This window comes from Argentina anserina, chromosome 3 (assembly GCF_933775445.1).
Source record: "Argentina anserina chromosome 3, drPotAnse1.1, whole genome shotgun sequence".
Taxonomy (NCBI): Eukaryota; Viridiplantae; Streptophyta; class Magnoliopsida; order Rosales; family Rosaceae; genus Argentina; species Argentina anserina.
The window spans coordinates 22,496,629-22,565,206 of record NC_065874.1 but is presented as its reverse complement, the minus strand read 5'-3'; the positions used below and the strand labels follow the sequence as shown (position 1 = coordinate 22,565,206).

At 40.5% G+C, this 68,578-nt stretch overlaps 5 protein-coding genes, 1 non-coding gene and 1 pseudogene across 8 annotated transcripts in view; 4 read left to right on the top strand and 3 right to left on the bottom strand.

Annotated features, from left to right (window-relative positions):
• LOC126788521 (nuclear transcription factor Y subunit A-1) overlaps nucleotides 1-1,850 on the top strand; it is a 5,459-nt gene extending 3,609 nt beyond the window's left edge. For both annotated transcript variants that reach the window (XM_050514520.1, XM_050514519.1), the window contains exons 5-6: nucleotides 81-245; nucleotides 1,090-1,850. In XM_050514520.1, coding sequence (XP_050370477.1) covers nucleotides 81-245; nucleotides 1,090-1,503 — 579 coding nt within the window. In that variant the 3' untranslated portion in view covers nucleotides 1,504-1,850. The remainder of the gene's footprint in view (nucleotides 1-80; nucleotides 246-1,089) is intronic.
• A 9,877-nt stretch (nucleotides 1,851-11,727) lies between these two features.
• Nucleotides 11,728-13,811, top strand: LOC126788518 (polyubiquitin-like; annotated as a pseudogene).
• Nucleotides 13,812-13,923: 112 nt separating this feature from the next.
• Nucleotides 13,924-15,801, top strand: LOC126788523 (uncharacterized). The gene is made up of 5 exons (XM_050514524.1): nucleotides 13,924-14,318; nucleotides 14,416-14,537; nucleotides 14,725-14,862; nucleotides 14,961-15,044; nucleotides 15,605-15,801. The coding sequence occupies exons 1-5, from the start codon at nucleotides 14,192-14,194 to the stop codon at nucleotides 15,737-15,739; spliced, it is 606 nt and encodes a 201-aa protein (XP_050370481.1). The 5' UTR covers nucleotides 13,924-14,191; the 3' UTR covers nucleotides 15,740-15,801.
• Nucleotides 15,802-16,402: 601 nt separating this feature from the next.
• Nucleotides 16,403-22,283, bottom strand: LOC126788520 (uncharacterized). 2 transcript variants are annotated; one of them, XM_050514517.1, is made up of 5 exons: nucleotides 22,154-22,283; nucleotides 20,665-20,979; nucleotides 18,507-18,711; nucleotides 17,064-17,292; nucleotides 16,403-16,778 (listed from the first exon to the last, which is right to left on the bottom strand). In XM_050514517.1, exons 1-5 carry the CDS (start codon nucleotides 22,250-22,252, stop codon nucleotides 16,532-16,534), a joined length of 1,095 nt encoding a protein of 364 aa, XP_050370474.1. In that variant the 5' UTR covers nucleotides 22,253-22,283; the 3' UTR covers nucleotides 16,403-16,531. The 2 variants fall into 2 exon arrangements, with proteins under 2 accessions (XP_050370474.1, XP_050370475.1); XM_050514518.1 differs by having other exon boundaries at nucleotides 18,507-18,708.
• A 6,406-nt stretch (nucleotides 22,284-28,689) lies between these two features.
• On the bottom strand, nucleotides 28,690-28,796 carry LOC126789686 (small nucleolar RNA R71). Its single transcript, XR_007671600.1, has one exon. It is a non-coding gene; the product is annotated as a small nucleolar RNA R71 (small nucleolar RNA).
• A 15,388-nt stretch (nucleotides 28,797-44,184) lies between these two features.
• On the top strand, nucleotides 44,185-50,233 carry LOC126788515 (transcriptional repressor ILP1). The gene is made up of 6 exons (XM_050514513.1): nucleotides 44,185-45,442; nucleotides 46,178-46,345; nucleotides 47,210-47,889; nucleotides 48,093-48,372; nucleotides 48,599-48,888; nucleotides 49,738-50,233. The coding sequence occupies exons 1-6, from the start codon at nucleotides 44,282-44,284 to the stop codon at nucleotides 49,928-49,930; spliced, it is 2,772 nt and encodes a 923-aa protein (XP_050370470.1). The 5' UTR covers nucleotides 44,185-44,281; the 3' UTR covers nucleotides 49,931-50,233.
• Nucleotides 50,234-50,485: 252 nt separating this feature from the next.
• LOC126787260 (protein TOC75-3, chloroplastic-like) lies at nucleotides 50,486-54,295 on the bottom strand. The gene is made up of 7 exons (XM_050513173.1): nucleotides 53,129-54,295; nucleotides 52,785-53,006; nucleotides 52,556-52,669; nucleotides 52,248-52,439; nucleotides 51,867-52,115; nucleotides 51,209-51,463; nucleotides 50,486-50,725 (listed from the first exon to the last, which is right to left on the bottom strand). The coding sequence occupies exons 1-7, from the start codon at nucleotides 54,293-54,295 to the stop codon at nucleotides 50,486-50,488; spliced, it is 2,439 nt and encodes an 812-aa protein (XP_050369130.1).
• Between the last annotated feature and the right edge of the window lie 14,283 nt (nucleotides 54,296-68,578).

Sequence of the window (68,578 nt, the reverse complement as noted above, 5' to 3'; positions counted from 1 at the left end):
TCGTGCTATGTGTAACAAGGTCGATGTGAAATCTGCACTTTTTAAATCTCTTAATATCTAATGTTATCTCAATTGCTCAGGGTTATCCTCCTTTTGTTGGAATGCCACATGCTAGAATGCCATTACCTCTTGAGATGGCACAGGAGCCTGTATATGTCAATGCTAAACAATACCAAGGGATTCTACGGCGAAGACAGGCACGTGCAAAAGCAGAACTTGAAAAGAAGCTAATCAAAGTCAGAAAGGTAACATTTTGATTGCACTAATTGATGTTGACCGTCCCAAGTTGTATGGCCTCTTCATAAGTACTGATGAAAGTCATGAAATGTGTCATCAGGCCTTTAAATAATCTGCTACATGTCTATTTTAATTAAGCAAAGAAATTTTTTGTAGTTTCTTCTCAGTGAGTTAACTTAACATTAGGTTTAGGAGAGATGAGACCCGTTGGTACTGGAACCCTGTGTCTCAGCAGTCTATTTTTTTGCATTTCCAATCATTTTCCAAATTGAAGCAAACAAAACTAAATCTAAAGCTTATAAAACCCTCAATTTTCTAATTTTACTGACGCGGTGTCTTATCTCCAATTCTCTATTCATCATGAGCTCAAGACCAGCAGAGCATGAAGAGAAATGTGAAGTACAAACTAGACCAGTAATCTGCCAAGCTTGGATTTAGAATAAGGGGCATGAAGTTGCACTGATAAGAGCATATTTAGATGCTTTAAAATGTCGGTCAAATCTATAAAAAAAGTACTCCTAAATTGAGAGAGAGTAGGCTCTGGTGAAACGCTAGTTGCCTGAATATTTCTTTTTTGGGTAGGGGAATAATATTTGACAGAACTCCTAACCGCTGCAAGTGGTCCTGCTTGTGTGGTAACTGTCAGGTCATAATTCATTCAGTGATATGGACTTGTTGGTTCTGTTTATATGTAAATCATTGTATTGGGTGATTTATTTATTTTTTGGCATTAGTCAGGATACAAAACATCAAGCTTACTGTATATCTATGGCAAAAATTTTATAATTGGGCAATTTTTTGGTGTTAATATGGGTATGAAATTTGAGCGAGTATTTGCCTATGTTGGTACAGCCATATCTGCATGAATCACGACATCAACATGCTATGAGAAGGGTAAGAGGTACTGGAGGACGTTTTGCAAAGAAGACAACTGGTGATACATCAAAGACGACTGGCCAAGAAAAGGCATCACATTCATCACAGTCTACCAGTTCATCGGGCTCGGAACCCTTACCCTCAGATTCTGCAGAAACATGGAACTCTTCCTCTAGTCAACAGGAAGCTGGTCGACCTAAAGGCCATGATGCATATGCCACTAACAATTTAGTAAATGGTAGTGTATGCTATCAGACTCATGGTGGCTTGCAGGCATCATTGTATCGTTCGTATTCAGGGAAAAGATCCGATGAAGGAGACTGCACAGGCCAGCAAAGGGGAAGTATATCTTCAAATCAGGGTTCACAGAGGCGTCTTGCCATCCAGTGAAACCATGGGAGGTGGATGCCGGGTTGAGACTCCGACTCCTTTGAGATTAGGCGTGATGCCCCCCACCCCAATCTGTTGACGAGGCAATTCATTCTTGGCTTCTTTTTTTTCTTGTGACGTGGATAAAAATGGAAGTCTGTGAAGTGGTTTGTTGCTTCACTATATTCCCATTTTTACCGAGTGTACAGATCAGTTTTCAGTATATTTAAGTACATATCAGAGACGAGAAGTCTATAGTAATAGTGTCCCAGGCTAATGGTTCATCTTGTGTAATATGTTTGCCGCACTTGTTTTCTGACAGGAGAAGGTCTGAATTTGAACTCTCAAGTCTCAATGTTCCTTGTTCATTTTTGGTTTACCATGACTTTATGTTTGAACTTTCAATGTTTTCCGTTATTTCTACAAATCATTGCGATCCGTTTCATTGATGATGTAGCAATGTGCAGAACATACTACAGCATATAGTCATATATTTTTCTGTTGGTTGATAATTCATGTCCATTTCAGATTCTTTTGTCAACCTTATATCACTAGGTGACTCTTCTTTCTTTCTTTCTTTCTTTTTGTCCTCCTTTCCTAGCCATAACCAATTTCATCTGAGATTCTTCTTTTTTCTAATAGCAATTGATGTTGTCGTGATCAATAGCTGATCATAGCCGAAAACCGACCTTAGTGGAATTCTACTCGTTAATGTTTATAGGAAACTTGTATGATGCAAGCATAATCTTGCATTCTAAATTTAAATTTACTGTAACATTTTAAAAGCTTTCAGAAGACGCTGTTCCTTGGTAACTCAAAAAGAAACACAAGTTGTCTCTCCAATCTAGACACTTTCTTCCTTCAGTGTAATTTATCATCGACATGCTTAAACAGACTTGGTGATGTTTGAACATTTGGACAACCTTCAGCAGAATATAAAAAGTAAAAACCTAAAATGATACCCAGACTGTTGAAGTTATGCAGTCTGATATGCAGTGTGTTGGGCAGTGCAGAGGTGATGCAGGGCTAGCAGGCGGGCTGCCTGCAGTGTGTTGTCGTTTCTTCCTGTTAGTCTCGTTTTCAGTTTTGAAGGTTGTGGTCGTTTGCTCCCTTTGGTGTCGTGTTGTGTTCAAGCTGCTGCATTAAATGCAGTCATGGCTATGCAGTTTTTCTCTTTATTATCCCTTATTTTCCGGATGTACAAAGTAGTTTTAGATCTAGTAATAGTTCTTAGTCAAAACTCAAAAGTCTGTTCTCACTAGGTAGAACAATGGTTAGCTTTGTCGTTCTTTTTGCTATTTAGTCTTATCATCCGTTTATATTCTCAACTGAAATACACTGGACTGACTGGAGAATTATCCATCTTCATCTTTCTCATTCTCTCAGTTTCTTTTTAGTTCATATTTCTTCATGGTATCAGAGCAATGATATCCTTATAGGACATGCCTCTACTTTCATTCCATAATTTCATTGTTCTACTGCTCTCATTATGACTAGAGGAAACAATACCCCTTTATCATCTTCATCTTCTGGGTCTGAATCAAATTTTAGTTCCCAATTTGAGGTTGTTGACACCAAACTCTCTCAAAATCTCACTTCCTCACTTCTTTATGAGTGTGCTTCCTTTCTTCAACAGAAGCAAGGCAAGACTCAAGATGGTGATTCTATTGCTATGATTGGCAAATTTGTTGGGTTCCTCACAAAGTCAAAACTAGCTGAGCCTACAGACATTCCATGTATCATATGTGCTATTTCAACAACATTAAATCTTAGTCAAATGCATGATTAGTGGATTGTAGATTTAGGAGCCTCTAATCATATGTCTAATGATATCTTTACAAGATTTTCATTCTTTTGGAAAACCCTCTCATGTTTCAGTTGCTAATGGTCACAAAGTGCCTATTTTTGGAAAAGGAAATTTAAAACTCTTTTCTAATCCTACAAACTCAAGTATCATGTTTGTTCTTTCTTTTCCCTTCAAGTTTTTTTTCAGTTGGTAAATTGACTTACCAATTAGATTGTTTGGTCACTTTTTCAACTTGTAATGTTGTATTATAAGATCGAGTCACAAAGAGCACGATTGGTGAATGGTTCTGATAGGAGCACTTTGTGCGACATTCTTAACATATTTTTACCTCCATTTGTACTTTGTTTAGCCCTTATTGTTGTACTATTAAGTCATCGAGTCGTCAGTAAGAGTCTTGGACGGTATTGTATGCATTTTTTGTGCTTACATGAGTTAAAAACGCAGAATTGGTCTAGAGTCCTAGTTTGAGTAGGAATCAATGTAGGACTAGGAAACCTGTTGGATTATGAGTCTTCATCTTTCTATGTTTTGGTCGCATTGGCGATATTTTGAGAGTCCTTCTTGCACTAGAAATCCTTGTTAGACTAGGAAACGTATCATTTTGGAGAGCCTACTTGATCTGAAACTCTTTTTGCGAAACTTTCTTAAATGAACTTTCATGTTCTAGTAACTTTCATGTTCTAGTAAGTTTCCTTTTTGCAAATTAGAAACTTTCCTAATCTAGCTGAGCTCGTATGTTACATGTGTCTTTTTAAGATAACAATTGTTTAGATTAGGACATAACTATTTAAACTAATTATCTCTTACTTATGATTTTATTTTCTTATTTTTAGATTGGATTTAAGAGATAATACTAGAGAAAATAAGGGAGAGTCTTGCCTACATGGAGAATTACTCACGAGTTGGGAAATAGAGTGTAACAAGGAGAAGCCATGCACAAGGAGTCCTATCATCAACAAGTCATGCAACAATTAATTAGAAGAGATAATTAAAGAAAAAGAGATGGAGCCAAGTCATGCAATAATTAAATAGAAGATGATCATTAAGGGAATAAAACATGACATGATTTAAGGGATTAAAACATGACATGATTTAAGGGATTAAAACATGAGTCCTTGCCGTGGGAAGAATAAAAGAAGAAAGAAGAAATAAATGTGAAGATTAATTAAGTGAAAAGAAGAGAGATGGAGCCAAGTCACGCAACAATTAAATAGAAGATGATCATTAAGGGAATAAAACATGGCATTATAATAGGAAGGAAGAGGCAACATCAAAGAGAGAAACCAAACTGTGCATCCTATATATACACGGCTTCAACTCATCTCCATATCACTTCTCCTTTGCATTCAAGAGTCAAAACTCTACCAAAATACTACCTCAAACATCCTTAACCAAAACAGCAAGCCGTTCTCCCCCATATACTAATTCCATCTCCACCGAAATCACCATTGAAGACACACATCCAAGGTTCCTACAACGTGTGATTCTCGCAACTCATCTCCATGGGTTTGTTCGTTTTTGATTGTTTACAATACTTTATCTATGAAGATTGTAGTATGATGTTTGTGTGTGATTATTGTTTTGTATTAAGAATTGAAATTTTCAGATTGTTTTATTGGATTTTTGGATTTTTGCCGAATTGATGATTTCATATAATTAATGATTTTGTATTTCTATTGTTGTGTTCTAATCATCTTTCTCATACTTTTAAATAATTTTCAGATATGTGCATATGAATTTAGTGCTTGGATGCAGTCCCTAAGATTGTGTTTGAGTGCTAGATTCATCAACTATATTGTCACAAATCGAATCATGCCCTAAGTAGGTTCGATTTGTGTTGATTAAAAATGGTAAAAATTCTGGAAATTTGCATGTGAACCCATGGTGGGTGACGCCATACATGAAATATGTCTCCAACAAAGATTTGGTGCTTAAATGTAATCTTATTTGATTTCTACTCTAAGTGTATTGAATTCGATTGCATTAAAATTTAGATTAGGCCTTGAGTCAATCTAAATGTTAATTGAAATCTTGCATGATTAGATGATCTCCTAAGGCTCTAATTGTATTGGTGTCTAAAAAGTATGTAATTGGTCGAATTACAATGCATGATAGGTTCGAACTTGTAATTATGTGGTGTAATGGTAAATTTGGTTTAAGTTTGTTAAAGAGAAATCGACCATGTAAATAGTCATTTATGTTTTATTTTAGTAGTTAATAATCAATCTCAAACTGTAATAACCCTAAAATTTCAAACAATATTAGTTTGATTCGAATTCTATAAAATTTCGAATTTTAATTAGAATGAATGTGATTGGTTGCGACGTTATGAAACGAGAAACGGAAACGTTCTCGGAACGTTTAATTAGAAAAACGTTACGTTTCCGCAACGTATATATCAACTTTTATTCCGTCGCTCGATTTTGAAAACTTTCTTCACAAAAGTTGTAGAGCTCGTCGATACGAGTTCCTGAGTATGTGACGCGTTCTAATCGGACGTTGGACGTGGAAGTTATTAACGTCGGAAGTTCGTTTCCGATTTTGGAAACTAGTATAAATAGGAAAATTTAGGGATTAGGGTTTCCATTTCTGGAAAACCCTTCACCTGCCCCCATTTTCTCTCTCTCTCCTCTCACGACTCTCTCTCCCTGATCGCTCTCCCTCCCTCCATCGAGCTTCGCTTGCAACCTCAGCGACCGGCCGCCGTGGTGCACACCGCCTAGCCCAGAGGCATCACCCACTCCTCCGCAGTCGACCCCGAGCTTGCGGCGCTCCGTCTCACCGCGGAGAGCTCTCTCTCACCCCGAGCCTCCCTCTGCCTCGCACCCCGATCGTCGCCTCCAAGCTGCTGTGTCCCTCACCACCGTTCCCTAGGGCATCGCGAGACCCTCCACCACCCCTCCCTAGCACGCCGTGCCTCGTCTCGCCGCCAAAGAGCCGCATCGACGAGGGAAGTTCCTGCGTGAAGCTTGTTGACGATTCAATCGTTTCCGACACAATTTGAACTCCGATCTAGGTAAGGATGCATTTAATTCATGTTGAGATGATTGTGTGACAATTGTGTGATGTTTTTGGATGAATTGGGAGGTTTTTGGAGCAGGATCGGAGGTGTAGGTGAGGGTTGAGCACCGCTGCCTTAGGCGGCGCGTGTGAGTGCGTGAGGTGGCCAAGAGGTGGCCTTGGGCCGTGCAGGGGTGGAGAAGAAGGAGAGGGGAAGAAATGGAGCGGCGGTGGAGTGATACGCGCCGTGTTTGGTGTCGGCGCGTGTGCCCCACGCGCTGCCACAGTGAGTGGCGCGTGCACCCCACGCGCCGCCACGTGCGGCGGCGTGAACAGTGTTTCCGAAAAGGGTAATTCTGTAATTTATTTTTACGTACGGTAAATGTAAAAAGGTGATTTACGTACGGTAAATGTAAATTTTAATTACGTACGGTAAATGTAAATATAAATTTTATTTACGTACGGTAAATGTAAATGTAAATTATTTTTAGTAAAGGTAAACAGTAATTTTGGAAGGGTAATTCGGTAATTATTATTTACTGAAACAGTGCATACATTTGAATAGTATTTATACGTACAAAAATACGTAAACAGTATGTACTCGTACAAAGATACGTATTAGATGTGTATTTGTACAGTAATACACAAATATTAAATACGTGAATAGTAAACAGAGAGCAGTGAATAGTAACCGTGAACAGTAAATTCGTAAAAACCGAAAATTGCTGAACAGTAACCGATTATTACTGTTTCGGCATTTAAAGGTTTACGAAACGTTTCTAAATTCTTTTCTTATCTTTTCAAGGTGATCGATAAATCAAGAAAAGGAATAATCTTAGGAAATTGTGGAATTACGCTCGAGTCGATAAGGTGAGTAAAATCTCACTTATTTATGAATCTACCCTTGCGGTGATTCAAGATTTTGCAAGAGTTTTTAATATTGAATTACGACATGTATACAATATAGTGGATTACATATATATTGTATAAATGGTAATAAGTACATATATATATAGTTTGCTATATTATATACTGTTATGAATTCATTGGAATTGGTCATTTCGAATGACGAAAATTGAATATTGAGCATGTGATTTAACTTGTACAAAAATCAGTAGATTATTGTACGTGATTTTAACGTTGTGATTTGTTAAATCGTTTTGTCTTCGGGCGTGTTAAAGAAATATGACATGTATATAATAAAGTGGATTGTATATATATGGTATAAATGGTAAATAGGTACATATATATATAGTTTGTTATATTATATACTGTTAGGATTTCGTTTGTGAATTATGATCACAGTGGTGATGAGAATTATATATTGAGTACGTGATGAAATTTGTACAATAATAAGTAGATTATTGTACGTGTTTATGTCTTCGGACGTGTGTGGCATGTCGGAACCTAGCCTTTGGCCGGGCGAAAGTTACGATACAGTTAGAGCTCTAGTCTGTCTGCCGGACATCGGGTAGCGAGGAGGTTGCCCGATGTTGGACATAAGGTAGCGAGGAGGTTGCCCTATGTTGGGCGTAGGGTAGCGAGGAGGTTGCCCTATGCCGGGCGTTGGGTAGCGAGGAGGTTACCCAACGTCGATGGTGTACTATATGAAGGGTAACAGAGGCGTACCAACGCTCATTAGTACTCGTATTATAAATGCATTTGGGCAAACAGAGGGGTTGCCCAATTTCTCATGAGTATTTTCATTTTCATATTTTCGGGACAACCAGATGGGCCGTCCATTGACTCATGAGTGCATTTATATTTGTTAATTGTGGATTGACATATATATTGTTATGCGAGTTATATTTGTTTTATTTTACTCATACGAGCTGTAAAGCTTACCGGGTTTGTGCTGACAATCCCGGTGCACCAATTCGATGGTGTAGGGGATACTACTGCAGGTGTCGATTAGTGGGAATCGAAGGACATCTCTGGTGACTTGAAGTAGTTCATTATCCTGCTTGTGGTGAGGTTCTATTGTGGATTTGTGTGAGAACTTGTGAGGATTTATTTATGGTTTTGTGAGAAATTGTGAGGATTATTACATTTCCATTTTTATGTAATATGGATTATAAATTTGGGTTGTAATAATTGGTTTGTCTGAGTTGTATCATGAACTCAGTAATGATCCGCTGTGACAGTTTATATGATTTCGATTTTTATTGAGATCGTTTGGTGTATAACAACTTTGAAATTTGAGTTTTTATGCTCGAAATTTTGGGGTCGTTACACAAACCCCCCATTATTTGTTAAAACTAAAAGTTTAGAGTTCCTTTCAATTCCCCGGATTGAACGATCCTTACTTATTTTATACTAACGATGACATTTTACAGGGTTTATTATAGACGTTTTAATTAACGCTCTATCAGGTTCTTCCTCAACAATCTCTATTATATTTCTACTTCTCCATGCTCCACAAATAGCCTTCTTGCTGAAGCCAAATCTCTTGGTTTTCAATATCAATTGTGGCATATGCGCCTTGCTCATCCATCCACACATGTTGTCTTTTTTGTTTCCCTCTCAATGTAAAAGTTCCCTAGAATGTGAAACTTGTCACAAGGCCAAATCTACTAGACTAGCTTTTCCCAATTCTTAGTCAAGAGCTTCTAGGGTTTTTGAGTTGATCCATTCAGATGTTTGGGGTCCAGCAAGAACTGTTTCTATTGATGGTTACAAATATTATGTAACATTTATCGATGGATTTTTCTAGAACAACATTGGTCTATCTCTTGAAATCTAAGTGTGAAGTTTTAAAATGCTTCAAAGACTTTCATAATCTTGTGAGAAATCATTTCTCATCTAGCATTTGCTCATTGCAATCTGATAATGGTACTGAATATACCTCAAAAGCCATGACCAGCTATGTTAGTGATCATGGTATCTTCCATCAAACTAGTTGTGTGGGAACTCCACAACATAATGGAATCTCTGAGCGGAAGAATCGTGATCTACTTGAGAAGACTATAGCATTATTACTTCAAGCAAACGTTCCAAAGAAATTTTGGTCCTATGCTATTTAGTGTGCAGCTTATTTGATTAATTGTTTTCCTAGTAGAGTGTTGAATTTTGAATCTCCTTTTCAAGTTCTAAAAGGGAGGATGATTAACATTGATCATTTACGAGTGTTTGGTTGTGTGTGCTTTGTCCATATCTAAGCAAATCATAGAGATAAATTTGAGCCTAGAGCAGTCAAGTGTGTTTTCTTGGGATATTCATCTTTCTCAAAAGGGCTACAAGTGTTATGATCCATTGAGTAAGAAGTTATTTGTTACAAGAGATGTGCATTTTGATGAGGCAAATTCTTTTTATCAAGTGCAAGATAATGATTTGATTCAGAGGGAGTTATTTGAGAATGTTTCTACTCCAATTGTTAATTGTGATAGTGGTTCTTCTTCTCATGTTACTAATGTTCAGGAGAATGATGTTATTGTTCAAAAGGAGGTTGAAAATGAAAATGCTGAAGAAGAGCAAAATGTTCAGGAGAATGATGTTGTTATTCAAAGGGAGGTTGAAAATGAAAATGCTGAAGAAGAGCAAGATGTTAATGACAATGCTCTAGTTCATGTACCGTATTTGATAATAGTGCAATATTTCATGTACCATATTGAGTAACAAAATTTATTAGGTACCAAAAAATACATTTCATAAAAGTTCAGGTACCATTTTGGGTTTTTACCCAAATGTGCATCTTATATCTAGATAAGGGCCTCTGTAACTATATACTACATAAGGGATTACAAAAGTGTAATCATGGTATTGATTCTTACTCAATTTGATATGTATATGGAGAACATACTCAACTTGTCCTCTAAGATAAATATATTTAATTTCTACGAACACTAAACATGTTAAAGCACGACATGTTTCAGAGCCTGTCAATTAGAATTGTCATGCCTTAGGTGGCTAATAAGCCATTATGTTGCAAAGCCAGCTAGGTTGTATGCTTGTGGATGTACTCTTTTGTGCCTTGTTTGCTCTAGGTAGGTGGTGAATTGATTGAAGCCGCCTTTAGGTGGGGTGAAACTGAATGTCATCGGATCTATTTTCTAGCGGCAAAACATATTTAGTCTTTACGCTTCAACATTTTCAACAAATTTATTATTATTTTATTTCCAATTAAAGTTTATCGGTGATAATTCTGATATTCGTATTAAAGGGGTGTATTGTGTATAGAATTAGTGGAAATTTTAAAGAAATCCATGGAATTCAGAAATCTAGATGCATTCAATACAAACTTTTAATTATCCATACAAGTCTACATGTATTCAATTAGGATTTTAAAAAGTCATTATGAAATCTATGAGAGTCTGGGGGTATTTAATCAGGCTTTTTAAAATAAATAGAAGTTTGTGGATATTCAAAATATCATTCATACTTATGAAATTATAACCTCATGGAATCTCATGGATTTTCCAGTGTTAATTATACATTCCACAATCAAGAAATTGTCTAGCCTCTAGTTCAAAGATTTTCATAGACTTTTCTCATTGTATTTAAAGATTTCAATTTCCATAATTTTTCTTTATTTTCTTTTCTTTACCAATTTTTTTTACTACAACCCAACATGGTTGTTCAACATTTGATTGTTATCTTCTTCTTTATGTTATGTTATTATCTTGTATCTTTGTATTTACTAAAACCTCATTCTCATGTGTGGACACATGTCCAATGCTAATAATAAAAACAATGACGACGAAAGAAGTATGTAAGAAAAAAAAGATTAAATTTGAAGGGTTTCTCTAAATTAAATTTAGGAAGGTGTAATGTATTTGGATTTGTGTGGACTTATTTTAATTGATATACTTTTTAGAAAGTCCAGTACTCTTTAAAAATTTCACAAACTTTCATAAAATTGTTAAAATCACTGATTTCAATCACAGACTTTTGGCTGATTTTTACAGATTTCTATTGATTCATTAAATCCACATAATTCATATTGATTCATCAAATTCACATAATTCATAAGTACCACAGACTTTGTAGTACTTATATTTTAGTTAGAAAAGAAAATAAGATATGATAACTAATTACTGTGCATGAAAAATGATTGTTGGTCTCAATATTTTAGGCCTCAAAGGCCTTAATCTTATGTGACAAGTCTAGTCACGTTGACCATGTTTGTCAATTACAAGCATATGGTTCCATTTGCTTTATTGCCCATGGTTATATGATAATTTGTTTCACTCCCGAGTGAATTCTAAGTAACTAAGTTGGTCTGGATTCTATAACGCTTTGTGGGTGCTATTTAAGTTCCCGTCTATGCATGCTAATAAAATGTTTTACTGAATTTTTTTTGTTCAAAGTGAGTTTAGTGGTTGTGTCTGTTACTCTCAAGGAAGGTTAAGCCAATGTGTTGTACACTTGGCGGATGCCCATTGGTTCTGTATCGGACAGTACAGGCCTCTCCAATACGACCCCTTAACCGTTCACAATTCATTGAAACCTGATCACACCTCTCTGCGATAGTCAAGGTTTGCTTTTGCTTCTTTGATTTTTTTCTTTTCGATCGATTAAATACTTAAGTTACCTTAATTTATAGTTGCAATCTATATATGAACTTGTTTCTGGATCGTACTGAAATCTTTAAAGTTTCTGATTTAATCGGTAAACCGTATGATCAGAACGGCTGATCCGATTTCGATCTATGTTTGGTCACCGGACCTTGTATATTAGATCGTAAATGTTGAACTGAAATCATATGGATTTGATGGATTATTAATCGATGAATGATTTTTTAGGGTTCATACTCAATTTTTAAAACAAAATTACTTTTTTCGATTTAAGGGCGGTTTTGATTTCTGTTTATAACGCATTATCGCTTAGATGAATTTTACGGCGTCTAATGTGATTAGGGTTTGATGTTTGTATTTTGCAAATTTGTGGTGCATGTTAGGGTAGTAAATGTATTGAATGGTTAGGGCGGCACATAATACTTGAATATAAGCTTGATTTGATTTCTTTTGAGCTCCGGTCTGGTTTGTGGGTTGTCATTTGATTTTAGTTTTTGTTGTATCTGAGAACAGATGCAGATATTCGTCAAGACTCTCACTGGAAAGACCATAACCCTTGAAGTTGAAAGCCTCTGACACCATGGACAATGTCAAGGCTAAAATCCAAGATAAGGAAGGCATTCCGCCCGACCAGCAGAGGCTGATTTTTGCCGGCAAGCAGCTCGAGGATGGACGTACCCTCGCTGACTACAATATCCAGAAGGAGTCGACCCTTCACTTGGTGCTCAGGCTTCGTGGTGGCATGCAAATCTTTGTTAAGACTCTCACTGGGAAAACTACAACCTTGGTGGTTGAGAGTTCTGACACCATTGACAATGTGAAGGCGAAGATCCAAGACAAAAGAAGGTATCCCACCAGACCAGCAGAGGCTGATTTTTGCTGGCAAGCAGCTTGAGGATGGCCGCACCCTGGCTGATTACAATATTCAAAAGGAGTCCACTCTTCATTTAGTGCTTCGTCTCCGTGGTGGTATGCAAATCTTTGTTAAGACCCTTACTGGTAAGACAATTACCTTGGAGGTTGAAAGTTCAGATACAATTGATAATGTCAAGGCAAAGATCCAGGACAAGGAGGGGATTCCTCCTGACCAGCAGAGGCTTATCTTTGCAGGGAAACCGCTAGAGGATGGTCGCACACTTGCGGATTATATCATCCAGAAGGAATCAACTCTCCACTTGGTGTTGCGTCTCCGTGGTGGAATGCAAATCTTTGTCAAGACCCTGACTGGGAAAACCATCACTTTGGAAGTGGAAAGCTATGACGCCATTGATAATGTCAAAGCTAAAATTCAGGACAAGGAAGGCATTCCTCCAGATCAGCAGCGGCTCATTTTTGCTGGGAAGCAGCTAGAGGATGGTCGCACTCTTGCGGATTATAACATTCAGAAGGAATCAACTCTCCACTTGGTGCTGCGTCTCCGGGGTGGAATGCAAATTTTGGTCAAGACCCTGACTGGGAAAACCATTACGTTGGAAGTGGAAAGCTCTGACACCATTGATAATGTGAAGGACAAAGAGGGTATTCCCCCAGACCAGCAGCGATTGATATTTGCAGGTAAGCAACTTGAGGATGGAAGGACACTTGCTGACTACAATATTCAAAAGGAGTCCACTCTCCATTTGGTGCTTCGTCTTCGTGGTGGCATGCAGATCTTTGTCAAGACCATAACATTGGAGGTAGAGAGTTCATATACGATTGATAATGTAAAAGCCAAGATACAGGACAAGGAGGGCATTCCTCCGGACCAGCAGAGGCTCATATTTGCTGGAAAACAGCTCGAGGATGGTAGGAGTCTTGCAGATTACAACATCCAAAAGGAGTCGACCCTTCACCTTGTCCTTCGCCTCCGTGGTGGTTTTTGAATCCTGAAAGATGCCTGATGTTTGTTATCTTCTCAAACTAAATTTGGCTCTGTTCATTTCTGATTTCGTACTCTCTAAATGTTTGGCCGATCAAACTTATCTCATTTTCGCTTGTTAATAAGGAAAGTGGGCTGTGATTCTATGTCTGATCTACTTCTATGGTTTCAATCAATTGAGGTGCTGTGCGCGTAGATATGTTCTGTTCATGGATTATCTGTCGATTCTATGTTTGCTGAATTGAAATGAATACAATGCAGGTTCCATCTTGTTCAAGCTCAAGAAACACACTATACTTCTCCCCAAGAGTAGTGAACATGTATTTGAGAAAAATGAAGTAGACAAAATCTTAAACCAAGAAGTTAACAATGCTTAGGTCCCATTACATCAACAATGAGTGTTCTCAGTTCTCACAGGCGTTTTGTATCGTAGTTCCAAGCTTTTACCCTGTCGGGTAAAAAAATAAAAATAAAAACATTTGTTATCTCAATGGCAGAATCGCAATTTGTAGTTTGTGGTATACAGCCTAGATGGAGAGCGGGACAGAGATTACAAGGGAGGCAATGGCAGAAGCCGGAACCAGCAGCTCCTCCTCGTCTTCCGCCGTCAACAACGGCCGCGGCTCGACCGTTGAGCAATGCCAAGACATGATCCGAAGTACGTGTACTCCTTTGTCTTAAATCCCATCATCTGGGGTCTGTTTGATTTCATTTCCAGGGGTTTAGGGTTTTAGATTGATTGATTATTTTCACAGCTCCGATGGTAAAGTTTCTGCTGCAGCATATGGAGGAATCTGGGTGTGCGGTTGAAGACGGGTTCATCAAGGCCGTTCACTGTGAAAAGAAGATTGGCGGAGGCTATTCCTCCGGTGAAGGGGTACGATCTCCCTTTATTCCCCACTGCTTTATATTTACAATTGAAACTGAAAATATATTTCATGCGCTCTACAAAAGTTGCCAGGTTGAGTTATATTGGTCATTTTATGGGGAGCTCTTAGCTGTTTTAACACTGTTGTTGTGTCTGTAAGACTTCTTGCTGCGCTTTGTCACTGGTTGTCTTGCAGGTAATCGTGTGTAGTAATCACATGAACTTGCAAGATGATGTCAACCAAGTAGTGATACATGAGCTAATTCATGCTTATGATGATTGCCGGTCTGCAAACATGAACTGGGCTAATTGTGCTCATCATGCTTGTAGTGAGGTGCGAATCAAATATAAATTGTATCGTTTTCTTGTACTTGGTGTGGTGTATTTATTTGAACCTCCAGTTTACTTATTTTTACTAAATTTCTGCAACAGATTCGTGCCGCCCATCTTAGTGGTGATTGCCACTATAAGCGGGAACTTTTGCGGGGTTACCTGAAGATCCGAGGCCATGAACAAGTGAGTTTCTCAGCTTTGGTTTTAAGAAAAAGTTGAGATACCATCTTTTTCTTGCTTTCTTTGCACACATAGTGAAATACTCTATTACCTTAATTTCAGTTGGAAACTTTGATAAACCAAAAAATCCGTTAGTTTAAACTCTGGGCAAAGGTCCTTTTCATATATGGAAAGGCAAAATTTGTTATAGAGCAGATATAAAGTAGGTAAATTTCTTAATCTAACATTGAGAATTTGGTTCGGGTATATGGGATTATGGTCTTTCTCTCTCTTTCTCTGTTAAAGTGTTGTAATGGTATAAAACGGTAGACTCTATTGTATAATAAACATTATGCTATTCAAGATTCCTAGTTAACTCTGCATATGATTAATTGATTATTAGTAAATTTTCCAGAGTAGATGTGTGTGATGTTCCTAACCCGAACCCCAGTTGCATTTTGTTGACACAAAGGAGTCTTCAAATGCTCTGGTAATGTAGACAATTATTACTTAGAAAAGAAATTCACTTCAGACTTCTATATTGGAAGAAACAATTAATAAGAATTCAATTTTGACATTTGAAGGATTGCGTGAGACGGAGGGTTTTGAGATCGGTCACTGCTAATCCCTACTGCTCAGAAGCAGCTGCAAAGGATGCCATGGAAGCTGTATGGGATGTTTGTTACAATGATACACAACCATTTGATAGAGCTCCTTGAAATACAGTGGCAAGTATCTGTATTGGAGAGACTGCCCATGTACCTCTGGGTGCCCCTCAAAAAAAAAAAGACTGCCCATTTACGATAAACATTGTTACCCTCCAATTCTTACTGGCAAACGATATGGTATAGTAACGAGATCCTTATTTTTTCAAGAAATTTCCTTGTTGTATTCTTTTAGTTGCAGTAGGAAATCTTACTGTTAGAGATTGTTTGTTTTACAATCTAAAAGAATAAGAACTCCCTTAACTAAGAATTTACTTTTGGGATACAACTAACATGAGTCCTCGGTTGTTGTGAGGATGAGTGCAGAGCGAAAAAAACAGAAAGATTGAAATACTTTCTAACATCTCATCCATAAGATTGCGGCATAATCTATCTAGGCTGTGCGTTCTGTTACATTACAAGAGTTTCTATCAGATGTCGAAACTGGTAATGAAGCAGTCTGCATTCAAATTAGATAGCACAAGTCACCGTGATATTCTTTTGCAGGGGATTACTACATACAACTCTCCAGGTTACGAAGATCAAAACGTTATACTCCCTTGATCTCTCAAACCTCCGGTAATGTTGCCGCAATTTCCTCTTACTAATAAAAATATGTTGATTACCTCTAGTAAAAGAGTCCACTAACAAAAAATATGTTTGTAAGGGACATTAATGTATCCAATAAAAAGACCACACTTTATAACTAACTGCTTTATTGTCTGTTACATATTGTTTTACACTCCAATTTAAAGGAAAAAGGGTAAAGAAGTGCAACGTCTTTTTTAGGTATTGCATACTTTATAATCATATATGATCATGTGTTTGTTCATCACTGTTGTCTAGGTTTTCATCACTAACATCTAGGATTTCCTCATCCTGCTCTATGATAGTTTTTGCACCCACCCCATCCGGTGGTGTCACCTCTTCGTCAGTAGCATTGCTTGCCTCTGTCTCATTAAACAAAGGCTGCTTCTCCATCATTCCAGAAAGCGCCAATCTAGGATCCCACTCAAGAACATCATCGATTATATTAGATACACGTTTCTGATACCTGCAAAGAACAATACACTCACGAAATTAGTATGTTGGCAATACCAAAAGGCGAGTCATCCAGCACCAAAAGCAAAGGGCAATTTCCAATAACTCAAGAGAAAGACTGATAATTCTATTCCAAATCTGCCACCTCTTTCACATTAGTAGCCATTTTCTAAATCTCGACTTGTTTTTGCCACTATCTCGCTTGAAGCATAATATTTGACTAAAACATGATTAACAGCAAAGAAACAAGAACGGGCTGAGTTTACCACCAGAGTAAAAAATTAGGTGTACAACTGACCTGGCTCTGGCAGCTTCATCAGGGGCATGGTGCCTCATCAGCAATATGACCAGCACCGCAAGTACCGCATAGAAGATCCTCGTTGTCCACTTTGGTTGCTCCTCCTCATCTTTCTGGGGGCAGAAACGGAACAATTCCCTCAAAGTGGCTTCCTCGGCAAGAATGTTTGGGAAAAACCAAACTCGCTTCCCCAAAATAATGTATAGAGCACCAAATATTGCACCCCTCACTGCAAATTCAGAGAAGATTTTGATATTACCCTTACAAGTGAAACATAGCTCAACTAGAAATAAGATGTTTCTTTAATATTGAATATTGAATATGACAGAGAAAATGTCACTCATAGAACGATATCATTTATATTAGTGAATCTGGACTCTTGACAAAATAAAATAAATAAAATAAAAAACAAGATTTAAGATCAGAGAAACAGCCAGGTATGATAACTAGTACAGAACATCTATGTAGTACGATGCATATTCTTGGCATTGGAGCAATGATGTCACAGGCAAACTGCTAAGTGTGCTTGTTGTAGATTAAACAACCACACTAGTTACAATCCCATCATCCAAAAAGAGTCATTGACCAGTCTTGTATACAATAACTTCATCCTAATCAGTATGTAAGACTAGTGAAAAAGGCAACAAGATTTGAAAGCAGAGGTGGCCTGTCTAATTAGCAACAACCGTGATCTTAACGTATTCTGACAAACTCGGGATTATTAGTGGGCCCTAAATTACCTAACATCCCAACAAGTGGCCTTATAAAGGACAAAGCTAAATTGCTAAAAATGTTATTAGAATTACAATGCCTTCAAACGTAGACTTGGACCAGTAGAGGCAGCTAAGACCATTTACTTATCCTGCTTTTCCAATCTCCCTCCCACATTATAGCTAATAAACAAAAAAGTGACTATACCTTCTATATCCTTGGTTAGATAGAACACATTTCACCACGAAATAGAAAAACCAGATACCCAAGAAAGATACAGAAAGTTATGTCTGGTTCAGACTGAACCCCTTGAAGGCAACAGCAATTTTAAGGCAACAACAAACTAATAGCATAGTTGTTACTTTTCATAATGAGAAACCAAATACATAGGTTAACCCAGACAGGGTTAAACCTACTGACACCTAACTTTTCATTGAATGCAAAGAGATTTTACATACAAGCCACCAACTCCAGTAAAATCGGCTTTCACAGACAAATAAAGCAACCTCATACAATAATCGAATGCAGTCAATGTTTCAAGTCATGAAGTACAGTATAGTTGCTAAACACAATAGTGCACCAAGCATAATTGACAACTACCAACTTTTTGAATGGGATGAAAAGGTAGGAACGTAATTTTTAAACTAACCACCAGATGACTATAAATCAACAAAATGTCGCAGAAATTTAAGATCATGAAGATGCTGGGCAAATAAGAGTATTGGCACTTACAAAGAAGTAGAGAAAGGAAAAGCAGCAGGACCCCGAGACACGAGTAGAGTATTAGTAGCTTGCACCGATGGGGATAAACAGGAAACAAGCAAATTGCCAATGTCACAACAGGCCAGAAAAATGAGAGAAGTGTCTGCCAAAGAGGCCGTCGTTTAACAAAAGTCCATGCAAAGAAGGCATCATTCTCAGAAAATCCTTGCTCCTGCTAAAGCAGTCAAAGAATTAATAAGCATGGTACATACATGAAGGAGAGCTACTAGCCACAAAAATGCAAGATTTCTATAGTACAGTATTAAACTTTAAATGGTACACCAAATTATTCCATCTGTTCACAATAGCAAAGTATTAGAACAGCATGAAATGTGCTTAAAAGTACACACATAACCCAAAAAAAAACATTCAAAAAAAAATAAAAGATATAGCATAAGAACACATTAATCATATGTATATTGATCCAACAACAAAGTAGAAACCACACCCACATTCTTTCTTCTCTGAGGAACATCACTTTCCTTGAATAGGAAAGATTACAAAAACAGGGAGAAGGGATAAAAGGAAAGTGACAAACAAACAGATAACTAAACAAAACCAGATAAAACCAACTCACAATGTTAAAAAAAAAAACCAACAACAACAAAACTCTAGACCACAGCAGCACCAATACAGAAAAACAATGATGAATGGAGAAATTCAGGAAAGAGTTCTATCCTAAATGTGATACATCCCCTTTCATTCACAGTATTATTATTATTATACATTTAAAAAAACAGCTTTTTATTAGAAAGAAAAGCAAAATAGAAAATTGCAGACAAGGAGCCTGCTTTAAAAGCTAATGACGGCAGCTAAGACTAGAGTCTAAGCAGCTCAACTATTCATAGTTAGGGGCTTATTACACCTGCTTGCCAGTTAAGAATAACAGAAGAAAGATGTTAATCCCTAAATTCCTCAGAAGTATAAGCTCATAATGATGCCCTCTCTTTCACATTATGAGGCCCACTGTTCTCTCTAGGCCCCCAAGAAGCCATACCCGTTTTCTTACTCCAACTCAGTGTGGCAGGGATCACAGAATTTCCTCTCAGAACCACAACCACAGAAATAAAATATGGGCAGTGAAGCAGCTAAAGGTCCATTCTCTAAGCATTATTCCTACATGTCATTCACCAGTGTGAGGGTTGGAAGTTGCTTCTCTAAACCATGAGACAGTGTTGACCCTGCCATTCACCCTCCCATCAGCAACGTCCAACCATGCACCCATGCATCTGAAGGTATTTGGCTTTCAAAAGTTACAGGTGTTTCAGAAAGAAAGAAATCTGCTGTCCTAAATGCCTATAAAAGATTTAGAAGATTACCACCACATCCACCTGCTGTCATACAGTCTCCCTGTATGAACTGGATATAACAAAATATAAGGCTCATAGCATTAATCTTATAAACTCCTCCACCTCCAGGTCACAAATTTCTTGGAAACCCAAAATTCCAACTCAAAAAATAAGAGTGGTCGAGAATGTTGCAATAGAAGTTACCGGGATGATTGATAACAGCTAGGACAAAACATTGGCTCTCAAAATGACTCTCGCCCACCCCACTTCTGAATACCTAAAGCAGGATATATGTTGCCATAGACAGCAGCTACTCTAACAGCACTTCTGAAGTCACCATTCTCTTCCATCCCCTATTTATTTTGCGGCGCAGAAAAAAGAAAAGAAAAAAAGAGGTAACTGGATATCATAGCATGAACACAAGTACAAAGTTAATGTGCACTTTTTTAAACATGACCCTCAAAAGTATCGCAGCAAACAAGTGCTAAGAATATCACAGCATGACCAGGGAGGTAGTTGAATATCACAGAATGAGCACAATTACAAAGTGAATGTGCAAGTTCGAAACATGAAGTTTATGAGATGAGGCAGACATGTAGATACTGGAACGGAAAAGGCCCAACCGGTCACTTTAACTGGTAGCAAAACAAAGCTTTGTCTAATCTAGTGGTGTATCATACATGGGTCCACAATTACCAGTGTCATGATGACTGCAGAATTTCAAAATGATAAATATAGTAGTAGAAATCTATAACACACATGAAAAGAGAAACGAGAAGTTCAAGCTCTAAGTCCAAAGCCAAAAAATTTTGGTGCTATAAAATAAAAGGTTGACTTACTGAAAAAATCTCCAAATGTGCAGGCCATGTAGACAACTTTTTCTTCCCAGGACGTACAGTTTTTACAACACGATCACACCGCACTAAAAGATTCTTTCTCAGTAACATATTGGCAATATCTTCAGCTTCTAAACTCCTATCGGAATCTAAAACGTCTTTGAGCTCCGGATGATTTCTCAAAAAGCTTACAAAATCTTTCCCTCTGAAATATTCTACCCGTGTCTCCTGTAGAACAGCCCACCTAGACTCCAAATCCTTATGGTCTCTCACCTTCTCTGCAAACAACTGGAATTCATCCTGCTTGGCTGCTTGTTTCTGAAAGAGAAACATGTGGCAATCAGAAAACAAAGACAATATAAGCGGGCTCTGAACCAGTTTGCAGAACACAGAATATCTACTCAAAATATTGCAAACAGAAATTTCATCAAACCTGAAAAAAAATATACTTCAAAAAAAAAATAGGAGCATTGGCACCACCAATTACCCAAACTTGGGATAAATAAAGGACAGAGAGAAAGGTATCAAGATGCATAGACACCCATCCAGACTAGGAAAACTAAATTGCAACTGAAGCCTGACTATGTAGGTCCAAGTCTGCAATGCAAAATACCTAGAGATCTGATCACCTAGAAGCTCATGTTTGCATTTTTATCCAGATTCATACTAGAATATAAAATTAAAATAAAAATATAATAATGAAGACCACAACAACATCCCTTAGAAATATAATCACGTACTATCCAACATTTATAATCTACAGATTTTCCACTCAAATTACAATGACACGTTAAACTAGTTCACATGGTTGGCCAAAGAAATATAAAAACATACAGTTCATAGTATTTTACAGTTTAAGGACTCATATTGTTACAAGACCGAATCGATCTTCTAATTGCTATCCTCTCTAACAATAAGTCTTCATAACCTACTGGATGGAAAAAAATCAGATACCAAATATATACAGTCCTCTAAAATTTGCTAAAAAATTTATAGAACAGATAGGGGACTGATCAACTAAAAACACCCCTTTTAGGAGTTTCTCTTCCTAAAACTTGGGAGCAGTGCACTCCCATCTATCTTTGTTTAACTGCTAACATAGCACTAGGTATTATCATTTATAAAAGTCGGGAATTGCTTCAATGTTTGGTCTATAATGATGTCCTCCTCTGCTGGGTACCCAAGTTTTTTTGCTACAATAGGTGAAACAAAAATTGGGGATCGCAGTCCAGCTTTCACAGACAAGAAAAAAAGTGAGAAACTTTACAGGCAAAAACTCACAACCTGCAGTAAATTGAAGAACCCAACAGTAAAAACGGTGGATTTCGTCGAATGTAGCACAGCAAAGTAGTTCAAATTTACCCAAAATAAAATTAAAAATTAAAACTTTGCACAGCACAAGATTCAGAAATAGCGAGAAACTAAAGATTGCAGAGATAGAAATTGGAAGTGGGGAGGGATTAGATCAGGGATAAGGGAAAGAGAGACGAACCCTGGGAGGGGTATCGGAGGCGGAATCACGGCCGCCGTTTTGAACAGAAGCGGAGGACCTTCGGACCCTTTTCTTTTCGGCCCCTCCTGTTTTCTTCATTTCGTTCCTCTCTATTTCTCTTTCTTTGATTTTTGCTTCGAGATCTTTGAATACGCAACCAGTTTTTACTTTTACATTTACATGACTGTAATATTTATTACTTTACCTTAAATATTGTTTACAATTGTTTAACCTCCCTCTCGTAAAATAAAAAATCAGAAAAACAAAAAAGGAGGACCAAACCAAAGCCCCTAAGAAGAACAAATGAATAATACACTGACAAAAAAAAAACCAAAAACAAACTTCATTTTTCAATTTTTTTTGTTTCTTTTTTCGGATTTCGGAAATTCCTTATACTGGTCGTGATGTGTATATTGTGAAGAAGACTATTTGATTTTTCTTACCTTTTATTTGTTTTTTCAATTCAAATCGAAGTGATATAGGATGAATCCTTAGTTTTATATTTGAATAACATCAAAACAAAAGATAAATAAGCAGAGAATATAAACTAAAGCATAAATGAAAGGAACAAAGGGTTTAGGGGGGGTTCTGCGTCTCCTAGTCTTGGACACAAGAAAAGGGCTTTTACACAACCCCTTCTTGTGTCAAACTAAATAGGAAACATGAACTTGAGACCCAATGGGTCACGTGCCCAACTTAGGTTTATGGTTGAGTAAAAACACAAAATGATACATGAAGTATCGTGAAATGTATTTTTTTGGTACTTACGAATTTTTGTTACCTGAAATGGTACCTGAACTATTGCACTGTTACCCAATATGATACCTCCATTAGTTTCTCCATTAAATTGATGACGTGTCATGTATTTAGAAGGACAAAATGATCTATACACAATGTTTTTTCCTATCTCTTTTCCTCCAAAATTCTCACAAATTCACTAAATTGATTGAAAAATTGTTGGACTTGATAAATCATACCTATATTATTTGTAAATTTCTTTACAATATTTTTTATGAAATTTGTAATTTAAAGAGCAAAATCAACTCTTGTATCACAAAACATAACACAAGTTTTAGTATATATATTTGTTTAGCAATAATAAAAAATTAATTTTACAATAATTGTTTTTCTTATTACTTACAGTAAAACCTCTATAAATTAGACTGATTAAATTTATTAATTTAGCGATATATTAATATATTAATAAATTAATAATCTATTAATTTATAACTTATTAATTTATCAAGGTATAATAAATATTTTGTTTCATTTTGTCAAAGAAAAATTTTTTTTACTTACATTGTTTAATTTATTATGTATACCTTATTAGATATACTATTTTTGTATGTATTACATTGTTCAAAATATTATATTGTTTGATGATGATTATATTAATTATTTTTTAATAAAATCCTCATAAATTTAAAATTTATTATATAAATTATGACACTAATAATTTATATATTTGATGGGGTCTAGCTAAATAAATTTTCAAATTTCTATTATCTTATAAATTTAGTGAATTATTAATTTAGCACGCTGACTCCGAGTTGTGACCGAAAAAAGTTTTATTTTAGCGAGGTTAATCGGATATTATTTAACGAGGTTTTACTATATTTGGTAAATAAAAACTATAAATACATGTCATATCATCAATTTAACGGAGAAACTGACGGATGTACCATATTGGGTAATGGTGCAATAATTCAAGTAGCATTTCCGGTAACAAAAATTCGTAGGTACCAAAAAATACCTTTCACGATACTTCATGTATCATTTTGAATTTTTACTCTTTATGGTTATATAACTCCAGTTGTGTATTGTTTCCATTATGCCCATGTGGCTTAGGCATTCCTTATCCTTTGGTTGGTCTAAGTTTGATTGATTTTGATGGCAAAGTTATAATATTACAGTATTTATATCTTTTTATTTTCTGGGTTCTTTTTTTTGTTTTTCAATAGAAATTACTTCTAGGAATCCTTAATTCATTCTTTTCTCAACAAATAAACACAATTTTTTTTCACATAGCAATATGGTGATGAAATGTTTGATTATCATCATATATGTTATTTGAATTTTTTTCCTAATTAATCTTATTAGATATTAATATTGAATTGTTATTAAAACAATTAAGTGTTCCACTAAAACTCAATTTTTGGCTCCGCCACTGAAGCCTTGCATCACGTAGTAAACAGATACCCTGTAGCTTTATCCTTGATAACCTTCATTGCCTTTTAGCTCAGGAGAGTAGGAGGTACAAAGTATACACAATAATATATATGTCGTCTTTCGCCTTATTCATATATATCCTGCTTGATATAGGGTTTACCAACCGTGGCGGCGAACGCGATGCGGCTTCACCCATATGGACTGGCTGTGATGATGAAGTCGAAACCTCTTGTAGGAGCCTTGTACCCAAGAATGCGGTTGACGTGTCGTGGCCTAATCATGAAGAGGAACCCATGATACTCTCCGAGCTTCATTTTGACATGATCGATGATTTTAGGTCCAAACATCCTGTAAATATAGGTAACAAAATATATAGCTAGGGACAAAAGACAAACGTAATCAAAGGCTGGGTTAGGATATATACTTACATTCTGAAGAAGTCTTCCACCATTTCCACCAAGGGTGGAGGCACATTGAGACCCAATGGGTCACATGCCCCACTCAGGTTTATGGTTATAAAACTACGATTGTGTGTCGTACATATTGTTTCATAACTAGTTGAATTTCATAGTTTCATTTGATTAACGAGTTTAAAAAAAGTCAATCATATATAGTTGTACGTAAAAATGAAAGAGATAAAGCAAGGTAAAAACATAAATTGTTTTCTATATTTACCAATTCATCCTCATCAGTCTTTTTATATGAGTAAAAAAATCAAATAGAAATAGAGAAACATTGGAGGTATACACAATTATTTTGAAGGTTCAAATAGAACTCCCCAACCCTTAATTCATTCTTTTCTCAACAAATAAACCCAATTTTTTTTCACATATATTAATGGTGATGAAATGTTTGATTAACATTATATGCTATTGAATATTTTTTCTAATTATTCTTAGTAGATATTAATATTGTAATTGTTATTTAAAAAAAATTAAGTGCTCGATTTGTAGCTACAACACTGTCATGAACATCTCAATTACAAGCACATAGGAAACCATGTAACCGAAAACATAACTTAAACCCAGTCAAGATGGGGTTTAGTTGTTCCTACATGCATATAAATATAGGCCCAAAAGTAAGGTCACGTCTATAGGATAAGATTAGGAATTCAGAGATAGCATCCCATAATGCGTACCATTTAGGGTGTCACCATAATTAGCTATTATGTCAGCATATTCACATTTTGCTGCATTGTCAGTGACATTATATTGAACATTAGACGGTTAAACATCTTCAATTACAGTAAGTAAAAAGTCGCCAATACAATCACTATTTTTTTTATATTCCTGAATAATCTTGAGAATAAAGAAACATAACTTATCCACTCAGTGGCGGAACCTAAAAATTAATTTTGAATGGGCAAGAGTTTTTTTTTGGGTTTGGAACTTAGTCAAGTTAGGAGGCTCATCGCCATGCCAATTTAACGTATTTTCTCTTCATTTACTAAACTTGAATGAGATTGATAAGGAATGAGAAAGATAAAGAATGGGAAAGAGAATGAATAAGAGAGTTCAAGAATCATTCATATTCATTTGTTTACTTGGTCAAAGAATGAAACAATAGGAATCATAATAGAAATGAAGTTGGTTACAAAATTACCCATGAAAGTCATAAGATTTTTGTATGAGATAGTTTGAAATTTTGATGTTAATTTTGGAATTTAGTTTGATTTACCAAGGAATGAGAATCAATACCAAGTCCCCTATAAGGAATGAAAATAGTGGAATTATTTCCCATTTTATTGTGGGACCTGTACAAATTTGATTCCACATACTCATGCAAGATACCCAAGAGATCCTCCAAAATTATTGAGTAAGTCACAATACCAAAATTATGTTCACCGCATTTCTATTGAAGGAATTCTTGGTCTGCCATCAAGTTGGATATGGAGCACATGAATCAAATCCATAACAAAGAGATTTCAGTTTCCCAATTAGTTTCTATCTCCTTATGGGACGGCAAGATGGCTTCCTAGACTCCTATATATAGAGGCTCGGCCTCTCCATTCAGATCATCATCAACCTTACACACAAACACAAGTCATAGCTCTGCCGAATTCATCCTTCACCCTTCAAAGAAATCCTAAAACCGATTCCATCATTCCTCACCAATCAATAGCCTTCAAGCACGCTTGTGAAGAATGTTTCATCCATAGAAGTCTCGGCTACACTTGTGGATTGCTTGATTTATAAAGTGTAACCATGATTCACTCTTTGTTAAATTCGGTTTTGGTTTTGTTCTTGTTCTTGGATGAGCTTGCGATTTGTGTAGAGTAATCTTGTTTCAATTTTTTCTATGAAATAGCTACTTGATTCAATTTATATAAAGGATTCGAAATTATATTTTGGTTTTATGAAGTTTCTGTTTTGGTTTCTGCCGAGTTTCATTCTTGATTAATTTCGATTTCTAAGTGTTATGACTATGCTTGTAGCATGATATTTAGGTTTTGGATTAAAGACTTATGCTAAGAACATGTTTATTCTTTTATATGTGAATTCGAAATTGCATGGTTGTTGGTTAAGTAAGTGACATACTTGATGAATTCAATGTGCATGGCTTTGGAATTACATGATAAAGATGAACATGTTAGATTTCGATTATGGCTGCTTGGTAGTGATCGAATGTGTTAAGTGTCTATGTGTTTAGGTTACTGCTTAGAACCCTAATTGCATGATCCATCCTTAGTTGCTCAATATATGGTCTCGGCATGATTCTTAAGATAGTCATAGAGCTTGTTTTGATTTCTCTTGTATGAATTGTTTTGGTGATTGTTTATGTGTTGGTTGGTTGATCACATGTATATATTAGCTTAGATTTTACTTACTGTTTTTATATTTCAATCCGAAAACTTATATCAACTTTTTATATTTTTATGAATTCGTGTTAAGTGTTGTGATCCTAAGCCCTGGCTGGATCCCCGGTTTGTGAACGATACCCTCTTGCTTTATACTACTAATGATGTGTTCAAGGTTAAATATTGATGTCAAGTAATCGAGCATTCATCAAATGGCGCCGTTGCCGGGGATCCATAAGAGATGGATCCCTAACTTTTAATGCGAATTCATTGTTTATATTGTACATTTGTATATTCTTATCTTATTTCGTTGTAACATATAGTAATATATCTTAGGTTGTTGTTTTGATGCTTAAGTGAATGATTGTTGTAGGTTGTAAATCGAACGGAATAGGTAAAGTCCCTTTTGTTAATATTAGCCTTAACCCTTCATGCTAGCTCTCGGGTTTGCATGAGGTCGAGGGCGGCTTTTATTAACACTTGGAGATTTGTCTAACACACGAGGTTAAGTCCAACTGAGTAAGGGGCACGCTCTCTTATTACTATGGTGCATGAGACCAAAATTGGATCTCAGAGAACTACTGACTGACATACATCTCGGTGATGGAGTTGATAAGGAGTTCGCTCTCCGTAGTTCAACAAATGAGTCCTACCATGTTCACTATCTCTGATTGAGCTACAAGGCCTTCTGAAACAAAGACTTGATCTTGTGTCTAGGCATCCATACTTAGGCCGCATGTCCACCTTAGTTTACAACTTAGAATCAATCGATTATTCAATCATTGAAATGGCAAAATGAACTTTTGAATTGTATGAACTTTGTAAACGTAAAGAACTAACTCCTTGTAACTTCACAACATAGTTGCCGTGCCCTTCCCCATAAGTGTGCGTGTGAAATGACTAAGGGAAGGCACGAATTATATGTGTTCATTGTGTATTCTTCAATGCTAACTTTTTAACTTTCGTATAACAGGTACTATGCATGTCCGAAATATCTAAGAGAACACAAGAGCTCAAAGATCGAATTCAAGCACTTCGAGATTTAAACAACTCTTTCATAAGTGGACCTTTAGATTTCGAAACTTCTCCAAGCAATTCACTCTTAAACTCTTCACCTAGATCAGAAGAAGAGGATGATCTTTCCTTCCCCTTCATCTTCAAGTCAGACTTAGACACAATTGCGGACCGTGACATAATTCTTGTTGGTGCTCCAATGGCACTCAAGAATGCATTCATCCCCACCACCCCTGAATCACCTTCATGCATTGCTTTCAATCCACCTGATGAAGCTAACTTCTCCATCCCGGTTCAATTGCTTGGGCAGCTGCCTAAGTACTCTGGTTCTTCAATGGAAGACCCTAATGTTCACCTTAGGGAGTTCTTGGACATTTGCAAGTTCCAATCGATTCATCATCTTTCTCAAGAAGGCTTGAGGTTGCTTTTGTTTCCATTTACCCTTAAGGATGATGCTAAACGTTGGTTGTACTCTTTGCCTGCAGGAATCATCACCACATGGGACGAAATGACTATGAGGTTCTTGAAGCAATTCTTCCCTGCTCAACTCACGAAAAGACTTAGGAGGGAGATTCAGAACTTCACTCAAAAGGATGGTGATTCACTCTATGAGGCATGGGAGGAATTTCAAGAACTACAAAGGAAGTGCCCTCACCATGGTATTTGGTTGGATGACTTGGTACATTTCTTCTATGAAGGACTCGACACCACCAATAAGAGCATGGTGGACTCGGCATGTGGCTGCACATTCATGAACAAGACCGGTCAAGAAGCTTACACTTTGATTGATGACTTGGCCGACAACAATCGCCAATTTAGTTCCAAGGAGAAGAGAGGAAGCAAGAGCCGTGGGGTGTATGATGTTGATGCAAGAAATCAAATGGCTACTTTAGAAAGGAAGCTTGACGTGCTAGTCAAGGCATTCAATGGTTCGAGTATCAACCCTCAAGCATGTGGTATTTGTTCTTTCAAGGATCACACTATGGAAAATTGTCCAAATGGTGCAATGACTGAAGAAGAGTTGAACTTTATGGGGCAACAAAGGCCTAGGTACGATCCATACTCGAACACATACAACCCTGGACTTAGAGATCATCCAAATTTTCGTTGGAGCAACAATGCTCAACCATCCAATGCTCAAGGTCAAGGACCTCGGCCTTCAGGTTTGTTTGTGAGGCCTCAGGTACCTCAAAGTTCTGTTCCCTTTAACTCTAATGTTCATGGTTCGAATAATGCATCTTCACCTAACTATGATGAACTTTTGAAGTCTCTTGCTCAAGGACAACAAAATCTAAACTCTGCTACTCAAGCTTTAGTTACAGGTCAACAAGCTCATTCTAAGGACATAACCGAGCTTAAGAAGCAGATGTGACAAGTGATCGACTTCATGGGCAAGATCCATGAAGGAGGGAAGTTGCTGAGCCAGACTGAGCCTAATCCTAACGTGAAGGCCATGATGACAAGAAGTGGGAAGATCTTGGATGCTCCATTGCATCGAAAGAAGAAGGCCGTGTCTTCTAAAGGACTAGAGGCCGAGAGTTTCAATGTCAAGGACTTAGAGAAGGACCCTGCCTCCTCTAAGGCAAATGATGCCGTGCCTCTACCACAAGGAGATCATGCCGTGCATGACAAAGGTAAGAATCCTAACTCTAGTGGTTTGGTTTCAACTCATGATCTTCCTCGTGTTCCCTTCCCTAGTAGATTTGCAAAGCAAAAGAAGGATGACTCTGATCAAGCCATGCTCGACATTTTCAAGAAGGTGGAAGTGAACATGCCTCTTATTGAATGCATACAACAAAATCCTAGGTATGCTAAGTTTTTGAAAGAGTTGTGCACCAATAAGAGGATGACTCGAGAGAAGGAGGTTGTCACAATGAGTGAGACGGTTTCTGTCGTGCTCCAAAGGAAGCTACCACCAAAGCTTAAAGATCCAGGGAGTTTTTCTATCCCTTGTACAATCGGAAACATGACATTTGAGAAGATAATGCTAGACTTAGGTGTATCTATTAATGTAATGTCGTACTATATTTATGAGGACCTAGGTCTAGGTGATTTAAAACGTGATAATGTTGTGATTCGATTGGCTGATTGTTCCAACAAAGTCCCTTTGGGCTATGTTAAAGATGTTCTTGTGTAGGTTTCGAGCTTAATTTTCCCTGCAGACTTCTATGTCATTGACATGGAGCCAACTGAAGCAGATGACAAGGAGGTCCCCATCTTGTTGGGCCGTCCCTTCATGAGGACTGCAAGAACAAAAATAGATGTGTTTAGTGGATCACTCACCTTTGAGTTTGATGGTGAAGTGATTAGCTTCAACATCTTTGAAGCTATGAGGTATCCCCTTTCGGAGTTAAGTAATTGTTTTTCAGTTGACATTCTTGATTCCCCTGCAGATAACTATCTAGATACCTTGACACATGACGAGTTGGCACTCACCATTGCCCAAGGGGCCGTATTTACAAGTGATGGCTCTAACATTTCGGAGTTAGAAGTTAACAATGCCGTGCCATCCTTCATTCTTGAGAACGTGACCTCTCTTGAGGTTGCACGTGAGGTAAGCTATGTCTCTCCTAGTCCAATTCTCTTAACTACTAACAAGAATCTTCCTTCTGTGGTGCAAGCCCCAAAGCTTGATCTTAAGGTTCTTCCGGACCACTTGAAGTATGCATTCTTGGGAGATGAGGATACATTGCCCGTGATCATTTCATCTACACTTAATGAGGAACAAGAGGAGAGATTGATTGAAGTGTTGAAGAGGCATAAGACGGCAATAGGATGGACCTTAGTCGACATCAAGGGAATAAAGCCTACCATGTGTGTGCATCGAATATTGCTAGAAGAGGGTGCCAAGCCAACCAAGGAAGGTCAGAGACGCCTTCACCCACCAATGATGCAAGTTGTAAAGGATGAAATCACTAAGTTGCACGATTGTGGTGTGATCTACCCCATCTCGGATAGTAGGTGGATCTCTCCCATTCAAGTTGTGCCAAAGAAGTCAGGCATCACGGTGGTGAAGAACAAAGAGAATGAGTTGGTGCCTCAAAGGACAGTGACCGGTTATAGAGTGTGTATTGACTATAAGAAGCTCAATGCGACAACAAGGAAGGATCATATGCCATTGCCATTCATTGATCAAATGCTTGAGAGGTTAGCTGGACATTCTTTCTATTGCTTCCTTGATGGATATAGTGGATACAATCAAATTAGTGTTACGGAAGAAGATCAAGAGAAGACTACGTTCACATGCCCTTTTGGTACGTTTGCTTATCGTCGCATGCCTTTTGGTTTATGCAATGCTCCAGGTACGTTTCAACGTTGCATGTATCACATTTTCTCTGAGTATATTGGTTCTAAAATTGAAGTTTTCATGGATGATTTTTCTGTCTATGGTGAAGATTTCGAAACTTGCCTTGAAAATGTTGAACTTTTGCTTAAACGTTGTGAACAAACTAACTTGGTTTTGAATTGGGAGAAATGTCATTATATGGTCACTCAAGGCATTGTCTTAGGCCATATTGTTTCATCTAGAGGAATTGAGGTTGATAAGTCTAAAATAGATCTTGTGTGTCACTTACCCCTCCCCACAAGTGTGAGGGATGTTCGATCGTTTCTTGGACATGCAGGTTTCTATCGTAGGTTTATCAAGGACTTTTCCAAGATTGCGAGACCAATGAGTTCATTGCTTCAAAAGGACGTTCCCTTTCACTTTGATGATGATTGCAAGGATGCATTCGAGACCTTGAAGAAGCTCCTAACTTCGGCACCTATCATGGCACCGCCGGATTGGTCCTTGCCATTTGAGTTGATGTGTGATGTCTCCGACTATGCAGTTGGAGCCGTGCTAGGGCAGAGGAAGGACAAGCAGCCCTACGCCATTTACTATGCCTTACGAACGCTCAATGATGCTCAACAAAACTACACCACAACTGAAAAAGAACTTCTTGCCGTGATCTTTGCTCTAGATAAGTTTCGTTCTTACTTACTTCAATCTAAAGTTATTGTTTACACTGACCATGCAGCCTTGAAGTATTTAATGACGAAGAAGGATGCCAAACCAAGATTGATTCGATGGATTCTTCTACTCCAAGAGTTCGATCTCGAGATCAAGGACAAGAAGGGAAGTGACAATGTTGTGGCGGATCATTTGAGTCGTTTGGTGAGAGATGCCGAGCCCTTGGCTATCCAAGAGAGCTTTCCGGATGAGCAACTCTTTCGAATTGAGGTAAGTGAGCCATGGTATGCAGATATTGTCAATTATCTTGTTTCTAAGCAATTTCCGGATACTTTATCGTATGCTTAAAAGAATAGACTCAAGGCATTAGCTAAGTATTATGTTTGGGATGAACCATACTTGTGGAAACATTGTGTTGATCAAATCATTAGGAGGTGTGTCCCTCAACATGAACATCATTCTATACTTACTTTTTGCCATTCTGAATCTTGTGGAGGACATTTTGGTTCATGTAGGACTGCTCTTAAGGTGTTAGAATGTGGTTTCTTTTGGCCTACGATTTTCAAAGATGCATATCATTTTTGCATGACTTGTGATAGATGCCAACACATGGGAAACTTATGATCTAGAGATCAAATGCCTATGACACCGATTATATATGTTGAAATATTTGATTGTTGGGGTATTGATTTCATGGGACCTTTTCCTAGCTCAAATGGTTTCTCGTACATACTCGTTTGTGTTGACTATGTTTCGAAATGGGTGGAAGCAAAGGCCACCCGGACTAATGATTCTCGAGTTGTTGCATATTTCCTTCGTTCTAACATTTTCTCTAGGTTTGGTATGCCACGAGTTATCATTAGTGATGGAGGATCTCACTTTTGCAACCGGACCATGGAGGCGTTGTTGAAGAAGTATGGCATCAAGCATAAGGTTGCTACGCCTTATCACCCCCAAACAAGTGGACAAGTAGAGCTATCTAATCGTGAGATCAAGAGAATTTTGGAGAAGTCTGTTGGACCATCACGCAAGGATTGGTCTCAATGATTGGATGATGCTCTTTGGGCCTATAGGACAGCATATAAGACTCCCCTTGGCATGTCACCATTTCGATTAGTCTATGGCAAGGCGTGCCATCTTCTTGTGGAGCTTGAACATCGTGCATGGTGGGCTGTGAAGAATTTTAACATGGACATTGATGAGGCCGGATTGCATAGGAAGTTGCAATTGCATGAGCTTGAAGAGATTAGGAATGAGGCCTATGAATCGGCAATGGTTTACAAGGAGAAGACTAAGACGTTCCATAACCGCATGATTAGGAAGAAACACTTTGTCATTGGGCAGAAAGTTCTTTTGTTTAATTCTCGACTTAGATTGTTTCCGGGCAAGCTCCGCTCTAGGTGGCTTGGACCGTTTGTTGTTACTAATATTTTTCCTTCTGGTGCTATTCAGATCAAAAGTATTGTGCATGGAAAGGAATTCACGGTCAATGGACATCACTTGAAGCCGTACTTTGACAATTTCGTGGAGCATAACGTGGAGGAGACGTCTCTCCTTGATCCTACGGCAAACAAGTGATGATTTGGAGATAGTCTAGGCTATAGACTCTAAACTTAAGCCAATGAAGGAGCCATCAACGAGTGTTTGCATTTTCTTATCCGTTATCTCTTTTTTATTTTTGTTGCTTATCATATTGTACATTGAGGGCAATGTAAGTTTTAAGTGTGGGGTGGGGTATACATCATTTGTTGTATTCTATTGTTAGATGCATATGTGTTTCGATTTTGTTGTGTTGATTTTCGAATTTGAGTGTTATTTTTGGCTGTTTTTTGATTTTTAACTTGTTTTGTTTTTGTTTTGAGTCCTAGGTATGCCTTTAACTGTCTAGGATGAGTTGATCTTTAAATTTATGGTTGATAGATGATCATGATATTGGAATGAACTTTATTGTTATTTGATGATTAATCGATGTGTAGATTTTGTACGAACATGTAGTAGATGAGGATTTTGAAACTTAGGTACAGAATGAGCATGTTCTTTACTTGTTTGAATTCATGTAACCTATGTGAGATTCGAGCCATATATGTGCCTTTCTTTGGAGAGTTTATTCTATCGTTTCTTGGCTTTATAACCTCATTACATCTATTTTGATCAATTCATATACCATAGAATTGCAATGAACTAGAGAATGCTAGAACTTACTTTGTGAAACTTTCGAAGCTTTATGTCATAATATACTCTGATTTTGAAAAGGATTGTTGGATCTTTTTAGGATTTCCACCACTTAAAGCCAAAAAGCCGTATTCCCTATTTGAGCCATGCTTGGGACACCTTAGTTTTAACCCCTTTGAGCCTACGTTAAGCCGTTTCTTTCATTACCAACATGTTATATCCTTGCTTAGTATAATTATATCTCTACCTTGCCTTTGAGGCTTGGCAGAGCCGATTCTTGGAATTAATATGGAGTGATGATTTGATTCGAGTGTGGGGTTATGCTATTGTATGTATGTATGCCGTGAAAAGAGTATGAAAAAGAGAAAAAATGAATGATGCCGTGAGAAAAAGAAGAAGGAAAAAGTATATATACACGGTTTGAAAAAAAATGGAAAGAATGATGATCTCGGCATACAAGTTGTTTTTGTGAATTTGGAGTTGTGATGTATTTGTTAAATGCTCAATAATGTTGTACTTTAGCCTTTGTTCGTTTTCACAATGTTTAAAGTGAAGGATGGTCCAACATGATGATATTTGGCCCTTGTTTATGGAATATGGCGACATAAGGTGGATGATTTGCTCTGCTAAGTCTTGAGGATGACCTTTGTGATTCCTTTACCCTGAAAAAAATATATCCATGCCAAGCCTAACTATCCATTTTCTAAAGATCCGCATGATTCTTAAAATGAGTAGCTCTTGATCTGTGGAGTTTGTTTCATGAGTAAGCATATGGGTTGGGTTCATTTGTGCATATGATTGGTATCTTTCATGAGGTTTTCGATTTCACTGTGTTCATAACTCTTGTGTGTGAAAAGCTTTTAAGCATATGCCATGTTCTTGAGAGAAAAGATTTGGAGTGCATATCCTTTGTGAGTTGAATTTGAACTTGTTTTGGAATATGTCGAGCTTAATATCACCTTTGTTTCTGCCATGTCTTACTTGTTAAATGAAATCTCATGTTTATTAACCATTGAATTCATCTTGTCTATTTCGATGGAATGTTACTCTTGATACTATGAGTTTGAAGATCTCTGAGATAAAATGTTGAAGGCATTAGAGTGTCGTTAGTTTTAGTGTATTGTTTTCTGTTTTGATTTCCCTTTTTAGTGTTTGCTAAGGGACTAGCAAAGTATAAGTGTGTGGTTGTTGATAGGAGTACAAAGTGTGACGTTCTTATGCTTTGTTACTTCTTATTTAGTTGTTTTAGGTTCATATTTGTCATTTCTATATTCTAAGGAGAGCTATTTCAAATTTGGAATGAATTGATGATGAAATTGTGCTAAGTGTTAGAACTCCTTATTGAGCTAGGATTCCTTACTCGACTATGATTCTACTTTCCTATTTTCATTCTTTCATATTCCCTAATCGACGATTTCTTTTCAGGAAAGACAAATCATATTTGGAAAGAAAGAAGAGATGTCGAGATGCATTCCTAGTTGAATAAGGAAATCATATCCGAGTTGAAGAATGAGAAGAGGAGGCTGGCCAGGCTACCCCTAGTTGGACCAAGAGAATGCCGTGCAGCCCTTATTGTGATCTCCCTATTGGACTTGGTTTCCTACATCAAGTTGGATATGGAGCACATCAATCAAATCCATAACAAAGAGATTTCAGTTTCCCAATTGGTTTCTATCTCCTTATGGGACGACAAGATGGCTTCCTAGACTCCTATATATAGAGGCTCGGCCTCTCCATTCAGATCATCATCAACCTTACACACAAACACAAGCCATAGCTCTGCCGAATTCATCCTTCACCCTTCCAAGAAATCCTAAAACCGATTCCATCATTCCTCACCAATCAATAGCCTTCAAGCACGCTTGTGAAGAATGTTTCATCCATAGAAGTCTCGGCTACACTTGTGGATTGCTTGATTTATAAAGTGTAACCATGATTCACTCTTTGTTAAATTCGGTTTTGGTTTTGTTCTTGTTCTTGGATGAGCTTGCGATTTGTGTAGAGTAATCTTGTTTCAATTTTTTCTATGAAATAGCTACTTGATTCAATTTATATAAAGGATTCGAAATTATATTTTGGTTTTATGAAGTTTCTATTTTGGTTTCTGCCGAGTTTCATTCTTGATTAATTTCGATTTCTAAGCGTTATGACTATGCTTGTAGCATGATATTTAGGTTTTGGATTAAAGACTTATGCTAAGAACATGTTTATTCTTTTATATGTGAATTCGAAATTGCATGGTTGTTGGTTAAGTAAGTGACATACTTGATGAATTCAATGTGCATGGCTTTGGAATTACATGATAAAGATGAACATGTTAGATTTCGATTATGGCTGCTTGGTAGTGATCGAATGTGTTAAGTGTCTATGTGTTTAGGTTACTGCTTAGAACCCTAATTTCATGATCCATCCTTAGTTGCTCAATATATGGTCTCGGCATGATTCTTAAGATAGTCATAGAGCTTGTTTTGATTTCTCTTGTATGAATTGTTTTGGTGATTGTTTATGTGTTGGTTGGTTGATTACATGTATATATTAGCTTAGATTTTACTTACTGTTTTTATATTTCAATCCGAAAACATATATCAACTTTTTATATTTTTATGAATTCGTGTTAAGTGTTGTGATCCTAAGCCCTGGCTGGATCCCCGGTTTGTGAACGATACCCTCTTGCTTTATACTACTAATGATGTGTTCAGGGTTAAATATTGATGTCGAGTAATCGAGCATTCATCAGCAAACGGCATAATCACTTGACTGCTCTCAATTCACAGACTTGACAGCATTCACTTAAAGCGTTTTAGGCTTTGCGTATCACATTCGGTATTTGCGCACCAGATTCGGCATTAAAGTGTGTGACTTTGGTGGAGCTCAAAAAACGCAAACGACTTAATCGCTTGACTGCTCTCAATTCACAAACTTGACAGCACTCACTCAAAGCGTTTTGGGCTTTGTGTATCACATAAGGCTTTGACATCACATTCAACATGGTGCCGTTCAAGAGTTTCAGGGACGAGACGATGAGCAACATGATGGCACTACCCTGACTGTGTCTCCCCCTCTCACTGGGCCGTTTTCCATTGAAACACCACCCTATGACAGCCCAGCTCCCATCTCTCAATGGACTTACATGGCGAAACATCAAATAGCCAGCTTCCAACCACCCAAGTCAAACAATGAGAAACAAAGTTCAGACTTTTTGATGCTCAGGTCTGCACATCAAGACCAAAATGCTCCTCAGGCGCCATTCAAATTCTCAACGATTATGTGTCCAACGACTCTATGCGGTGGAGTAGGCTCCGAATTGCCGGTAGCTTTACCTATACAGAATGCTACTTTGAATGGGTGGAAGACGTATTGAGCTGAAACAAAGACCGTATCCAGAAGACGGGCCTCTATCGAGCAATGTTTGCATCACTATTCAGTTATGATCGTGTTACTCCTATTGTACGAGCTATTTCTGAGTACTGGTGCCCTACTACAAACACTCTGCATACATCGCAATGGGAAATGTCTATATCTCTTTGGGACTTTGAGCATATTTGAGGCTTTCCTATCCTCTGAAGGTTCTATAACGAAGTCGTTCCACCTATAGATGAGTTTTCTACAAAGAGTAAAGCAGGTGAACATCGTATTCCCAAGAGTTGCCGCTATTTATTTCTTGCTTATCACAAGCTGTGCAAGGGAGAGCGTGGCAAGGTGAAGATAACCACATGGATATAGTATTGGTATAGAGGCAAGATGAAATATAAGAGACCTCCCAGCAAGAGTATACATAATAAGAAGGATGCACATGCTAATGCTCACAATCCATCTCGTGTCATTCCAAAATTTAGTCAACGAACTCTAGAAGACCTTTTACCATTTGAGGATATAGGTGTTGAAGAAGCAAACATGGAATGTGTTTACCTATCTGCCTTCTATGCGTGTTTGCTTTGTTTGTTTGTGTTTCCTAAGAATGATGCAGGTTTTATTCACCCGGGCGTTTTCAAGATTGCTTACCGAATGTCTCGAGGCCAATGATACCGTCTGGCAGTTCCCGTATTAGCGAATATATATCAGGGTCTGAATGTTATATATGTCTCTGCCGATCCAGAAGATTGTCCAGCTGCGCTTCCCTTTCATTACTTGTATGGGTGGTTAGGCGAGTATTTCGGTACACACTTCTGCTCTCGCCTTCCATAAAGCTTCAGGCCCTTGATGGTTCATTTTTCAGGGGAATTTTTTGCAAAACATTTCGAGGATGAGCAAGCTCGCGCCTTATTTACTGCTTGCCACAATGTGATAATGGACAGACTAGCTAGAGTACCAAATGTGCGCAAAGTGATCGTTGACACCAACGAGGCTGACTCTGTAGACTTTGCTTACCTCATTAGTCTTCGCTTTAGATTTGTGTCATTGAGACAAGATAGTTGGCGAGCAGTCGAACCTTATAGTTCTCATCGATTTAGCAGACAATTCGGCTACGTTCAAGATGTTCACGGGAGTTTCAAAAAATAAAACCGTCGACATGTCGGTTTAGCTTGGACATATTCGTATTGGGATAGTTTGACCAAACTACATACAAATAATGAAGCAACCTTACCCATGAAAAATGACGTCACAAAGTGCATGGTTACCCAAAACTACATTGAATGGTGGTCCAAATTGTATCACTATGCACCAAAGAAACCCAGGGAAATAACTGTTATCAATACTGCGCAATAAGAGCCTCCAAAAGCTCAAGAAGACAAATGTGTGGCGCTCCCTTGCCAAAATGTGATTTCTTGCAAAGATGGACACAAGACTACTCCTCATACGTCTTCTATTGAAGCATTGCCCCTATTGATAATCATCAGGCCCCACTTCCTCCAATGTTGGAAGAAATTGGTGACTTTGTAGATCCCACCTCAAGTTGAAGGAGACTAATACCACTTCAAGAAGGTGCAGTGAAAGCAGCAACAATAACCACAGTGACATGCACTTTAAACGCAAAAAAGAAGAAGAACAATGTTGGTCTTGGTTATGTTTACAATAATCCCAATGCAGAATTTGATCTAGGTAACAACTTTCTGAACGACATTGTTGGTCCTTCGAAACCCATGCCGGCACACATTGAGGTAAACCCACAATTTACTTTTATTTATTTTGCTTTGTACTTGTTATGTCTTTATCAAGTTCAATTGATCACATTTGACAATTTGGCTGAGATATTTGACATCCACTTATTATTTGTTTATTACAAGTTTGACTTTAAAAGCCATACATCAAGAAGACGTTTTCTTTTCTTTCTCTATGGATCACCTTTCCTTTTGGATTAGGGCACTTTTTATGCACACCTAGGATGTTCTATAAATTACCCAAATTTTTGGCAACTCACTTGCATTTGATTTCATCCCATGGATGTCCGCAACATGGAGGTTGAAGAAAAAAAAATCAACAAAGTCATGTGGGAGAAAATTAGTGCTACCTAGGTTTGTGTTCGGTGGCTTTGGTTTGAATTATATTTATGTTTGATTAATTGATTAGTTTAACAATTAGTAAAAAGCTTAGGTTGGGTATTCGTTTCTTCTAATCAGAGACAAAAGAAATCACCAATGGTTCACCCGACCCCATATATAGACACAATCTGATTTAAGCATGCATGCAAAGTAAGAGTTTTTCTAGGAATATATATACTTGAGGGAAGACAAACTTTGCCAAATGAAAAGTCATTTCTTCCATGCTTGATTGCTAAGAAGAACCCACCATGGATCTGGAAACTTAGATTGAAGAAAACCAAGTAAGGGCACAAACTAATATTTAAGATGTTTTAAATGGGAAATAAATGATTAAATTATAATATATCAGCAAATTAATAAGACATCAAAATTCATTTCAAACAAAATAAAGAAATAAAAATTAGTTTAGGTCTAAATATGTCATTCTATTAACAAAAGCATAAGTCAATTTGAGTTTACCAAACACTTGATACTGCTTATGTCTTAACAACTATTTATAAAAGTCAGTTTATTAAACACTCACAAATGTAACTTATCAGTTACTTATTCTTAGAAATAAGTATAAGTCAGCTTTTCTCATAAGTCACAGCTGCACCAAATGTAGTCATAAGCTGCATCTTCCCATGTAGCATCGTCCTCGGAAAGGCCCTGCCACTACACCAACCATGTTGTGATCGTCTTACTGCAATAGTTTTTACTACCCATGTCCAGCACCCTAGCATGTTCAAATACAAGCTGGCCAATTTCATCAAATGGAGGTGGGGTACGCAAGACAGGTATAAAGTCACCAATACGCTTCTTAAGCAATGAAGCATGGAACACAGGGTGGAGTCTCGAGATGTTTGGTAAGTCCAGCTTGTAGGACATAGTGACCAGTTGACAACCTTCGACTGACCGTCACTCTGTTGGTAATAAGCTGAGCTGTGACAAAGTGTTGTGCCCCACAACTTAAAGAATGTTGTCCAAAAATATAAAAAGAAGACTAGGTTATGATCACTTACTATCCGCCGAGGCATGCCATAGGGATAAAATACATTGCGCATAAACAAATATGCAATTGAGCTTGTCGTGAACGGGTGTGAGACTAGAATGAAGTGTGCATGCTTAGATAGGCGATCAACAATGACCATAATAGCATTTGCACCATTGAAAACCGGCTATCATTATACATAATCCATAGATATATCCTCCTACGTTTGATTAGGAACCGGTAGAGGCTACAATAAATTGGGAGGATGGGCGGACAATACTTTTGTGTTTGGTAAGTCTTACAAGATGCTACAAAACTACAAATAGTTTGAAATATTTAGTCGTGCTAGGCCAAGAGAATTTTTTGCGTAACCAAGCTAGACTCATGCTATAACTAGAGTGGTCTACTGCCGAGGAGCTGTGGTACTCATAAAGTATAAGGCACGCCATTCAGAAGATGCCAAAACAAAAATATGGTTTTGGTGGAACAAGCGGTCGTGGCGCATAGCGAAATTTCTCGAGGGATTAAGGGAAGACAAGGCCTAAATAATACGCTGGGCCTTATAGTCTATATAACACGCTGCATCAATCAAATATATAGGATCGAAGATAGGTGAAGACGCAGTTTGAATGGCTAACATCTCATGCTGCCGGGAAAGCAGATCTGATACCGTGTTTAAAGAACTCGCCTTGTATTCAATGGTGTGATTATAACCAAATAACTTGGCTATCCATTTATGTTATACTGGTGTCAAAATGCTCTGATCCATCAAGTGCTTCAGTGGTTTGTGGTATGTAAGAACGGTGAACCAGATAGTGGGATCAATGTGAATCAGAAGGCGAAGTTTCGAAGCAATTGCAAGGTTGAGGAAGTTGGATGTCGAGCCACAATCAATGAAAATGTGTATTGGTATGCCATCAATATACCCTGTTAATCTCATCAAATCATTTAGAGAGGATCAGAAAATAGAATGGAGTGGTAATATATCGATTGACTTGGTGGTTTCATCCAATTCGAACCGCGCATCATGAAATTCCTGAGATTCCTCCGTGGGTTCTAGTTAGGGTAGTTCCAATATGGCCAAAATCGGCTTCTTGCAGACATGGCATGTATAGTAGGGGGCATCACAAGTCCAACAAAGGCTACGTGCCCTCCTGTCAGGTTGCTTCGCCGGGATCAATGTTAGACGATAGTGGGAGTGTTTTGTCTAGAAGTGGAGAAAGGGTTTGAATTTGAGGGTTCCGGTATCGGGTTGGTGTGGCTAGGATTAATTGTGGAGGACATGATGGTAAGGGACCACTGGGCTAATGGGGGCGTGGGTTGTTGGGCCCGGCGCATATATGTTATCTCGGAGCTAATCCTCATAGCATTGAGCAAGCTGGTGCGCGTGAGAAAAGGAGTGGGGCCCAAAACCAGAACATTATGGCGGAGCTCTGGTTTCAAGCCGCCATAGAACACCGGCCAAAGGTCAGTATCACTCTAATCCGGCACCGGGAAAGCAAGTTTTGTGAATTCATCAAAAAATTCACCCATTGATAGGCGTTGTTGTAGGTGAGCGAGCTCGATTTTAAAGTCCACTGGGCTGCCGGAGCTAAAACTCCCTAGAAAAACATCAACAAATTAAAGCTATCCCAAGAGATATTTAGGTGATTTTGCTCCAAATAATTCATCCAAAGTGACAGACTCGGACTAAGGGGTAGGCATCCACGACCGTCACCCGCTCATGCAGAGGAACACAATTGGTTTAAAGGGGTAGCATTCACCATCGACATCTAACTCACAGCATCGTCACCATAAAACCGAGGTAATTCGATTTAGGTGGCCGAAAAATGAAAGCATCTGAGTGTGCTTATTATTGTATAGTAGGGTTGTGGGGGTTAGAGGACTCGAGAGGAGGTGTAGGGGTTATAGTGGTGATGGTGGAGAAGGTTGTGCCGACCAAGCTAAGCGAAGGAGTAAACCCAAAAGGGAAGGGGTTAGTCATGCCTATACTCTCTCACATGCTATTGGCAGAGGTAAAGGCCGACGAAGACGATGAGTAATTGTCGAAGATGAGAGTTGGGGTGAGAGGGGGCTGTGTGGTGGGAGGGGGTATAGTGCATGCAGTCAAGAAGCTATGAAAATATAAAATCCATTTGGGAGGATAGGTTTTCATGAAAAGCCGCTTGAGAGGGTAAACAATTTTGTTAGAGTTGTGCCATGGTGGCTCGAATTTCTCTGGTTCGGGTGTGGAGGTTTTCGATAGAGGCTTGAACAGAGGTGGATTGAGGGTTAGAATGACCGGAGGATGAAATCTGAAAACTAGTAGAGGAGGATGGAGGGGAAGGGGTCGTGGGTTGACAGTTGCGCTAGTCATGGGTAAACTAGATACCAATGTTGGGTGTTAATACAGAGAGGAGAGAAATGAGAGGAGAAAAGTTTAGAGAAAGTTCATTTTTATTCATCATAATCAAAATAGAGCAGCAACTCAGTACATATAGTTCACTAGGACCAAGCCAACAACTAACCACAAGACAAAACTAACACGCTGTCTACATCCACAAAAAAGCAAAGGAAAGGAGAAAAAACATAGTTGGGTATATTGAGGAGATCCGTGAGTGTGCAGAGCAATTGTAGAATGTGTGTTGGATGCTCCTAGCACATTGATTTGGGCTCACAGTGCCAAGTTAGTTGTGGCAAGTCTGTAGCCATTTGGGAGGATAGTTGGATTCCTAGACCTCACTTGTTTCGATCAATGTTGTTTTCCTACCGTTTTGAGATACATGTCACAGCTTATTACATCAAATACTGCTACTTGGAATGTTTGTTTGCTCAAAAGTCTCTTTCCATCAAAAGATGTTGAAGTTATCATTTCTATCTCTTTGAGTTCAAAAGGTTTTGAAGATAGATTGATGTGGCATTATGATCTAAAGGGTAAATTTTCCTTGAAGGGTGCCTATTTTTCGTTAAGTTATTGTTTTGATCATTTATCAAATACAATTTTATGCTACCTGTTGATCAAGTATTGGCTTCTAGGGAAATCTCGTAATGACAAGGTTTGGAAAAACAAAGAGTGACATTCTCACAAGTTGCTTCTTAGTGCTCAAGGAGATTATTTATGAATCAAAGCGCCATGAACAATTCCAGGTGACTTGTGTCTTCTCCATGTCCAGAGTGATGAAGTACCGACAATCTATATCCAAATCTGAAGGTCTACTAAAATGAAACTGCAAAACCGCATCAAATATGCGGATGTGTCTAATGTGTATATTTGCACTACTCAATTTCAAACTTCTATAATCTTGTGGTTTTCAATTTCTCATTACAATTTTGTATCCATTTTTTTGTGACGATTTTTTTGCATACACAAAATAATTGGGGCATAAATATGGTAGAATTTTCCCAAATATGCACAGATCTATTAGCTATACACGGCAGTAAAAAAAAAGGTCCGCAAGTATTTCTCTCTCTCTCTCTCTCTCATAAAGAGCAAAACTCAGAAGCCGATTGCGCGCAAGATTTCAATTCCCAAATTCCCTCGACAGCTTCGTTTCCCACTCTCTTCTCCGTTCAAATCTCCCCCACGCCGCCCGCCATGAGCTCCGCCAGACCCAAGAACTACCGCCGCCGCGTCGACGACGACGACGATGACGACGCCGATACCCCTTCCACCACTTCCTCTCTCAAATCCGTCTCCAAACCCTCCTCCTCCGCCGCCAAGCCCAAGAAGCCTCAAAATCAAGCCCCCAAGCTCCTCAGCTTCGCCGACGACGAAGATGCCGCCACGCCGCCCCGCTCCTCCTCCTCAAAGCGCGACAAGTCCTCCTCCTCCTCCTCTTCCCGCCTCGCCAAGCCTTCCTCGGCTCACAAGCTCACCGCCGCCAAGGACCGTTTGGTAAATTCCTCCTCCTCCTCCGTCTCCAATGTTACGCCCCAAGCCGGAACCTACACCAAGGAAGCTCTCCTTGAGCTTCAGAAGAACACCCGAACCCTAGCCAGCTCTAGACCCTCCGCCGCCGAGCCCACCATTGTCCTCAAGGGCTTGATTAAGCCCCCCGCCGCCGTGAACGGAGCTAGGGAGCTGGACTCCGACGACGACGAGGGAGGAGTGCAAGGGGGCAAGGCCGCCGCCTCTAAATTGGCTTCAATGGAGATCGATCAGGATAGGTTGGATTATCCTGACCAGGCCACCATTGAAGCCATTCGGAAGAAGCGGGAGCGGCTCCGCAAATCCAAGCCCGCCGCGCCGGACTTCATTGCATTGGACTCCGGCAGCAATCACGGCGCGGCGGAGGGGCTGAGTGATGAGGAGCCCGAGTTTCGGAACCGAATTGCCATGTTTGGGGACAAGATTGAGGGTGCTAGTAACAAAGGTGTGTTTGAGGATGTTGAAAATGATAGCCAAGTGGATGGTGGATTGAGGAATGAGAGTGTTGTTGTAGTCGAAGATGACGATGATGAAGAAGAGAAGAAATGGGAGGAGGAGCAGTTTCGGAAAGGGTTGGGGAAGAGGGTGGATAATGATGGGTCTAGTTTAGGGGTTAGTGCTAGTGTTGCTAGAGTTCATAGTGCTGCGCCGCAGCCCAAGGCCAGTTACTCTGGAATCGCAGGGTATGGTTTGCAGCAACAGAGTCTGGCCGGTGTGCCGAGTATAGGAGGGGCAGCAGGAGCATCACACGGTTCGAGTGCTATGTCGATAAACGAGCAAGCTGAGATTGCTCAGAAAGCTTTGCTGGAAAATGTGAGGAAGCTTAAGGTACGAATTGCTTCTTTTGTTGTCAAATTTAATTTTGATGGATATTTGCTGATGAATGGTCTTATAGCTATTGATAATGGAATGAGATATGGGCTTTTAAGAATAGTGTTGGATGTGTGATATGTATTATTTCACTAATTACTTTAATTTTGACGAGGTCTATGAGTATTTCGACATTTGGCATAAGGAACAAAACTGTATAGAACACAACAACTTTGTATGCATCTCAGTGGCTGAATTGCACCCCATTGGCATATACCATTTAGGTCCTTTTCTTGCAACATCAAATTATTGTGTACATGTGTAAACTAGGAACAGCATTATATTTTGTCAATGTTACTTTGAGGGTCTGGGAATGGTTATGGATGCTAAGATGTTTTATGACAAGCAAATACTGGATTTTTTTTTGCTTTTTTTTTTTTGGAGAAGAAAATACTGCAAAAGCTTAGCTTCCAGTATAGATATATTCGTTAAATCAGCCACTTTCATGGACATTTATCGCATTGTAAATATCTGTGAAAATGTGCACTGAATATAAAAAGTGTGTATATATATATATATTAGTGTATGTGTGATGTAATGTAGTATGTGTATAATTTTTATGACACGAATCTCCTTTATGGCATGATCAATTCAGACCATTAAGTTTCTATATGTATTTGCATTATCAAAATATGTAAGTTATTGTTTGTTATTTTATTTATGACATTTATGTTTTTCTTGAAAAACTCACAGGAAAGTCATGCAAGAACAAAGATATCACTAACTAAGGCTGATGAGAATTTATCTGCCTCGCTATTGAACATTACTGCTCTTGAAAAGTCTTTGTCTGCTGCTGATGAGAAGTACAAGTTCATGCAAGAGCTTCGGGACTTTATCTCTACCATATGTGGCTTTTTGCAGGTATGCTATAATCAAATCTTATCTTTTTGAAATGAATTCCAAATTTTTTTAGAGTAGCAGTTTTTTTATATAATTATGATTGACTGTACTGTTCTAGAGTCTTTTGCTCTTACCTATTATCATTCCACTCTTAAAGCACACACATGTAATTGTATAAGTTTGTAAGAAATGAGGAATACAAAATATGGAAGAACTGACCAAACATTCAGTCGAAGTCGGGAACCACTTCCGTCTTTGCCAAAAGAAGACAAAACCTACTTCTCACAACTCAAGAAACATGTTCACAATCCTATTGTAATATATTTACATAAATTCTACAATGAGCTTTGTGACTAAATTTATATTGCAACCTTGAAAGGCCTTATGGGTTCAATAATTGATACCTATTGCAAGTGTCTGAATCTGTCTCTTAATTAAAGTATCTTACGATATTGAGAAACAATTTTCGTTTCATGAATTCTTCAATGTACATTAGTTCACCATAGCCTTTCCGAGTGCAAGATGAAAGAATCTAGTCCGATGAATGGGATTATGAATTGCATCAGAACTATGATATGCTGAGTCAACCTGACTTCTCTAACAGTTACAGCAGCTTCTTACTTTGACCATGTACAAATCATCAATCAATATTCTACTTCAATCAGCATATTTGGATCTTGAGAACATCTTAACAGATATCTCACATTGATTTCTCACTACGTTCTCTGAAAGGATTTAATGACGCACTGTGTTCAATACTTGGGACATTCGAACCTGTATTCAGTGCAGGCTTCCTATTCACCATTATAAAAAACGGAAAATGGGTTACCATTGATAGGTTTTGTGCTTGTTGCTTACTTTGTTTAATTGTTTACTTATTTTCAGGATAAAGCTCCCTTGATAGAGGAGCTTGAAGAGGAAATGCAGAAGCAACGTGATGAGCGTGCATCAGCTATTTTTGAAAGAAGAATTGCTGATAATGATGATGAAATGATGGAAGTAGAAGCAGCTGTAAATGCAGCAATGTCTATTTTCAGTAAACAAGGTACCAGTGCTGAGTTAATAGCAGTTGCTAAAAGTGCAGCACAGGCTGCTTCTGCTGCTGTGAGAGAACAAATAAATTTACCAGTCAAGCTAGATGAATTTGGCAGAGATATGAACCTTAAGAAACGTCTGGATATGAAGGGCAGGGCTGAGGCTCGTCAACGCAGGAGAAAAATGTATGAAGCTAAGAGAGAGTCCTCCATGGATGTAGACTGTCCTGATCGAACGGTAGAAGGCGAATCGAGCACCGATGAGAGTGACAGTGAGAGTAAAGAGTACGAATCACACCGCCAGTTGGTTCTGGGGACTGCTGATCAAGTTTTCAGTGATGCAGCTGAGGAATATTCACAACTTTCAGCTGTCAAAGAAAGGTTTGAAGAATGGAAGAGAGAGTACCAATCAAGCTACCGTGATGCTTACATGTCATTGAGTGTTCCTGTTATATTCTCTCCATACGTGAGGCTGGAGCTCTTGAAATGGGACCCTCTCCGTGAGAACACAGATTTTGTACATATGAGCTGGTACTTGCTTATACCTTTTATTGCCAATCATTTCACACCTTCTATGTTCACTCACTTCTCTTGTTAGACTTAGCCTGCTTTGTCAAGGCATCAGTAGCAGCAGTCTATCTTTCATATGAGCATATGAGCACTGAGCGCACAATAGATGTGCTGATGCTGTCTGACATCACATTGCACTAATACGATCATTTTCCCCTGTTCAGGCATGTACTATTAGAGAATTACGGTGTACCAGAGGATGGTTCAGATTTTGCATCTGATGATGCTGATGCTAACCTTATCCCTGCATTGGTGGAAAAGGTTGCATTACCCATTTTGCATCATCAAATTGTTCACTGCTGGGATATTCTCAGTACAAGAGAGACAAAGAATGCAGTTGCTGCCACAAGCTTGGTAACAGATTATGTCTCTTCCAGTGAGGCTCTTGAAGATTTGTTAGTTGCTATTCGCACCCGTCTGGCAGATGCTGTCTCGAAACTTATGGTATAAAATCTGAATTATGCAACTGATTTTTTAGTCATTTAGACAGCTTAAGCAAGCTCAAGATAGTTGTGCCTGTTTCGATAATTGTCCTATTATGCTATTAAAAATATCTTGTTTGATCATATTTTCTTACTGTAATTACAATCTTCTAATTACCTCAGATAGCATGGGTGAGAAAATTTGATTAAGACACTTACATGAGTTTTCAATAATCTCTTATGTATAGGTCCCAACATGGAGCCCACTTGTATTGAAAGCAGTGCCAATTGCTGCAAGAATTGCAGCATATCGATTTGGCATGTCTGTTCGGTTGATGAAAAATATCTGCTTGTGGAAAGAAATCCTTGCTTTGCCAGTTCTAGAGAAGCTTGCTATCAATGAGCTTTTGTGTGGCAAAATTCTACCTCACATTCGAAGCATTGCTGCTGATGTTCATGATGCAGTTACAAGAACTGAAAGAGTTATTGCCTCTCTGTCAGGGGTGTGGTCGGGTTCAGATGTCACAGGAGATCGTAGGTATTACTACTGACCATCAGGTTTTGAAAAGATTTAAATTATCTGCCATTTTGATCAGCCTCTGCCACACTCTAGAAAAACTTTTTTTACTTGCATACAAATCAGCTTGCTTACTGATTTTTGCCAGAATGTTATGTTATGCTTAATCAACCTTTTCACTTATCACTGTGTCCCTTGCATGTGATGCACGATTCTTCAACTGATCATAAGCGTGTATATAACCCCAAATAGGAGTATCCAAATTTGCAATAAATTATGGTTGTTTTTCCTTCAATTTCTCCTTCCATACCTTATAAAAGTTTTTCCCACCTTTCCAAGCAAGATACTGCAGTTCAATTTTAGAAAATTTCTGCAATAATTGAAGCTACAAGGTCACCTTATATTGTTTTTGGGGATTTATGTGAGGGTACCTTATTCGCAGATTGGTGACAGCCTCATTTACTTTTGCATGTGTTTTATAGTTGCCGTTTGATTTATCTCTCAAATGGTTAGAGGAATTCCTGTGAGAAAGAAAAAAGCATGAGGGAGTGTTCTGCCAAAGCAAGTATATGCTCAATTTAGAAGACTTTCTGATGGCAGTTCATTTGTGTAGTTAGCCGTTCTCTTACTGTTCTTTGAGCATTAGTTTCCCTTCTCCCTCTCTTCATTACTTTTGGGTCTCTTTGATGTTTTGTTGTCTTTTCTCGTCCATTTTTTATACGAAGTACTAGATGAATGAGGTAAAATTGGTAGATTATAACTGTTGGACAGTACGGTACCTGTAATTTCTACTTTAGGTCTGTTCTTAAACTGCACATTCAATCTTATCTATTCTTATTTGTTATCTAATGGTGTCAAATAACAATGCAGCCGCAAGTTGCATACGCTTGTGGATTATGTCCTGACACTGAGAAAGACTATAGAGAAGAAGCATTCACTGGGTGTTACACAAAGTGAGACTGGTGGACTGGCTCGTAGATTGAAGAAGATGCTGGTTGAGCTCAACGAGTATGACAAGGCCAGGGATGTAGTTAGGACCTTCCAACTTAAAGAGGCATTGTGAATATTGAGAATCCTGAACGTAGGTATCTGCATTAGAGCAAAAAAGCACGTTGAGGCCACTGACCACAGATTTTCGACGATCCATCAGCAAAACAAGGTGCAAGTATTGGACCCCGGTAAAGACTTGTCTTCTTATGTCATACTTGGACATACACAATGTAGCACAGCAAGGTTGATATCAGAATATGGTTGCTCTCTCCTTTATCATGTCATTTGATTTAGAGCAGGAGATCCCTTGTGGGAATATCAATCCTTTCAGATAAATTTCCAACCGTACCATTCTCGATGCCATTACTAAATGTGTTTTGTTATCGTTTGGTTACTGAAGATGACCTAGTTCTTGCTTGTACCATTTGAAGGTCCTCAAGACCATCGATATCTCTGACTTTTTAGAATTGTATCTATACATACAAGCTTGAGCTTAAAGGTGAGCAGAAAAAGTAAACTCTGCAGTATATGACGCTAAAAATCATTCTCCCTCCCTCGGTTCGAATCATGTTCTAAAAGGACTAATAACACAAACTGTTATTAACAAAATTGATAAATTTTTCCGAAATCAAAAACGGTCACCGAATCGGAAGAATGTTGAGCCTGTGCCGGAGTTGTGATCCACAACATATTCCACTCTTACTTGACCTAACTTGACACCAACACCGTAGGATGAACCATGACCCGCTCGCCTGTATACCTCTGTTGGGTTACCTTTGAGATCCTTCGAACTACCAAGATCATTGCCATGTTCTACGAATGCATATACATTTTTACCTTTGATTGGTATACGTAGCTCAGCTGCAACCTGTAGATGAACAATTGAGAAAACCAAATTAGCTATATATCTGTCGCCCCTCTTTAAGTACAAATTATGTCATAACTTCCATATATATGCATCAGTACGTAGATGTGGTGATATGTTTGCATGTATTCGGAAACTGATTTACCACCTCTTAAGAGCACCATGTACTTCAACTCAAGTCGTGCAAACACCCAATGACCAGGGAAAGACACAACTTAAGCTCATAGATGAACTCAATATGAAAACAATTTAGCATAGCTTTGACTCGAATAGCTATTCCACCACTGATGTTTAATGCAGTCTAAGACACAAGTGACAACAGAGACTGGTTTCATAAAACCTAAAGAGAGTTCTAAGTTCCATCACTGCCATGTTTGCAACTATGGTCATTGAATCAAGTTCAGTTAAACGTAAACCAGAAGAGACGACAGACAATAATGTTAAAATAAAGAAATGTATTGGTATTTGCCTTAAGTAGCTCCCTACCTCAAGAATTTGTCTAGCGGCGCCTATCTCACCCATGTTGTAACCTCTTACAGAATATGGACCCCCGAGTGTAAATGCCTCATAACTTGGAAGGTCTCCCACACAGCCACCATAGTGACCATGAAGTACAAGTACTGGCGGCGGTGATTTGCCGGCACCTTCCTCCACTCGCTTGAGCTGGATAAATCTTGTTAATGATAACTGGTGGCGGTTGAAGAATGGAAAGTTGCTGCCAATGCCAAGGCCTTGCTCAACCTGCAATTTGTACAAACAGTATAAGCCTTATCCCAGAGAATAAGCAAGTTATGCATAAGGCATTACCTTTTAACTTTTAGTAACATCTTCTATTATAAAAGAGAAAAATTCTAATACCTCATTCCATTGAAAATTCAAACAGATTACTAAAACTACATCATAATTTTGCAAAATAATGGCAAGGCAGAATTTGGTGCGCTTTTTCGAGTATGCAGCCGTTGGCAAATGGGAACCATAAGTTGTTGAAACTGTTAAGTGATAACTCGCAGAGACTTGAAAAGAATGTGTAGAATGGCTTTAATTTTGGAATGCTATTAATTCTATATATTCCAACTGCAGTAATAGATGAACAGAAACAACTCCACAAACTTGAAAAGAGATACAGTTGGAAGAAAAAGGTTACCTGAAACACATTCCTCTCACCAACTAAGGTTCCATTCACAAACTTGGTGTTATCCCGTGTGATATTTGACTGTAAAAATGCCACATGGTCAATGCCAGTGCCGCTGAGAGTTGTTGGAGGTCCATCTTCACTGACAGCTCCACTGGGCAACACTCTTCGGCCATATGAACATATATAGTTTTGTTCGTCGCGTGTAGTTATCTTTTCCATCACAAGTCCATAAGTGAATTTGCTCTGACGGCTCAAATTCTGGTAGATACAGGCAATGGAGTACAATCAATAAGTAGTAGGCAATAAAGTTAAAAACATTTAGATGCAGCTCTGGTTTTGTAATCTGAAGGAACCAGATACTTCCAACACAGAAAAGGTGATGAGAAGCACCTCTGTTATATTAGCCTTCATGCCAGCTCGATCAACCAATACAGGGGGAACTTCGTCCTCTCCCGGCCCAGCTGTGAAGACTGGACTCAATTTTCGACCGTTAAAGCAGCTGATGCGGAGAGTACGATCATTTGGATTGTCCACACCATCTAGATATGGATGCACATACTCGATCTTAAAATCAAGATCATCCTGAGATAAGATGACCAGAAACAATAAATCACAAGAAAAATTATGAAAATATATTGATATCAATAGGCTTAAATGTCGCATAATAATTAAGATACAAAGACAAGAATTGAGATTACCTGAAGCTGGGGGTTGAAGAGGTTGCTAGTGCTTAATGAACCAACAAGAGACCTATTTAACCCGTTGATATTCCGATGTTGATATGTAACAGTTCCACCAGGTATCACTGAAGTCTAGACACAACATACACAAATGCAATACAGAACAGTCAGAATCACAACAATGAAACCTGCGAATTTTTTTTATGATTAATAGAGAGCTAGGGTGATGAAATTGTTCCACACTAACCAAAGTGGGGTAGCCTGCATGTCCACGAATAATGTTCCATTCTGTGGTTACATCAGCTGTCTTGTGTTCCTGTTCTTTAAGATTTATTTCAACAACTACCCCTCCTACATTCTTCTCATCCGGTACAGGTAACACTTCCATGTCATAAAACAATCCCAGAGAGCTTAAGTTCGTCAGAGCTTGCTTTCCTGCTTCCACGTTAAACACATTACCTGGTCGAAGCTGTAAACCATATGTCGAAATATTCAACAAATCAACAATTCAACCAATCAAAGCCGCAAACATTCAATTCAATCAAATGCTTGTGACACAAGTAAACGAAATAAGACATGATCAGTTTGTACCTGTTTGGGAATTTCTCTCTTGATCACAAGGTCCTGAGTCTTCCCTTCAACAACATTGCCAAGCTTATCCTTGAACTGAACAACCAGCTGAGTAATATCACCTTCCACAATCTCCAACACAACCTCCTTTGAATTCAAATTCCCAAAGTTAAGTACATTAGCTGCTATATACCCCTCATCTTGGTACCACTTGAGAACCCGGGTAGAAATCTTCTGCAACAATCTAGAACTAACTTTCCCATTCTCTCTCAACATCTCCACCACCTCCCTCTGCACCGAAGCCGGCAGCAAACACGGCCGGGCCCTGTCTATTTTCCTCTTGTATTCTCTCTCTAGGTCCCTGAAGTACTGCAGCTTCTCCTTCTCAGTCATGTCCGGGTCCATCTCCATTGGCATGGCCTGGGCCATCAGCCCCACGTTGATGGGGCGGAACCGGTCCGCCGCCATCCACGTGCTCTCGGTGAAGGAGACGGTGACCCCGAGGGTGCCGTCCGGATTGGTCTTGGCTTCCAAGTCGACCTTGTCGAACATTCCCGAACTGGTCAGGGATTCCAGCTCGCTCTGGAGCTCCGCCTTGGTGTAGAAGCCGCCTGGCCGGAGGGAGAGATTGGCGGAGAAGGGGTCGTCGGCGGAGATGGTGCTGCGCTTCCTCCGGTCGAAGAACAGAACCTCCGAGAGCTTGTACTTCTTGAAGCCGCTGAGGCGGCTGAGCTGGACGAAAATGTTGGCCGGCAAGCCGTGAGAGTCGTACGACTCGTCCTTCCGCTCGTTGGCTTTCGCCGCATGCAGCCAGAAAAGCCTCCTCCAAAATCCTCCGCCGCCGCCGGAACCATGACCTCCCCCGCCTCCGCCTCGGCCACCGGAACTTCTTCCTCCGCCGGAGAATGAGGGGAAGTAGCTTAGGTTTAAGCTGAGGGTGACGGTGGTGGCGCCGGCGATGGTTTTGGCAAGGTTTAGGAGGAACTGGTTAGAAGACGAGGGTTTAGGGTTTAAAGAGAGAGGCGAAGAGGAGGAGGAGGTGGTGGACACGCGGCATTCGGCGAGCTGACGGCGGCGGGTGCGGGATGTGGCGGCGGAGGGTAAATATGGTAATTTGGAAGCGGAAGAGGAGCGGAGGATGGTGGTGGCGGGGATGAGGTATGTGGTGGTTGGGACTAAGCCAAGCATTGTAAGAAGAAGGGAGAAATCACAAGGGCTAATAGGAATGGTGATCGGGAATTTGTACGGACAGCGGCTCAGAGATCAATGAAGGTGGTGGGTTTGCGACCTATATATGCAGTCCAGAGAGCTCTTTTCCCTCTCGACAGAGGAAAAGGTAAAGACCTTTTACCCGCTGTAATATTTTCTTTTACTTGTGAAAAAGTGCAAAACGCAAGGTCGTTTGAACTTTGAAGCATAAAAGGGGAATAGATAAAGCTGCGATGGATGTGGTTTCTGTGTCTGCTTCTTCTTTCACAAATGCCTGCTTCTCCTCGTCTCTCACTCCACTGTGAAGCATCACCATTATCACTACCTCTTCATTCTCTTCCTCGCACCAACAAGCTATTTCTACTGCCTGCACGGCATGGCGTTTTCAACACGAACAAAACGCATCCATGGTCATCCAAAAGAGGAATAGCTGTTCGTGCGGTAAAGGAGGAGTCACATCAGTTTGAAGTAGACCCGGAGAAGGCGAGAGAAGCCCTTAAAAACCTTGATCAGCAGTTTCAGTCTCGAACCCAGAAACAAGTCCGCATTCGACCCAAGAAACAACCTACAGGTACCTACTCTAGTCTTTCATATGTTTTCTTTCCAGGTTTTATAGGTTTGAGTTTCGAAAGATGTTAATACTAGACAATGTTAGAATCATAACAATCATTCAGGGGTTCCATTCATTTCAGGTTGGAGGAATCGTCAGAAATAAAGACTACTTTTTTTTTGGGTGTTCATGGTTCATGAGATTGAAAACATCATATATGCAGTTTTGGTTACTTAGACCAATGACAGTTATGGCTGTATCAGTAATTTTATAGTATGTCTTGGCGAACAGATTAACTCTCTTTGAGGGAGCTGTTAGACTCATCACGTTGGAGAGTGGAGACTTAGCTCATAACCGCTTTCCCCATTTAAATCCGTGTGATGATCAAACTTAGATTGATATCAATGTGTAATACTGAACAGTGGCACATGAAGCAAATGATTTTAACCTGATTTGATAAATATGTGAAGGACTGCATATTTGGGGTTGTACATGTCATATGAAAAGTAGGGAAGTAGCAATGAAACTACCTGATTTGGTGAGTCACTGACAGGAACTTGCTTCAACTGACTGCAGCTCCCTCTCTGAATTTTACAAGAAATCAAACAAAAGCATCAGCTGAGGAACTTTCCGGAGATTTTTTTTACCTACACAGCCATTGCTCTCCTTGGTTTCACAATTTTCTATAATGTGTTGTTCTACACTGTGATAAAGCCATCCGTAGATGGATTTTCAGACGATGCGCCGGCCTCAAGTGTTGCAGGAGAAATCCGAAAGTAGCGGTTCTGAAACCAAGATCTGTGAGCCTTATACCGTATAATGATCAACGGTAGTGATGATGTAATCCTTCCCTGTGAAGCTTAAAAAACAAGTTCCGTTGTGAGTTTCTCCGAAAAACCACAAAGAAGGTAGAGAGAGAGAGTTAATGCATTGTGTTAATACTGTGAATTCGCACAAATGATTTAGAGAAGGAATTAAGTCTGAAACCAATCCCCTCTGTTGTTATGATACCATCTGGTAAACCCAGGCAGTGGAAGTTGCTCAATATTACTTTTGGAATTTAGATATATGAATCTGAGTATAATCATTTGTGTGCTATCACTGCTATGTGCATCATATGAGTTTGCTCACCATGACCTTTTCAATCTATATCTTGATATGCTCTTGGAAGCAACCACTGACTGAACTTCAATTGTAAACCAACATTGCTGCAAAAAAGGAAACTGCATATATTTTTCAGACTTGTGTGCAGATATGTATGTTGGCATAGTGTCACGAGCTTACTTCTTTCGCTATTCAACTCGTGCGGCCTTAGCAACTCCTTTATGCTAAGTCAGCCTTACTCGCAAACGCCATGCTAGAACAATTGAAAGGCAAAGAAGAATATCTTGAAAGAGAACTTATATTGAACAAGAAAGAACTTACAAGTATGCTTGATAGCTTGCTTCTTGCTTGATTGCTTGATTGCTTGATGATGAAAATGAGAGGGGTGTCTAGCTATTTATAGGCCTCCTCATCCTACTTGGCTAGTTCTAGAGATTTCTAGGACTATGTACAATGTAGATGACTCTAGAGAGTTCTATACAATTCTACATAACTCTAGGAGGAACCTTGAGTGTTCTAGAGAATTCTTGAGTGGTCTAGTTCTCCTAGCCTCTCCAAGGTTCAAGAGATTTCCGAAAATGTCTCAAGGCTTCTTGAGACTTCCACCGTCTTTTAGGATCTTCTATCACCTTCCAAGGTGTTCCGTCATATTCCGGATCCGTCTAGAATGCTCAAGGTAAAATTTGGCTTAAATTTGGCGGGATGTGACATTCTCCCCCACCAAATCCCGCGATGCCCTCATCGTGCTTCATTGTATTGCTGAATTTTGTTCTTGAACTGCCAAAGCGTATCCTCGGACTCCCAGCTTGCTTCCGTATCGGGCAAACCTCTCCACTTGATGAGGTACTCTTTATAACTTGGCACGCCTCGTCGTCGAATGACCCGATCTGCGAGTACTTCATCGACTTCCTTGTCAAAGTTGGTGATTACCGCTGTTGGTGCCCGATGCGATATGCCCCTTGATGAGTCTTCCTCATCCTCATTGTAGGGCTTCAACATACTCACATGGAAGACCAGATGTATCTTTAACTTGGGCGGGAGGTTGAGTTTGTATGAAACTTTGCCTATGCGCTTGATAACTTCAAACGACCCTTCATATCTGCGGATCAAGCCCTTGTGCACCTTTCTAAAGGCCTTGAATTGCTGCGGCAAGAGTTTCACAAGTACAAGGTCGCCTTCCTTGAACTCGACATGCCTCCTCTTCTTGTCCGCCCACTTCTTCATCCTCTTGGCAGTCTTGTGCAACGCCGCTCGAGCTTACTCTGCTTGCTCATGCCATGACTTGGCGAACTTGAATGCGGCTGGACTCTTCCCTTCATAGTGAGTGGCAAGGGATAGAGGGGTAGTAGGCTTCTGTCCCAAAATGATCTCAAAAGGACTCTTGTTGGTGGCCTCACTTTGTTGCAGGTTGTAGGAAAACTGCGCCACATCTAGAAGCTTGGCCCAATCCTTTTGATTGGCACTCACGTAGTGCCGTAAGTATAGCTCCAAGAGACCATTGACGCGCTCCGTTTGACCGTCGCTTTGTGGATGGAAGCTTGTTGAAAAGTTCAAGTCTGACCCCAACATCTTGAACAGCTCCGTCCAAAATCTCCCCGTGAAGCGCGGGTCTCTGTCGCTGACAATGTTCTTTGGAACTCCCCAAAGCTTGACTACATTGCGTAGGAATAGCTTTGCTGTCTCCTCCGCAGTGCAGTCGGCTGATGTGGCCATGAAAGTTGCATACTTGCTAAATCTGTCCACCACCACAATGATGCTCCCAAACTGCTCGGACTTTGGTAGGCAAGTGATGAAGTCCATAGAGACACTCTCCCACGGTCTCTCCGGTATGGGTAAGGGGTCAAGCAAGCCCCCCGGCTGCTACTGGACTACTTTGTCTTGTTGGCAAACTAGACATGTCCGCACATACTCTTCGACCCCGTCTCGCATCCTAGGCCAATAATACATGGACTTTAACAAGGCAAGTGTGCGTTTCATACCTGGGTGGCCGGCCCATTTGGAATCATGACATTCCTTAGTTAGCTCCCTTCGCAAGCTGCCCCACTTCGGTACGTAGATGCGGCGGCCTCTTGTGTAGAGAAGATCGTCGTCTAGCCAAAACCTCCGGGTTTTTCCTTCCTTCACTAAGGTGATGAGGCTTTCTGCTTGAGGGTCTACCTTCAGTCCCTCCTTGATCTTGCTTAGTAATGGGCTAGTGACTTGAGAGATGCTTGCGAACTCCGCCTTGCGGCTTAGTGCATCTGCTACCACGTTCGCCTTTCCGGGCTTGTACTCCATGGTGTAGTCGAACTCCGCCAAGAAGTCTTGCCACCTTGCTTGTTTGGATTTAGCTTCTTTTGAATTTGGAAGTAGCTTGTTGCTACGTTGTCGGTCATGATCACAAACTTGGTCCCAAGCAAGTAATGTCGCCACACTCGAAGGCAATGGATGATGGTAGTCATCTCTTTCTCTTGCACGGTGTAGCGCCGCTCCGTGTCATTAAGCTTCCGACTCTCATAGGCAATTGGATGCCCTTCTTGCATGAGTACTCCGCCGATGGCAAAGTCGGAAGCATCGGTGTGCACCTCGTATGGCTTGGAGTGATCCGGTAGGCTAAGTACAGGCTCCTCGCATATTGCCTTCTTCAAGTCTTCAAAGGCTTCTTGACACTCCACTGTCCATTCTCATGCCTTGTTCTTCTTGAGAAGGTCGGTTAAAGGTGCAGCCCTCGCCAAGTATCCCTTGATAAAACGGCGATAATAGTTAATTAGCCCAACAAAAGATCTTAGTTCATGTACCTTAGTGGGTGGCTCCCATTCTTGGATGGAATGCACCTTGCAATCCTCCATCATAAGCTTGCCGTCCTTGATCTTGTGCCCCAAGAACGACACCTCCGGCTTCGCGAATGAGCATTTCTCCATTTTGATGTATAGCTGGTTTTCCCGCAAAACCTTAAGCACTTCCCGCAGATGCTCCACATGCTCCCGCATGGTCTTGCTATACACCACTATGTCGTCCAAGTAGACGACCACAAACCGATCCAAGTAGGGGTGGAATAACTTGTTCATCAAGGTGCAAAAGGTTGCCGGTGCATTAGTTAGACCGAATGGCATGACCAAGAATTCATAAGAACCGTACCTTGTGATGCATGCGGTCTTTGGCTCATCTCCTTCCGCAATGCGCACTTGGTAGTACCCCGAACGAAGGTCTAACTTGGAAAAATATCGTGCATGGCCCAATTGATCAAAGAGATCGGCAATGAGAGGAATAGGGTACTTGTTCTTTACCATGATCTTGTTGAGCGCCCTATAGTCGATGCACATGCGAAGAGATCCGTCCTTCTTTTGAAACAACACCGGGGCACCGAACGGGGCTTTCGAAGGTCTAATGAACCCTGCGTCCAAAAGCTCCTTCAATTGCCTCCTTAGCTCCGCTAACTCCGGCGGTGCCATGCGGTATGCACCCATGGTGGGTGGCTTGGTCCCTGGTTCCAACTCAATTTCATGGTCAATCTCTCTCCTTGGGGGTAATCTCTTGGGCAGCTCAGCAGGCGAAACATCCTTGAACTCCTCAAGAACTGCGGCTACCTCCTTGGGCATGGCATCTTGCGGCCTTGGCTCCTCGTCATCGAACTCATTAAGGATGGCCAAGTAGCTTTCCTCGTCCCTCTTGATGCCTTTCTTGAATTGCAATGCCGACAACACCTTGGTGTCTTGCTTTGCCCTTCGGGTTGTTGGCACCACGCACGATCTTTCGCCATCCATTATGCATAGGCTATTGGCGAATGGCACCGGGAATGCCTTGACTTGATCGTGAAATTCCAACCCTAAGACTACCTTGTAGTCATCCATCGGCACAATCGAGAAGTCTAGGTTCCCACTCCAAGCTCCTATGCTTGTCTTGACTCCTCGAGCCACTCCTTGTATTGGGCGGGCAGGTGAGTTTACCGCCTTAATGGAGCCTCCTCCATTTGTTGCCTTGAGTCCAAGCTTGCGTGCCTCTTCCACGGAAATGAAGTTGTGAGTTGCCCCCGTGTCGAGCATCGCTGTTGTTGGTTCCCACATATAGTGATGTCCGTGTAGAGCAATCCTTTGGCTTGGACCTTTGGTGTTGAGCGGATTGCATTTAGCACCTGCAAAGACGCCAAGTGTGCACCTCCGTTCCCACCCTCGGCTTTACCCTCATCTTGTTGACTTCCTAAGAGTGCGCTAAGCGCTCTCCTTTGTGGGCAATGCCTAGCCCAAAGCGGACCATCGCATAACAAGCACTTGTTGTCATTCGGCTTGTCCCAGCTCCGCATGTCCCATTGCTTGCCTTTATCCTTGAATCGTGCCGAGTAGCTCTCTCAGCGTGGCTCCTCCTTGCGTTGGGTTTTGTCTCCCCCACCTTTGGCATAGTTGATCTTCTTCTCCTTGGGCTTGGTAGACTCTCTTGGACTTGAGAAGTCTACTAAGCCTTCGGCCACGGCAATGGCGGTAGCAAGGTCTTGCACTCTACGTCGCCTAAGCTCCGTCTTGGCCCATGATTGGAGACCATCCATGAAATTGAAGAGAGCATCCTTGTCGGATAGGTCGGAAATCTCAAGCACCAAGTTAGTGAATTCTGTAACATAATCACAAATTGGCCCGGTGTGCTTGAGCCTTCGCAAGCAAGCTCTTGCCTCATCCTCGGCATTCTCGGGATAAAATTGCTTCTTGAGCTCTTTAACAAAGTCATCAAAGGTAGGGATGGTGCACATACCTCTTTCGACATCTCCTCCACCATAACATGGCGGTGTCGGTGAGATAAAGAGTCGCGGTCTTTATCTTGGCATCCTCCTCCATGATGCCTACGGCCCTAAAGTATTGATCTAGCTCCCATAAGAAGTTGTCTACTTCTCGAGCGTTGCGCATGCCTCCGAAGCTCTTTGGCTTTGGCACCTCGATCCGCTTGGCTTCCACGTTGCTACTGGTACTAGCCCCCGCGGCTAGTGCGCGCTTGCAAAGGGCAAGATCTGCTTGCATTGCCTCCATGCGTGCAGAATCTGCCTGCATCTCCTCCATGCGTGCAAGTATGCGTGCAAGTATGTCCTTCACTCGTTCCTTCTTTGGAACCGTCGGGTTGACAAGTTCTTCATGACCCTTCTCTTGCGTGTCGTCGGAAACACTACCAACAGAATTGCCATTCTTTGCCATTGTGTCGAGCTAGCCTCTTGATCGGACTTCGGCTCTGATACCAACTGTCACGAGCTTACTTCTTTCGCTATTCAACTCGTGCGGCCTTAGCAACTCCCTTATGCTAAGCCAGCCTTACTCGCAAATGCCATGCTAGAACAATTGAAAGGCAAAGAAGAATATCTTGAAAGAGAACTTATATTGAACAAGAAAGAACTTACAAGTATGCTTGATAGCTTGCTTCTTGCTTGATTGCTTGATTGCTTGATGATGAAAATGAGAGGGGTGCCTAGCTATTTATAGGCCTCCTCATCCTACTTGGCTAGTTCTAGAGATTTCTAGGACTATGTACAATGTAGATGACTCTAGAGAGTTCTATACAATTCTACATAACTCTAAGAGGAACCTTGAGTGTTCTAGAGAATTCTTGAGTGGTCTAATTCTCCTAGCCTCTCCAAGGTTCTAGAGATTTCCGGAAATGTCTCAAGGCTTCTTGAGACTTCAACCGTCTTTTAGGATCTTCTATGACCTTCCAAGGTATTCCGCCATATTCCGGATCCGTCTAGAATGCTCAAGGTAAAATTTGGCTTAAATTTGGCGGGATGTGACAATAGGCTTATGACCGCCATAATCAGCACAACTATCAGTGCATTAAGGCTAATAAATAGCCCAGTCTCGCAATACTAACAGTGAGTCAGCCGCACTAGCTATGCAATTGGCCTTCCCGCGGCCCAAACCGACTACGGACGCACCCTCACGCGCATCTCAAAGAAGACTCCAGAGAATACCATAATCGGACCTCGTCCCACACTGGAAGATAAATAAATGATCTACCTCAACTCAACAATAAAATGTCAAACCCTTGACCTCATAAGGTAAGTACACTATACCCTATACTGTTACTCTGCATAAATTACAATCAGCCTAACTTGAGCGTTAGAGAGTTGAAGACCACGCCACCGTGGTCTCCACTTTGACGACTTGTGTCATTTGTGACAGGAAAGAGACAAAGAGTCCGGCGTACTGCATCTGCAAAGAATACGACGTATCACATCAGTATAATTCACTATGTTAACATTGACGCCGTCTATGGGAATACGCGACAAAAAGTTATCAAAAATCACATGCAGCACTTAGCAAAGCAACTACACTTCGACATGAGCACTGTCAATCCTCCCCCCCCCCACTCCGGCAGACGGTCATATAGAAGACGTAACGGATCTCAGCCTCAACCATCCTCTGCCTTCCGCCAACGACCCTATCATCTTCACCCCTACACCCGGAACGGTCGTCAGCACTAGCGCGACTCCGGATCCGGCGATCGCCGCAAGAATGGAAAACATGGCCAAAGACCTAGCCGAGTGCCAGTAGCGCGAGAAGGCAGCAGCTCTACAAGCCGAGCTCGACAGGATGCGGGCACAGCTCGAGCGGGATAAACGCAGTCATCAACAAGGTGAATCACAGCGTGAAGGCAGTGCGCAGATGAAAGGGCGGAACAAGTTAACTTGAGCATCAACTTGACTCCTTCCGAACTCGCCAAGAAACGGCCACCATCACCACGGCGTATTCGCAACCGTGAGGAGGGAAGCACGAGCGTCACCTCCCGCTCTAGACCCCACACAACTGACCACAGCACGGACCACACACTAGTTCTGATATTGCAGCGGCTAACAGCAATAGAGCAATGGGACACTAATCCGCGGTACCAACCAATGTTTGCAGCCAGGCCAGGCCCCTTCATCACGCGAATAACGAACACCGTGCGCCTTCTCAATCAAAAAGCCCAAAAATTACGCCATACACAGGCGAAGGCGATCCATTCCGGCACATAGACAACTTCAAAAAGGTTACTGCGAGTGGAGAATTCGACGATGCCACACTCTGCCACCTGTTTAGTGAGACACTAGACGGAGATGCTATGAATTGGTTCTTCGAACCACCGGCGAATTTCATCGATTCTTTCGCGCAGTTGACAACGACATTCCTCAATCGTTTCATCCTCATGGCCGGGGCTGCACACACAACTGACAGTCTATTTCAAGTAAAGCAAGAAAGTAGAGAAACGTTGGGCGCCTTTGTCATGCGATGGCAGACAACAACATCTAAATTCCGAAACCTGAACAAAACGCTCGCCTTAGTTGCATTCAAGGATGGACTGCGGTCGAAAAACTTCCTATTTCATATCAACGTGGACCCTCGACTGTGCGACGCCACATATGATGACATCATGACTGAGGCAGTACGGTATGCTCAAGAAGAATACGTCACATACGGGGAAAAGTGAACCCCGGTACCATCAGACAAAAGTACTGTGCCGCAGATATCCGTACACACAAACACCGTCCCCCTCTAGCGCGAGCTCTTCCCTGGCACATAAAACCACAACAAAGGAAGGAAAAGAGAGTGGCATCAGTCAAATCACTGTAACGCACGCAACCATGATCGACATAGAGGCCGGGATAAAAACAGGAGACTCGGCGGCGAGCGTCGCGACAATAGAGATCCCCGCCAAGTTAATGCGATGGGACGCCGCAGTGACCATACACCACCAAGGGAAGAAACCCTAGAGGACTTTTTTCAAAAACATCAGGGGACGTTGAGGAAACCTGCAAGGCCACTACGCCCTCAAACCAAAGCAGAAACTGGTAAGTGGTGCAAGTTTCATGAAAATGGAAGCCACAACACGAATGATTGCCGAACCCTCTGCACACTAAGAGCCAACGGCGACACGGGGGTTTGAGCGGCGCAGCCAAGGGCACAGCAGAACGTGGTTGCCGTAGTAGAAAACCTGCGCCGCATCAACGTAATAGAGGGAGGAGTCCCGATGACAAACATGTCCAATCGAGCAAAAAAGCGTTTTGGCCGCAGTAACCACCCAAAGCAAGTGTACGCTATCACATGAGGAAACGCCAAGAGACAGAAGGAAGCATGGAAGCAGATCACCTTCACTGAGGAGGAGGAAATTGGCATTTCCTTACCCAATGACGATGCCTTCCTCATCGACGCAGTCTTGGGTGGACAGTGGGACGTAGGGAAGATAATGATCGATACTGGATCCGCGGTCAACGTCTTATTCAAGGGATGCTACAAAAAGATGGAGCGTAGCGGCAAGAAGTTAGTACAAGACCACGAACCGTTGATCAGCTTCTCTGGCGACATAACCCAACCTCTAGGCTCGGACTATATAACGGTACGCATTAGGATGCGAACTTTCATTGCTGGATACATGATGCTCATCAAATTCCCAACTCCGCACGGGACAGGACATGTTCGGGGTTCACAGCCCGTAGCAAAGGATTGCCAAACACGCGCGATTAGGCGCACGCGCAACCGACACGAAATCTTGGCGGTACATGCCGCAACAAATTTGACCGACAAGGTTGTCGATGCACGAGACGGCGAAACACCACAAAGTAAGAACAAGCAAAAGGCTACGCCTTACGAAGCCAAAACTCTGGCGAATCCCGAATCTTCCTTGAAAAGCATCACACCGTTCCCGCACTACCCGGAGTGAAAGATAAAGGTCGGCACAACTCTTAGCCCCGAAGTTGAGAGGGATTTAACAAGGTTCTTGGGTGACAACATGGAAGTCTTTGCATGGTCCTACAAGGATATGGCCGACATTTCGCCTGACATCATCATGCATCAGCTGCACATCAAACTTTCCGCACACCCAGTTAAACAAAAGCGTCGGAGCTTCGACGATGAAAAAAGCGTGGCAATATGCCAGGAGGTCGACAAATTGAAAGGCATGAAGTTCGTTCGGGAAGTTCGTTCGGGAAGTCCATTACCCTGAGTGGATTTCAAACTGTGTCATGGTCCGAAAAGCGAATGGCAAATGGCGAATGTGTGTAGATTACAAGAACGTAAACAAGGCATGCCTTAAAGACAGTTTTCCTCTACCTAGAATCGACCAGTTAATCGATGCAACGGCAGGTCATGAGTTACTAAGCATGATGCACGCCTACTCCAGGTACAATCAGATACGCATGAACCCCGCGGATCAGGAAGCTACGATCTTCGTTACCGACATAGGCCTTTACTGTTATAATGTCATGCCCTTCGGGTTAAAAAAACGCAAGAGCTACGTACGTGCGTTGTGTCACACATATGTTTGATAAACACATCGGTCGCGAGATCGAGGTATACGTGGATGACATGTTAGCCAAGAGTGTTAAGGCCGAAGACCACGTAATCAATCTCCAAACCATCTTCAATGTGCTCAAAAAATACAAGATGCGGTTAAATCCGGAAAAATGTTTGTTCGGCGTAACGACAAGTAAGTTCTTGGGCTACATCGTCAGTCAGCGTGGCATAGAGGCAAACCCGGAAAAGGTACAAGCCATTCTGGATATGGCGCAGCCGATACTTAAGAAGGATGTGGAAGCCCTTTAAGGCAGACTCGTGGCATTATCTCGATTCATCTCGAGACTGACCGACAAATGTGAGCCATTCTTCAAATTGTTAAGACACTCCAAGAGCAAACTGATCGACTGGACACCTGACTGCCAAGAAGCCTTTCAGGAGTTAAAAGACTACCTAGCCACGGTACCATTACTGTCAATCCCACAGCCAGGAGAACCTCTATACCTTTACCTCACTGTATCTATGACCGTGGTCAGCAATGCCTTAGTTCGCCGCGATGGAACAAAGGAATTGCCAGTATTCTACGCGGGCAGAGCCATGAACGGCCCAGAGACAAGATACCCAACATTGGAACAGTTAGGCCTTGCGCTTATCGTAGCAGCTAGACGACTGCGCCACTACTTCCAAGCTCACAGTATCCATGTACTTACAAACCAGCCTCTCAAACAAGTATTACAGAATCCAAAACACTCAGGGCGACTCAGTAAGTAGGCTATCGAACTGACAGAATTTGACATCGAATGCAAGCCACGACCCGCCATAAAGGGCCAAGCCGTAGCCGATTTTATTGCATAAATGATTCCCCGAGACACGGCGGAAGTAGCCCCAAACGATGCCATAACCCCCACCACAATCTCTCCGTGGAACTTACATGTAGATGGTTCCAGCTGCGCCAAATCTAGTGGAGCAGGAATCATCTTGAGCGGATTGGGGGGACTCGAGCTCGAGTATGCTCTCAAATTCAACTTTGCTGCCTCCAACAATGTAGCGGAGTATGAAGCATTGATTACAGGACTACAGTTGACCCTCAGCACCGGTGCCACTAGTATCAACGTATTTAGCGACTCTCAGCTCATAGTCAATCAAATTACCTGATCTTTCACTGCTAAAGATGAGCAATTAGTAGCCTACTTGTCATATGCCACGACGTTGTTGAAACGATTCGAATTCTACCACATCACTCAAATACCGAGGGCCAGTAACGCAAGGGCGGACTCCTTAGCAAGACTCGCCATGGCGCAACCACATCAATGTCATAAGGATATCAAGGTTGAAATTCTCCACCATCCCTCCATCTCCCAGACTTCACAGCAGATATGCCAGATAGAGCGCGACCAAGTCTCATGGATGGATGAGATCATAGCATTCAAGCGTGACGGCAAGCTACCCGAAGACAAGGATGCCGCAAGGCAACTAAAGAGACGCGTGGTATCTCGCGCGGTGAGATACCATTTGCGGAATGGCACACTCTATTGCTAAGGTCTGCTGAACGCCAGTCTAAGATGCGTTACAACCGAAGAAGGCAAACAGATCTTGAACGAAATCCACAGCGGTGATTGCGGCAACCATTACGGCAACCACGTACTAGCTGGTAAAACACTCTGCACGGGATATTATTGGCCCACACTAGCCGCTGACGCACAAGAGCTAGCCAGATCTTGTCATAAATGTCAAATTCACGGGCCCATACCACGCCAACCCTCAGAACCGCTATCCTACATAGTCAGCCCGTGGATCGACTGCCTTTGGGGAATGGATCTGATAGGCCCGCTTCCCGTCGGGAAATGCCAATTTAAGTGGGTCATTGTGTGCATCGATTATCACTCCAAATGGATCGAGGCTGCGCCCCTGACCGCCATAATAACCGAAGGTCCAAAACTTTCTGCAACGCAACATCTTCTACAGCCACGGTATGCCATAGTCTATCATCACAGATAACGGCACACAATTCAATAACGACCACCTCATCACATGGTGTAGAGCAAGAGGGACTACGCTCAAATTCGCATCCGTGGCGCACCCCAAAACTAACGGGCAAGTGGAAGCCGCCAACAAGTTGATCAAAGGCCTCTTTTAAAAAAATCTGGATGAAGCCAAAGGACTTTGGCCCGAGAAACTCAACGAGGTACTATGGGCAATCTGTACCACACCAACAGAAGCTACGGGCGAGACTCATTTCTGCCTAATGTATGGCATGGAAGCAGTACTTCCCATCAAAGTAATCCAGCCAACACAACGGGTTTTGATGTTTGACCCCGAGACCAATTCGGAAAACATGCACCTTGATAAAGATCTCTTGGAAGAGAAACGCGTCGCAGCGCACCGTCACAACATCCTAAACAAACAATGCGTGGCACGCTTCTATAACTCCAGAGTAAAGAGCAGGACACTTCAACTCGGCGACTGGATCTTAAAGAAGGTCTAAACAAAGGTCACCGGGTTACGCCCGAGATGGGACGGACCATACAAAGTCGTTGAAGTCGTGGTACCAAACACGTACTGCCTAGAGGACAAGTACGGAGAAAGACTAGCCCACCCTTGGAACATGGAACAGCTTAAGTACTACTACAAGTAAGGGTCCGCGCGTAGCGCAACACATAGGGGCTTGGACTGTTTTAAGTACTTATGGCACACTGCCAAAGCTATCTTTGTACAAAACGGCTACGGCCAAGCTATCAATGAAATGAGGAATTTTTCAAACCATTGATCCTTACTACACCAGTTTGCTAGCGTACCAGGGCAATTAAATTCCTTCGACATACTATTTCATTGTGCGTACAACAAAGATAGTATTAAGCATGTAGGGAAAAGTATAAAACAACAATCACATAAAGTTGCTACGACAATAACATAGAAAAAATCACTTGAAGGACCCAAAATGACTTCTATTCATTAAAGATAAGAGGTTCGGCACAACGCCCATTACAAAAGGGAAAATTGGAATAATACAACGAAAGGAAAAGCAGATGATAAAGCACTACGGGGACGAGGGATGCCCTACAGTTACACTAAGTCTTTATAAACCCCATCCTACTCCTCCCTCGCAGCTTCATACGCTGGCATTCCTCAGGCTGCATCACTGGTTCCCGCAGCATCTAGTTCCGCCGCTTGCCCCGGTTTGCCTTGCAGCGATTGTGCATCTTGATGCTCTGTGAAGGAGGAGTAGGAGAAGGGGTCTCCGGATTAGAATCAAACCTGTCATTATCACAAGATAAACCAGAAGAAGAAGAGTCGGAAATTTTCTTACCATCTTCCCTCTGCACTTCGGCCTCCGCAGCAGAAGAAGGCTGTGAGAAAGGCGGGATCACTTCGTGTGGCATCGGCGATGCT

Coding starts and splice junctions, on each gene's coding strand:
- LOC126788515 (XM_050514513.1), top strand. CDS start 44,282: ATGAGCTCCGCCAGACCCAAGAACTACCGCCGCCGCGTCGACGACGAC. Junction 45,443..46,177: donor AAAATGTGAGGAAGCTTAAG/GTACGAATTGCT, acceptor AAAAACTCACAG/GAAAGTCATGCAAGAACAAA. Junction 47,890..48,092: donor GATTTTGTACATATGAGCTG/GTACTTGCTTAT, acceptor TCCCCTGTTCAG/GCATGTACTATTAGAGAATT.
- LOC126788520 (XM_050514517.1), bottom strand. CDS start 22,252: ATGAAGAAAACAGGAGGGGCCGAAAAGAAAAGGGTCCGAAGGTCCTCC. Junction 20,980..22,153: donor CCTCCGATACCCCTCCCAGG/GTTCGTCTCTCT, acceptor TTTCTCTTTCAG/AAACAAGCAGCCAAGCAGGA. Junction 17,293..18,506: donor TTTCCTTTCTCTACTTCTTT/GTAAGTGCCAAT, acceptor CTGAATTTGCAG/TGAGGGGTGCAATATTTGGT.
- LOC126788523 (XM_050514524.1), top strand. CDS start 14,192: ATGGAGAGCGGGACAGAGATTACAAGGGAGGCAATGGCAGAAGCCGGA. Junction 14,319..14,415: donor ATGCCAAGACATGATCCGAA/GTACGTGTACTC, acceptor TTATTTTCACAG/CTCCGATGGTAAAGTTTCTG. Junction 14,538..14,724: donor GCTATTCCTCCGGTGAAGGG/GTACGATCTCCC, acceptor GTTGTCTTGCAG/GTAATCGTGTGTAGTAATCA.
- LOC126787260 (XM_050513173.1), bottom strand. CDS start 54,295: ATGCTTGGCTTAGTCCCAACCACCACATACCTCATCCCCGCCACCACC. Junction 53,007..53,128: donor AGAGAGAAATTCCCAAACAG/GTACAAACTGAT, acceptor TATGGTTTACAG/CTTCGACCAGGTAATGTGTT. Junction 52,116..52,247: donor TGAAGGCTAATATAACAGAG/GTGCTTCTCATC, acceptor TGTATCTACCAG/AATTTGAGCCGTCAGAGCAA.